The following is a 72,089-nucleotide window of genomic DNA, read 5'->3' as shown; positions in this document are numbered from 1 at the left end:
TGGGCTCTGAAAGTGTTAAGGGGAGACCGGCCCCCTAGATAGGGAAAAAAAATAATAAAGGATGAAACAATTTGCTAACATCTTAATTGTTTAGAATAGTCAAAAAAAGAAAAGTCGCATAATTGTATCACCCAAAAAGGGGCGTGGTCTATTCAAAATGGCCCATTTTTGCATGTTACCCCAAACAAAATTTTGAAAAAATGTATGATATTGTAGGAGATGGGAAATCACGACCAGAGAGAGTGAAGTTTCTTTGACCACACATCAGTGTGCATCATTTATTAGCATAGCGTGGATACCACAACAAACCAAGCCAAGAGTTCATATGGCCGCTCTAGCTACCCACAATGCCCTGTGTCCTTAAAGTGACAGTGTAGGTGGATTATGTCCAGTCCATGTAAGTGTCCATGTAAGTGCCCACTACAATATATAGATATTTTCTCATGGTTTTTCATGTTACTACATTAAATACCGAACTTTTTGCTAGAGGATCTTTTTATATGCCACCCGAACAGGAATGTATGACCCTTTATGACCCCCTAGTCATACTTTTTTTTTTTTGCATAAATGTTTTGTATAAAATTTTCAACAAATCTGGATGAGTGATATATCAAATAATCCTCTAGCAAAAAGTTGTGGTATATGGATAGGAGGAAACGTGGCCAGTTTGGTGTGTGGAGGTACTAGAGAAATTGAGATTTTTAGTTTTATGTGTAATACAAACTGTAACTGAGGGGTACAATTCCCTGACTGTATTAATCAAGTATTGATATCATTAAATCACTACCGTCTTGTACATTACTGGCCAATACCGTACAAAGGTATATTAGATGACAACACTTCCACAAGAACAGGTTTCCACTCAAATACTCATTTAGAATATTTATTACATCAAGAATATTGTTACATTACTTAGATTGCGCTTATAAGGCAAAGAATGTGCAGGCAAATCAATAATGAATGTTTAGGAATTAGATCTAGGGATATTCTGGGAAGGGGGGGTGTACTACCGGTTGTAAGCCAGCAGGGGGGGGCAATGCTCTATGAAAGTCAATGGTCCACGGAGGCGATATCACCCTTGTGTCAGCGGGGAATGCAGCCTGGTCCCAGGGTGCGTGCCGCGTAGGTGAAAGCCGTGGAGTCTCTGGTACGACAGAGACGGGCTTGAGTGATGGTCTCACGGGCAGGTGTAGATCCCACAGTAGCGGGGTAGACGGTTCTCTGTTCCAGCAGCTTGGTCAAAGCAATGAAGAATAATAATCCTTGCCGGAAAGTGGCACTGCTGGCGGGGTGTAAATCCTCCGTGGTGCGCGGTAGTGCACGGTTGAACTTGACGTTACTACTATCCTATTAGCACGCGGAATAAGTGCTCTATGTAGACGCACAATTACTCACTTCACGTGGTCTTTGACTCGTAATGAAGGCTTTACTAATAAATAGAGAACGATACGTTAAACCAACGTACTAGGATAACACGAGGCTCTATCTTGGGGCAATGCAAGCCCTACTCTGCACCACACGTTGCGTAGTGGGTGAGGCTTTACTCGGTAACTGAACCAGACTGAACTGAAGGCGAACGGAAAAAGGAAGTTCTGTATTTGCTGGTCATATTTATACGTACGGTGGACAAATAGTGCCGTTCGTATTTTGGTAGCCGTATTCATGGGCAGAAGCGGGCATGTTAAGACAAGTCATGTCGGTAGCTTTCAAGTCAGCTCGAGGGGGTAAGGCACTGGCGCCAGGGGATCGCTTCCAATAGGAGAACGAATATTATGGTCTGTCCTGTAGACTAAAGGGATATTCCGTATATATGTACAAAGAATATACAAGGGATATCAAACGATATGCAAATATTATACATGGGATCTCAGGCAATAAATATATATATTCGGTTTAATCTGACCCTTTGTAACAGCCGCCCCCTAATTAGTCCCACCTAATTAGCTAAGCAGAGACAGATTAACCGCACTGTCCACTACTCAATGTCTGTGAGGGGTCGGGCAGTTCACAAAGTCAGGGGTCATGGTCGTCATTAAGCAAGTCGGGGAGCCTTGGCGTTGTAGATCCGCCCTTGGCCGAGCACTTCTGCCACTCTGACCTTTCCGTCGGCACCAGTGGTCACTTTGCTTACGCGGCCGGCCGGCCACGCAGCTCGGGGTGGTGACTGGTCTATGGTCATGACGACTGGACGGGATGAAGGGGGGCTTAGGAGGAAGCGGGCCTGAGACTGCTTTGATCTGTGCTTGGCTGTGCTTTCTCCTCCTCCGTCTGTTTCTCTTGTTCGCTCTGTACCCCGTGTGAGGAGGGGCCGGTCCCGGCCGCCCCGTCAAGGAGTCGCTTGGGGTGCTGGGTTCGAGGTCAGCTACGTCTGAAGCGCAGCTGAGGGGGGTGGAGTTCCGAACTCCCTCTGGTACCCACGGTTCTCTCACGGGCCTCTCACTTAATGTCAATAGCCTCTGCTGTACGGGGGAGAGGCCGGTGTCGCTCGCCTCTGTGTGTAGGCAGCTAGTGGTTGCTGTTCGGTTGAGAGATTTAGCGAGGGGGCCTTGTAGTGTCCACCCTAGGCGGGTCTCGACTGCTGCAGGACAGCCTCGGGTTCCGGTATGGACCCGGTCTATCGGGACGATGAGGTCTGCATGGTCGGAGCCTATCAGCAGGGTCGGGGTGGCGCCATCTATGAGCGGGATAGGTAGTTGACGCAGGTGCACATATTTATCCATCAGCTGTGGGATGGGGTAGGTGTACTGTGATAGTCCTATTTCTTGGCTGGTGAAAGCATTTGTAATCCTATACCGTCGCTCTGGCTGCCCGCTTGCTGCGATAGTGAAGGAGACGTTCTCGCCCTTTATCGTCTTTAAATCTCTTCTTATTGTCCGAATCGTCATTTGGTTCTCGCTCCCCCGCAGTCCCAGCTGGGCCGCAGCGGACGCGAGCAGAAGGGTCTTCTCTGACCCGTCATCAAGGACGGCGTAAGTGTCCATGACTTTGTCCTCGTGGCTCAGGAGCACCCTGACCACTTTGAGGAGCACACGGGGGGTCCCGCTATGCTGGGGGTCTATGTGGAGCACTCCTGTCTCGGGTGGTGACGTAGACTCTATATGGTGCGAGTCGCACCTTGACTCCCAGTGTCTGCCGTAGCAGTCGGGACACCAGGGAGCGGTCTGGTGGAACTTTGGTTCTGGTGCCACCGCCTCGGCCTGGTACATTACCGCGACGGGCCCACTCGGTTGTCCTGGCTGACGCTTGTTGATGTCATGCAGGACCTCCAGGTGGGTGCCACCGCACCTGCTGCACTTCTTTTTCAAGCGGCACTCAGCTGCTAGGTGGCTGCGCGCGCAGCGGAAGCAGCGGCGGTGGTCCTTGACCCACTGGCTCACATCATCCGTGGTCAGCTTCTTGAAATCTTCGCACTGATAGAGCCGATGTTCTCCCTCACAGTACTGGCACTCAATCTTCCACTGGTCCTCTTTCGTCGAGGGGGTGTTGTGGTTCTGGTGCTGCGGTACTGATTCGGCTTGGTGCATAACAGTCACCGATCTTCGGCCATCGTTTACTCTCCTAGGTCCCTCTCTGGAGCTTGGTGTGCTCCGCACGAACGTATCCAATCGTAGGCTGCTGACTTCTCTCGCCAGGAAGTCGGCCAAGTCTAGGAGGGATGGTTCTGGACCGTTAGGATCACGGTGGTCTCTTTGCCGCCTGAAGCGCTCCTGTCTGGCGGGCGGCAGCTTCTCTAAAATCCTCTCGACGTTAGAGTTGGCGTATAGCTCGTGCATACCCTTTTCTCGTTGCGCTCCCAGCATCCCTACCAGGGACTGTACTTTTATAGACAGGTCGTCTAGTGAGCGATTGTCTGTTGCTGGGGGTAAGCAGTCAATATGCCTTATCTCTTCTATTACGTAATCCCATATACGTCCATATCTCTGGTCCAGCGCTGCTAGGGCCGCTGTGTATGGTGTCGAAGAGGTGGCATAGGCTAGCGCTATATTGTGCGCTCGCGGTACTTTCAGGTGCTTCAGTAATATTGCATACTTGTGGCGTTCATCAGCGACATCCACCATCATTGTCTCTAAGCACATCCGGAGCTCCGTGTACTGTGCTCGACTCTCATAGGCGAAGTCTGGAAATGAAGGCGTGGCAATGTATGCCGCTGTGGATGGCTGATACATCGGCGAGCGTTGGGGGAGAGACCTCCTAGGCGAGTCTCCTCTTGCGTGTCGTCTTGGGCTGGTACTTGGTGGGTACCGAAGGTCGGGTACCCAGGTGCTGTTCCTCGGGGCTGGCGGTGCGTCAAACTCACCCGTGAGTTGAGTCGGGGGTTTGTAGCGCAGGGCCTCGGGGCTGACTTCTGGGCTGTACTGGACCTCCTGGTCCTGAGTACGTTGCTGCTGGTCGGGGCTGTACTGGGCCTCCTGGGCCAGAGCACGTTGCTGCTGGTCGGCTTGACACTCCTCCTCCTCCTCCTCCTCTCCCTCTGCTAGGACCTGGAATCTTCTGTTCAGTCTCTCGGCGTGGTCCGGTTCTTCCCGGTTGCTGGGTCTCGTATGGACCGGCCGGGGAGGGGGTTCGGAGACGTGGACAGGATCCTCCTGTTGGCGGGGTCCCGGGTCGCTTCGTCGGGTAGGGGAATGTGTCCTAGACCCATGTCTTGACGATCTCTGGGAGCTCCGTGCGGAGTGAGGGGGTGTCGCCATGGCAACCAGTTTGTCCATCAGCTCCGCCTGCAGCCGGTCGCGCTCTGCCTCGCGCCGGGCATGGGCTGCGTCGCGCGCTGCTTCGCGCTGGGCATTGGCGATGTCGCGCTGCGCATTGGCGCTGGCCTGGGCAGCGTCGCGCTGTGCGTTGGCGACGTCGCGCTGGGCATTGGCGCTGGCATGGGCGGCGTGGAGCTGTGCATTTGCGACGTCGGCGCGGCTTCTCTCGATGTTCTCTTCTGTCTGGAGGCGTCTGGTCTCCAGTCTTATTCGGTCGTCTTCGCTCCTTTGTTGCGCCTGGAAGCGCTCTCGCTCACCTGCGAAATGTTCGCGCTCGCACGTCTGTTGCGCTTGAAGTCGATCGCGTTCGGTGGAGGCTGCCAGGGTGGCGATGAGTGCCTGCGCCAGCATCTTGTCCGCCTCGCTGGGGGAAGACGCCGTTCGGGGCGATCGGCTCCCGGCAGTGCTTGTTGGAGATCCGTTCTCCTGTTGCGTACCGAGGAGATCCGTCTCCTGGGTGCGCGTCTCTTTAGGGTTGTCTTCCTCCCGGAGCTGATCGGGGGCTATTTCTTCGGTATTGTCTGGGGGTAAAGTCGTGTCAGTTCCCTCCTGGTCCCCACCGTGAGCTTGGTCAGTTACATTAGCACCCACTAGGGCCTCTGTGGTCGGGGTAACCTGGTTGTTAAGGTCAGACATAATTTTACTTTCTACTTTTTTCGCGTTTAACTTCCCTTTAAAGCTAGGTATCGGACTGACAGAGTATGCCTCTAGATAGGGAGGTGGCTGCCGTCTGCGCTGCGGGCGATCTAGCTTAGGAGAACCGTTTGTGGAGTGTTCGTCATCGGCCATGTCAATATTAATATTATATTAATATTACGCTAATTATTCTCCGGCTATCGAAGGACCAATTGTAACTGAGGGGTACAATTCCCTGACTGTATTAATCAAGTATTGATATCATTAAATCACTACCGTCTTGTACATTACTGGCCAATACCGTACAAAGGTATATTAGATGACAACACTTCCACAAGAACAGGTTTCCACTCAAATACTCATTTAGAATATTTATTACATCAAGAATATTGTTACATTACTTAGATTGCGCTTATAAGGCAAAGAATGTGCAGGCAAATCAATAATGAATGTTTAGGAATTAGATCTAGGGATATTCTGGGAAGGGGGGGTGTACTACCGGTTGTAAGCCAGCAGGGGGGGGCAATGCTCTATGAAAGTCAATGGTCCACGGAGGCGATATCACCCTTGTGTCAGCGGGGAATGCAGCCTGGTCCCAGGGTGCGTGCAGCGTAGGTGAAAGCCGTGGAGTCTCTGGTACGACAGAGACGGGCTTGAGTGATGGTCTCACGGGCAGGTGTAGATCCCACAGTAGCGGGGTAGACGGTTCTCTGTTCCAGCAGCTTGGTCAAAGCAATGAAGAATAATAATCCTTGCCGGAAAGTGGCACTGCTGGCGGGGTGTAAATCCTCCGTGGTGCGCGGTAGTGCACGGTTGAACTTGACGTTACTACTATCCTATTAGCACGCGGAATAAGTGCTCTATGTAGACGCACAATTACTCACTTCACGTGGTCTTTGACTCGTAATGAAGGCTTTACTAATAAATAGAGAACGATACGTTAAACCAACGTACTAGGATAACACGAGGCTCTATCTTGGGGCAATGCGAGCCCTACTCTGCACCACACGTTGCGTAGTGGGTGAGGCTTTACTCGGTAACTGAACCAGACTGAACTGAAGGCGAACGGAAAAAGGAAGTTCTGTATTTGCTGGTCATATTTATACGTACGGTGGACAAATAGTGCCGTTCGTATTTTGGTAGCCGTATTCATGGGCAGAAGCGGGCATGTTAAGACAAGTCATGTCGGTAGCTTTCAAGTCAGCTCGAGGGGGTAAGGCACTGGCGCCAGGGGATCGCTTCCAATAGGAGAACGAATATTATGGTCTGTCCTGTAGACTAAAGGGATATTCCGTATATATGTACAAAGAATATACAAGGGATATCAAACGATATGCAAATATTATACATGGGATCTCAGGCAATAAATATATATATTCGGTTTAATCTGACCCTTTTTAACACAAACTCATAAAATCTTGTTTTGAGAAAAACGCCTTTAAAGTTTTGTATTGTCTGTAAATCAGGCTATGTATGACATATCAACAAACCCTTTTGCACAAAGAAGCAGGATATAGATATGAATAAAGGTGGAAAGTTTGGTGTGTGTAGATGCTAGGGAAATGGTACATATCTACCCTTTGGGAAAACACCTTCAAAGTTCTGTATTGTAAAATGCCATAATTTATTTTAAACCGCTATTTACAAACACAACACCCAATCAAACCATTAGTAATAGACAACCTAAACACATGCCTGATAACTGAATAACATAATAACATAATAATAATGATGTAGTAGTAGTAACAGTTTAGTAACAAACAACACAAACGATTACTGTACCCCCTAATAGGCAAGAAAAATATTTCAATAGATATCACTATGAAACTTTCCCAATTTGTTATGTACATATGAACTAAGAAAAAATATATTGCAAGTTTTCTGAATTTTATGTTTATATATGCAAATGAGGCACTTCCCCATTCGATATGTGCACATTAATGGATGCAATCATGCAAAATGAAGCAAAATAAGCAACTAAATGTGTTTTTTTTTAAGTTTTCTTGTCACTAGTTTGAAAGAAGACAAGGGGCAACATTATACAAAAATCTCAAAATTGCCCCAAAATCAGGAACATTTTATTTTAGGTGGGTGGTCTCCCCTTAACACTTCGAGTGCCAAGGACGCGATTTGTCGTTAGTTCATGCCGCCAGTTGAGTGCCGCCAACGACATATAGCGTTTATTTGTCGTATTTTAAGGTCCAGCCTCCTCATGTTACTTCTCCGGCAAGCCAACTGAAGAGACCCAAGTTGATCGCCGGCCCGCGTGGAATATATATTTACAGTACCCAACGCTGAATCAATAAACGCGATATATATTTGGAATGGCGATCAGGAATTGGAATAATCTTTTTGGATAACATCTGATCTGAGGTAAGGAATCTATTTTACCAGTCTTAGGGTAATCAGAGCTTTTTTCACAGATATATCAACGTGTGCCCTATGTGTGTGTGTGTGTGTGTGTGTGTGTGTGTGTGTGTGTGTGTGTGTGTGTGTGTGTGTGTGTGTGTGTGTGTGTGTGTGTGTGCTCGCTGATCAGGAAATAAGATAATCGATTTTTCAGCCCGCTTCCCTAGCGTGCATAAGTTCAAGTTCAAGTTCAAGTTCTTTAATAGTTGTCATACAGAAGTACAGAATACTTTCATACAAAATGCTTCTTACTGTTACGCTCCAGAGACTGTGCTAGACAAGATAGTATCAAATAACATAATAACATAATATAGCATGAATTTAGAAGAAGAAAATGAGGTCACAGTTGTTCGGTATAGACATATGTACAATGTTCTGAGTTACCATATAATATACAATACACAACTATGCAGTGTACTAATGTACAGTACTATCTAGTGCAAAGCAGAAATGGGATGAGGTACAATTTTAGGTACACATATACTATCGATAATCTAGCGTTTATTTGAAAACGATTCATAAATAGGCCGAAAAATTACACCGTTTTTGTGTATGCCAGAATATTCCAGTAAAGGGCGATTATCACGGAATCTATATATTTTCCTGAAAAACAAGGGCTTTTCAAAATGCTATAAAACGGAAATGAACCGATTAAAAAACAATCCGTCTCGACAATGTTGACTGCAAAGTCATTGATAAACGACGGGCAGATTAGACACATAACCATCATTTAAGACAGAGATTATGCGTTCACAATGCTATCATTGAAGTGGGTGGCGGCATTCAACCATGTTTTGACCATGTTATGGCCGGTAATCAAAGTGTTAAGAAAACAAAAAGCACACTTAATTTGAAATTAGAGATGTTCCGATACCATTTTTCCCTTTCCGATCCGATTCCGATACCTAAGCTTTGGGTATCGGCCGATACCGATATTTATCCGATACCAGTGCATAAAAAAAAAAAAATAAATAAATTATATTTTTTTTTTTTTTTCAGATACTGTTATACTGTTTTTTAGTAATAACTAGAATGTATGGTATTTATTCAACAACAGGTGATTGTATAGATTTGTATTAGTATCATTAATCAATGAGTATGGGCTGCAGCACTGCAGATATACCCTACTCCAATGATCCACACGGACATTAAACGGTGTTGCACTCGCTACTCAGTGGCTCTGCAGATATACCCTATTCAGTCTGTAAGCTAGTGGCAGATAGAACGTTCATGTTGTGATTTTTGATGCAAAATAAATATTCAACATTCTCTTTTGAAACTCCGCCTCAGACTCTTATCCTTTGGCACTTGCTGTACTTTGCTTGCAGGTCTGCAGCCATTATTGCTGGATTATGTGAATAGCACCAACTTTAGACACGGTAACGTTATCAAGCTAAGCTAACTGACCTAGCTCGCCTTCCCGCAGTGACATTAAGATAACGTTAGTAATAGTCAGCTAACGCTAGTCCGTAGCTACTTAACTTAAATACAATTCACCGTGGGTGCATTATTGTTGATAGACGGTCACGGACAGTGTTAGGTCCTGGAGAAAGGACAGGCGATCATCTGATTTGATGTAACGTTAAAAGCGGATGTTGTTCCAACTAGCTATCTTTCCAGCTAATGCTATCATAACACCAGCCAAACACATCCCGATTCCCGTCCGAGCTCCCCGTCACACCGCACTGTCGGGGACAATGGAATTTAAGAAAGTGTATCTGCTGTTAAAATGACACAGCATCACACTTTAAAACATGTTCATTTTATAATCCTCACTCTCCGCAGGACTCGGCAGGAGATAAATTACATCATGGGATCGGAGGCTAGAATTTACGTGTACTCGCCGATACCGATACTAGCATTTTAGGCAGTATCGGCGGCATTTCCGATACTAGTATCGGTATCGGAACAACTCTATTTGAAATACTAGGAGTTCAATACTGCATAGAGACCTGGTCATTGCTCAGGGAATCAGGGACGGATACTTATGAGTGTCCTAAAGACTCCCTCCAGATGTATTATAAACCATTAAAACAATCTGTATAAATATGTTTTCTTCCACCAAATTGTTCAATAAACAACTGAAAATGTCTCAGTAGCATCTATACACCTTTACCCTCATTAACATTTATGAACATGCAAATTGGCAACAAGCATCCATTGATATTTACCAGGAATTCCAAGTCAGCAGCTTATTATTCTTTCAAGACACGTCAGTAACCACTCAGCTTTCAGTGTAGCTGAAGATAAAGGCTTCAAATTAGAGGTTCAACCTATTAGTGACATCACACATGCCACTCAGATTCCAGGGAAGTGCAGAGAAGCTCTCTCTCTCTCACTGGAAGACACTCCGGTGCAAAGTTCTGCACAAATAACAATCTGTATGGTCAAAGTGACAAATAACAATCTGTATGGTCAAAGTGACAAATAACAATCTGTATGGTCAAAGTGACAAATAACAATCTGTATGGTCAAAGTGACAAATAACAATCTGTATGGTCAAAGTGACAAATAACAATCTGTATGGTCAAAGTGACAAATAACAATCTGTATGGTCAAAGTGACAAATAACAATCTGTATGGTCAAAGTGACAAATAACAATCTGTATGGTCAAAGTGACAAATAACAATCTGTATGGTCAAAGTGACAAATAACAATCTGTATGGTCAAAGTGACAAATAACAATCTGTATGGTTAAAGTGACAAATAATAATCTGTATGGTCAAAGTGACAAATAACAATCTGTATGGTCAAAGTGACAAATAACAATCTGTATGGTCAAAGTGACAAATAACAATCTGTATGGTCAAAGTGACAAATAACAATCTGTATGGTCAAAGTGACAAATAACAATCTGTATGGTCAAAGTGACAAATAACAATCTGTATGGTCAAAGTGACAAATAACAATCTGTATGGTTAAAGTGACAAATAATAATCTGTATGGTCAAAGTGACAAATAACAATCTGTATGGTCAAAGTGACAAATAACAATCTGTATGGTCAAAGTGACAAATAACAATCTGTATGGTCAAAGTGACAAATAACAATCTGTATGGTCAAAGTGACAAATAATAATCTGTATGGTCAAAGTGACAAATAACAATCTGTATGGTCAAAGTGACAAATAACAATCTGTATGGTCAAAGTGACAAATAACAATCTGTATGGTCAAAGTGACAAATAACAATCTGTATGGTCAAAGTGACAAATAACAATCTGTATGGTCAAAGTGACAAATAACAATCTGTATGGTCAAAGTGACAAATAACAATCTGTATGGTCAAAGTGACAAATAACAATCTGTATGGTCAAAGTGACAAATAACAATCTGTATGGTCAAAGTGACAAATAATAATCTGTATGGTCAAAGTGACAAATAACAATCTGTATGGTTAAAGTGACAAATAACAATCTGTATGGTCAAAGTGACAAATAACAATCTGTATGGTCAAAGTGACAAATAACAATCTGTATGGTCAAAGTGACAAATAATAATCTGTATGGTCAAAGTGACAAATAATAATCTGTATGGTCAAAGTGACAAATAACAATCTGTATGGTCAAAGTGACAAATAACAATCTGTATGGTTAAAGTGACAAATAACAATCTGTATGGTCAAAGTGACAAATAACCATCTGTATGGTCAAAGTGACAAATAACAATCTGTATGGTCAAAGTGACAAATAATCTGTATGGTCAAAGTGACAAATAATCTGTATGGTCAAAGTCACAAATAACAATCTGTATGGTCAAAGTGACAAATAACAATCTGTATGGTCAAAGTGACAAATAACAATCTGTATGGTTAAAGTGACAAATAGCAATCTGTATGGTCAAAGTGACAAATAACAATCTGTATGGTCAAAGTGACAAATAACAATCTGTATGGTCAAAGTGACAAATAATCTGTATGGTCAAAGTGACAAATAATCTGTATGGTCAAAGTCACAAATAACAATCTGTATGGTCAAAGTGACAAATAACAATCTGTATGGTCAAAGTGACAAATAACAATCTGTATGGTTAAAGTGACAAATAGCAATCTGTATGGTCAAAGTGACAAATAACAATCTGTATGGTCAAAGTGACAAATAACAATCTGTATGGTCAAAGTCACAAATAACAATCTGTATGGTCAAAGTGACAAATAATCTGTATGGTCAAAGTGACAAATAATCTGTATGGTCAAAGTCACAAATAACAATCTGTATGGTCAAAGTCACAAATAACAATCTGTATGGTCAAAGTGACAAATAACAATCTGTATGGTCAAAGTCACAAATAACAATCTGTATGGTCAAAGTGACAAATAATCTGTATGGTCAAAGTGACAAATAATCTGTATGGTCAAAGTGACAAATAATCTGTATGGTCAAAGTGACAAATAATCTGTATGGTCAAAGTGACAAATAACCATCTGTATGGTTAAAGTGACAAATAACAATCTGTATGGTCAAAGTGACAAATAACAATCTGTATGGTCAAAGTGACAAATAACAATCTGTATGGTCAAAGTCACAAATAACTATCTGTATGGTCAAAGTGACAAATAATCTGTATGGTCAAAGTGACAAATAATCTGTATGGTCAAAGTGACAAATAATCTGTATGGTCAAAGTGACAAATAACAATCTGTATGGTCAAAGTCACAAATAACAATCTGTATGGTCAAAGTGACAAATAACAATCTGTATGGTCAAAGTCACAAATAACAATCTGTATGGTCAAAGTGACAAATAACAATCTGTATGGTCAAAGTGACAAATAACAATCTGTATGGTCAAAGTGACAAATAACAATCTGTATGGTTAAAGTGACAAATAACAATCTGTATGGTCAAAGTCACAAATAACAATCTGTATGGTCAAAGTGACAAATAACAATCTGTATGGTCAAAGTGACAAATAATCTGTATGGTCAAAGTGACAAATAACAATCTGTATGGTCAAAGTGACAAATAACAATCTGTATGGTCAAAGTTGTGCCTCCAAGAGGAGTTAACCATGAAGAAAATGTGGACAAGATCTTAATACAAATAATTCTAGCATGATTCCTTTGGACAAATGAAATATTGAAGAAGCATTTTTAGGGCAGTCCTTTGGCCCAGAAATAGACGCTAACCGTGGCTAGACCACACACACGCCACTGTGCTTAAGGGTGCCCCGAGAGGTTCTGGGTTCTGAGTGCCACTGTGCTTAAGGGTGCCCCGAGAGGTTCTGGGTTCTGAGTGCTGAGCCCCAGTGAGTCAGAGCCAGGGCAGGTCCATAAATACTGCGAGGGGGCGGCAGACTAGACCTAGACTGTCAGACCAGCACATTAGTTAGGAATAGGGTTGGGTACGTTCACATTTGAACCGATACTGGTACCGGTACCTGCCGGTACCTTTTTACGGTACTTTCATTATAACAAACATTTTATTTCTGTTGTAAAACTAAACTAAAGTCTAAACTTCTCAATTTCAACATTGTTATCACACCACACAAACTAAAAACCCTCCCTACCTCCCGCTCCCAAACCGTTCCTACAACAATTGTTTTTATGTTGCATGATCATGTATACATTTATTATGTATTATTATCTTTTAAGTTTAAATATCAACATTATCTGGCCATCCTCAGTAAATACTATCAAACGCATCTCTCTAACCTCATCTGGTCTTTCCAAAGACCATGCAGAGATGGGACACACACACACACACACACACACACACACACACACACACACACACACACACACACACACACACACACACACACACACACACACACACACACACACACACACACACACACACACACACACACACACACACACACACACACACACACACACACACACACACACACACACACACACACACACACACACACACAGAAAGGGAGAATGGCTTATAGCAGACTTAATGATTTTAGAATATTTCAGCTAATGAAATGAAATGTTTATTATCATCAACTATCCAGTTCGTTTTTATAGTGTAACGTTTGGCTACTTTAAATCATTGAACACAGAGAGAGAGAGAGAGAGAGAGAGAGAGAGAGAGAGAGAGAGAGAGAGAGAGAGAGAGAGAGAGAGAGAGAGAGAGAGAGAGAGAGAGAGAGAGAGAGTACCGATGTAATTTGGTCGGTATCCTTAAGTACAGAGTTCGGTACCCAACCCGTTAGGAATACATGACGTCAAACATCATCAAACCTTTATTTAACCAGAAAGTAAAAAAAAAAACCATTGAGACCTCAGCCTCTTTTTCAAGGGTGATCTGGCCAAGAAGGCAAGCAAAAATGATGACAACACATACATAACAAGACACAATACACATACAGTAGACTACCATACAACAGATATTTTAATTGAAAAGTCAAATTCAGTTAAAAAAATACAAGCACAATAAAACAATCAAACCAAAATGTTTAATTCAACATCAAAGCAGGAGCAGCAGGTGGAAAGGATTTCAGATATCTTTTTGTTTAAAACAATACAAGGAGATCGGAGAGGCCAATTTGAGACGTGTCTGGAGGTCCAGGCCCAAGGACCAAAATATAATAGGTTTCTTTCACATGCCTCTAGGGCTGACCCCTATTAGTCCATTAGTCGACTAATCGGTCGAAAGGAGCCGTAGTCAACTGGCCAACCTCTTAGTCGAATATAAAAATAAAAATAAAAATTTATAAATTCTTTTTTATTTTTATTTTTTATGATTCTTTCTAAAAGAAAAGAGGCCTAGAAGCATGGCTAACGCTAATGGCACGCATACCAGAGGCTAACTGCCTACGAAAACAGGCACAGAGGCACTGAAAGAGGATTTCACCCATCTAATGAACACACTAGACTAGACAAATATCAAGATGTATCCATCATTGGACCAATTGCATGCTTTTGCAGAAGACAAGAAGCCTTCAGTCGACTCCTTCAGACATTAAGCACCCCCCACAGCCCAAATGGAATGATAAAAAATGTAAAAAGAAAAGAAATATATATATATTTTTTCTACTTTTTTTTTGTCGACCAATAGTCGACTAACGGCAAATTTTGGCCAATCATAGTCGACCATCCAAATCCTTAGTCGGGGACAGCCCTACATGCCTCAGTCCGCACAGGCGGTATTTTAAAGCGCATCCAGGTGCTGGATCTGGGGTTGAGCAAGTTTTTTATTCATTCAAGCTTGGAACTGATGTACCATGGACAGCACATTAGTTAGGAATACATGACATCAAACAGCACATTAGTTAGGAATACATGACATCAAACAGCACATTAGTTAGGAATACATGAGCTGCTATGGTTGAATGGAACATCTACCAGTCCACACACTAACTTTAAAATAGAACCAACTCTAGTGTTTTATGCATTGGCACGCTCCGTTTAGTTTAATGCACAGTATGCGTTGCAACATGGCTCTCATGTGCGATACGGTTATGTGTTTTCTAAGCTAGTAAAGTACCAGGATGTTGGCTCTCATGTTTTATGGGAGCAATAACTGTTTTTATGTTCTTGTGTTGTATATGTTTATCTAGCAGCGTCCATATGGGATATTGTTTTGTCACAGAGAACAGTGTTGGTAACCTGTGTTTCTAATACCGGCTATGTGCTACTTCATCCTCAGGGGAACACAAGAGATATGCCCACATATTAATTAACATAACAATGTTTGCTCGATAAATCAAAAGGCAGTGTGTGGCTAATTACAGAGCAAAGGGTTTGGCCTTAGAAGCGCTGTATGTAATTATTACCAGAACCATCATCATCGTACCGTAACAACATGGCATTCACCACTTTGTCCTCTACCAAGGAGGCTGTATTGGCTGTAGTCTGGCTATTGGAATCTGAAGACCCAAACACCCACAACCACAGATAACCAACAGGTTATAGAATAGAATAGAATAGAATACAGTAGAATAGAATACAGTAGAATAGAATAGAATAGAATAGAATAGAAATACTTAATTTATCCTGAGGGAAATTCAGCACTACAGATCGCTCACAGTAAACATTTAGGTAGTCAAAAACTAAAATCAAGAATTATTTCTTTCTGTAGTCGATTGACTGAGCTCTTGAAACAACAGGTAAATATAAGTCTGCTGCTCCCATCCTGATGTTTTTACATAGGTCTGCTGCCCCTACACCGTTTATGGTTTAATGTACTATGCTTGTTTTTTTTACTTACTGTTCATGGTTTAATGTACTTGTTTTTATTGTTTTTGTTTTAAATTGCAGTTTTAATGCACTTCACTACAGCCCCGGGGGGAACTGTACTTCCTTCTGCTTTTGGCACAACCTGTAAGGAGAGGATGACAATATACTTTACCTTGATTATATTTGATATATTGTAATATATAAAGTTAAACGGGTGTATATTCTGATTTATGGATGTTATCTTGGGTTGTTTTCCTTCCACATCAAATATGTATGTGATTATTTCCCATTGTGATTGTATTATTTTTTTTATAAAAAGCATTAAATAAATAATAATCCAGATTGGGAACAAGAAGTAGGATCTCAGGCAACTCAAAGACATACAGCAGGACGGAGAATTAGGTTACAAAGCCTTTACGTTTGCGTTTACAGATTGTCATTTAGCTTGTATCCAAAGAGACTTACAAGTTCTGTACAACAAGTCAGCAGGACGGGTACAACTCTGGCAGCTAAGGGTCAGTAAGATTGTTCGTGTCAAGCTTGAGTGCTACAGTCTTGAGTGCATAGTAGTATAAACAGCTTAGCATAGTAGGTACTAGGTAGTAATATAGACATATTAGCATAGTAGATAGTAGTATAGACATAATTAGCATAGTAGGTAGTAATATAGACATATTAGCATAGTAGGTAGTAATATAGACATATTAGCATAGTAGGTATAGACATTAGCATAGTAGATAGTAGTATAGACATAATTAGCATAGTAGGTAGTAGTATAGACATATTAGCATAGTAGGTAGTAATATAGACATAATAGTAGGTAGTAATATAGACATAATAGTAGGTAGTAATATAGACATATTAGCATAGTAGGTAGTAGTATAGACATATTAGCATAGTAGGTATATACATTAGCATAGTAGGTAGTAGTATAGACATATTAGCATAGTAGGTAGTAGTATAGACATATTAGCATTGTAGGTAGTAGTATATACATATTAGCATAGTAGGTATAAACATATTAGCATAGTAGGTAGTAGTATAGACATATTAGCATAGTAGGTAGCAGTGATGGGCAGTAGCTTGCTACAAGTAGCGAAGCTACATAGCTTAACTACAATTCTCAGTAGCGTGCTGGTAGCTCGCTACTTTTTAACCAGGGTAGCGGTCTCGGTAGCGGAGTTATTTATAGAACGAAGTAGTAACGTAGCGACGAGAAACGTTACACGCTACTTTCGCAGTCTAGAAGACTAGAAGATTTGCGAGGAGGAAAAAAAACTCCCCGTAAAAAACCCACTATGATTGGTTGGTTTGTTTAGATATGAGTGACGACTCACGATTGGGTATGGTAGGCCAAAATATTACGGGTAGGCCAATCAGAGGCAGGATAGGGCGGGACTCCAGGCCGCAAACCAGGAAGTGAAAATCTAAACGCAGACCACTGAATGAGAATGAAGGATGAATTTACAATAACAGAACCACTCAGCGCGAAATAATGGCAGAGGGATTTGATGTTTCCACTGATGGCGTTGATGAAGATGATGTCAACAACAATAACAACACTGCATCTCCATGGCCCTACCTGGACACGTTTATGAGTTTGACTGAAAAAACGCCTAAAACATATGTGTTTAGGTGTTTATTGTGTCAACCAAAAATGAAGCTGCTCTCGACGTCCCACACGTCCAATACTAACTTGAGAACACATATTCAGGTGAGCTGATGAAAACCCTTACTGTCTTTACATAAACATTGTCAACTGTTCCCAAACAGCACACAAGTCAGTGCACTTTTTATCAACAGCTTTAACTAACAGTCTGAGATAGGCTAGCTGCTATGAACAATATTATCATTGATTGATTGAAAAGTGTATTAACAGATTGCAGAATGGGTACAGTACAGTACAGCTCAATACATACAATTGTTAAGGGGATGCAGACCAGAGAAAGACTTTCGTCTTGTTTACATCAGGGTCCCCCATTTTCAATTCATCATAACATATATGACATACATGACATACAGATAGACAGTACTGCTACATCTATAAATTTATGACATATCAGATTTGCAAATACAGTACTGTTTGTGATACAAAAAGTGTCCAGAAAAAGAGTGTATATACATTTGACGTAGAAACTGTACATTGGAGGAGGTTGGGTGGGTGGGGTTGGTGGGTGGGGGCTGTACATTGGAGGGGGGGGGGGGTTGGGGTAGGGGGACACTGTACACTGTACATTGGGGGGTGGAGAAAAAAAATAGGGAAAAGATCGTCCTAGACCAGTGGTTCTCAACCTGTGGCCATGGAATGTTTTGTGAGTTACATATCTAGCAGCCAAGGATAGTATTGTTTGTCTAGCAGTGTCAAGCTTGAGTGTTATACTCTGAGTACATACTGTAGTAGTATAGACATATTAGCATAGTTGGTAGTAGTATATACATGGTAGCATAATAGTAAAATAAATAGTATAATAAACAATCAAACTGAGCTATTTTTTGCCTGCCTATTTGTTTGGTGTAAACTTGATCACAAAGTAAAAAAAAAAAAAAAAAAAAAAAAAAGTAGTGCCGATATAGCTAGCTATTTATGCCATGTTCTTGTAGTGTAGCTTGCTACATTTCTCTGGGGATAGCTTCCATTGTAGTTTAGCTATATTTAATCGAGAGTAACTTGTAGTGTAGCTTGCTACATTTTCCAAGTAGCTTGCCCATCACTGGTAGGTAGTAATGTAGACATATTAGCATAATAGGTAGTAATATAGACATATTAGCATAGTAGGTAGTAGTATAGGCAAGGTAGATTACTTAGTAGCAGAGTTCATAATAGTAAAAGACAGTATGGAGGTTAGTAGTTTTTAGTTTTTTAGTCTTTACTGTGACTACAGTACATGGTTTAAGTGACAACTTCTTAACGGATTTATCCTGCTATGTTTCTGATGCTTGGGGTCCTGTTTTAAAGGGGACATGCATTGCTATTCCTTGCACTATTTGGGCAACTTTACACAATTCCTGAGTCTATGGAACACCTCTGTAATTTTTTTTTCCAAAAAAATTCATTTTTTATATATCTAATTAAGTACTCAAAAGCATAATTTTTCAGCCTCAGGATTTCAGGCTATTTTTGAGTACTTAATTAGATATATAAAACAATGAATTTTTTTTGAAAAAAAAACTTACAGAGGTGTTCCATAGACTCAGGAATTGTGTAAAGTTGCCCAAATAGTGCAAGGAATAGCAATGCATGTCCCCTTTAAAACAGGACCCCAGGCAATCAGGCATCAGAAACATTCTCTCGCTCGTTCTATGCCTCGCTCTTTTTGAGGAAGTGTCGGGTTACACTATGCGCTACAACCATAGAGGGGGCGTTACTGCAAATCAGTACCTTATTCACGTCAGCAATACCGTCAAATCAGAACAGCTTAGTTGAGTGAGGGAAGATCTCGTGAACTCGAGACTAGACTGATGAATCAATATGATAAATAACGACACAGACCACATTGATATAATCCCCAATTGCTAGGATACAAAGCTAAACATTGGAAAATGCATGGGACCTTTAAAACTGATTTCTCCTGCTATGTTTCTGATGCCTGGGGTCCTGTTTTAAAACTGATTTCTCCTGCTATATTTCTGATGCCCGAGGTCTTTTATACTGACCGAATCGATTTATTTATTTATTTATTGGACTGACAGATCAACAGTGTAGGGATCGCCTTCTGGCAGTGTCATGTCTCTTGTGCTTTGAAGTGTCATGTATGTCTCTTGTCCCTATTTTGTCCTGTTTTGTCTTGAATGTATAGAAATGCAGCTGTTTGCCGTATCATGCCTTAAATTGCGGGACTAATAAAGTTGTTTTAAATGAATTGAATTGAATTGAATTGAATTGTTTTAAAACTGATTTCTCCTGCTATGTTTCTGATGCCCGGGGTCCTGTTTTAAAACTGATTTCTCCTGCTATGTTTCTGATGCCTGGGGTCCTGTTTTAAAACTGATTTCTCCTGCTATGTTTCTGATGCCTGGGGTCCTGTTTTAAAACTGATTTATCCTGCTATGTTTCTGATGCCTGGGGTCCTGTTTTAAAACTGATTTATCCTGCTATGTTTCTGATGCCTGGGGTCCTGTTTTAAAACTGATTTATCCTGCTATGTTTCTGATGCCTGGGGTCCTGTTTTAAAACTGATTTATCCTGCTATGTTTCTGATGCCTGGGGTCCTGTTTTAAAACTGATTTATCCTGCTATGTTTCTGATGCCTGGGGTCTTTTTTTAAACTCTGCACTCACTCCAGCATCTAGTTGAACCCTCTGCTGTTTATTGAATCCAGATCGAGCTTTCAACGACTGATTTCTAAATCACAGGTCTCTTTGTACCACAACTGACCACAGCTGACCACACCCCTGCTCTGTGACTACAGAGGAAGGAAGGCCCCCTAGAGGCCATAGAGGACACCAGCAGCACCGTGTGGTCATGTCAACAGCAACATTCCTGCTGTCTCCCCCTCCCTGATGGATGAGTCGCGGTCACATGACCCTCTTTGTTAAGCTAAAAGGGAGCATGAAGAAGACATGTCGGTATCTGTCGAAAAGAAAACACACAGACATCAAGGTCCAGGAAGAGACAGAGACCTCTGGTGACCTCTGCGTTCCGCCACAGCGACGACTCGACCACCACAGCCAGGGCAGAGCGGGAGAACCAACAAAACATTATAATTGAGCTCCATGTTCCAAAAAAAACACCCCCAAAAAACACAGACACAAACGAGCACAGGCCCGTGCTGCTAGTAGGGGTGGGAATCACCAGTTTCATCATGATACGATACGATATAGATTCTTTGGACAACGATACGATATTTGCCGATATCACAAAGTCTCTCACGATACAATACGATACGATTAGATTCAGGTGCCTGCGATCGATATGAGATGATATCATATGCCCATTTAACACGATCAGTAACATTTAGATCAACAAAAAAAAGGTAATGAAAATATTATTTGACATTTGTATTTTTGAGCTCTTCCAGACATTTAAAGGAAAATCAATCTATTGTTTTTAATACAAATAGACCTCCTGTTCACTGTAAAGTGCCACGTTTTTATATATTGAGCTTTAAACTTTAAGCTACATTTTTTGGAACTCAAAACTCACAACCTCCCTCTCCCAAACCGTTCCTACAACAATTTGTTGATGTTGCATGATCATGTATAGGCCTACATTTATTATGTATTATATTGTTTATGTTTAAATAACATTTAAACATCAAACTCCTCTGACCTCATCTGGTCTTTCCAAAGACGCGCACACACACACACACAGAAAGGGAGAATGCTATGCTGTAACATCTACACACACGGAGCTACTGCTGTTGTTCTTGGGCGGATATGAGACTCGCCACAGGATTTTCAAAATAAGAGTATCGATATGAATCGATCTTATTACATCGCATCGATCCGATTCGATTGTTGATAATTACATCGATGTATCGATCTGGATCGATGTATCGTCCCACCCCTAGCTGCTAGAATGGTAAATGTACTATTTATATAACAGATTTATCCAAAACGCTTTACAACTTATGCCTGACATTCACCCGTTCACTCACACATTCACACACCGACGGCGGAGGCGACCATGCAAGGTGCCAACCTGCACATCGGGAGCAATTGGGGGTTAAGTGTCTTGCTCAAGGACACATCGACACGCTGCCCGGGAGGAGCGGGAATCGAACCGGGAACCTCCGGATTGCCAGACGACTGCTCTACCTCCTGAGCAACTAGAAAAGTGACTGAAGGTATTACCGTCCGTCGGTTTATTTTTACATTAGAACCTAACGTGTAGTCTCCGTCTGTCCAACAAAAGGATACCAGTAGGGGTGTAACGGTACACAAAAACCACGGTTCGGTACGCACCTCGGTTTTGAAGTCACGGTTCGGTACAGGCTTTCGGTACAGTGGGGGAAAGTTTGGCTTTCCATGTTCCACTCAGGGGTGATGTAGTGTGCAGTAACTAATTGTACTTGTAGGGCTGTCAACGAATATTCAATATTGAAATTAATAATCGACTTGTAAAGAAATTAAATGAATAATATGATTAAATTGTGGGGAAAAACAGCCTCCGGTGGGCGTGGGCCTGAATGCGCTGCATGACGGATAGGAGTTTAATGCGAGTTTAATGAACAACAACAACAACAACCGTGACCATCGGCCGCAAAGACAGTGATTTGCACTCTGAGCATCTCAAGCCCCGGTTGGAAATACTTCGGATTTTGATTAACTTGTGGAACCTCGAGACAGCTGGCATACCTTTTTTGGGAGTTCTAGCGTCAAGAATGTAAGTCGCCAACTTTGTTTTAGCACTTTATTGTAAATCATCCCTCAGGGTAAAAAGTTATTGAATAGAGAAAAAAGCATCATGCAGGTCCCGTTTCATATCAATCATTTGATCTCCGAGAGACAGCCCCTTCTCAACGCACAGAGAGAGAGAGAGGGTGTGTGTGTGCCTGTGTGTTCGCCACACTATGAGGCTATGCTAAATTACACGTGATCTCTCAGTGTTGTGTGTGGGCTGAACGAACACCCGGCCCTTTGCGCAAATTATATTTTGGGAAGGGGTGAACTTGGGAGTTTTGAATACAATTCCGCGTGCAAAAAAAAGTTCTGCACGTGCGTTCGTTAGTGGTTAACGTACCGTTGCAAACGTTCGGTACACAGCCGTACTGAACCGAAGGGTACCTGTACCGTTACACCGAAGGGTACCTGTACCGTTACACCCCTAGATACTAGTAATTAAAAATTAATTAAATACAGACAGTAGACGGACATACAGTGGATCAATGTAGCCGCATAACCTTAAAGATCAAAGTAAGCGCTCTACAGATATTGATTTTGTAAAATGTCCGGTGTCACCGGTAATACCCGGTGTTGTCGTGAGTTTATTAGTCATTAGGAAACTTCGCATCACCGCGGCAACCCTAATCGGGGTTAACTAAGAACATCACTCTGCCCACGCACACAAAATCAATACATCGCAGGCCTAATTATGAGGAACCAATATTTATAGTAAATGGCCTTCCGCTCACAATCTAATGGGGCCCAGCTGCTGTCGCTCTAATCATAAGGAAAGGATTAGAGTAATTAACGATTTCCAGACCCACACAGAGTTTTTCAATCAAGAATGAAGTTTGAATAAATCAGTATTGAATGGGGGACTATGCTGTGCTGTGGGGAATTATGGGCCGGGACGCTTTGCAGGGAACAGTAGGAACCAGAGTGTCATCTCTGTCCTTTCTGTCATCTCTGTCCTCTCTGTCCCCTCTGTCCTCTCTATCCTCTCTCTCCTCTATGTCCCCTCTTCTCTGTCCTCTGTCCTATATGTCACATCTGTCCTTTCTGTCCTCTCTGTCCCATCTCTCATCTGTCCCATATGTCCCCTCCATCCTATGTCCCCTATGTCCCCTCTTCTCTGTCCCCTATGTCCCCTCTTCTCTGTCCCCTATGTCCCCTCTTCTCTGTCATCTATGTCCCCTCTTCTCTGTCCTCTATGTCCCCTCCATCATCTCTGTCCTCTCTGTCCTCTCCATCATCTCTGTCCGATCTGTCCTCTATGTCCCATCTGTCCTCTTCCCCCTCTCTGTCCCCTCTGTCTTATCTGTCCGCTATGTCCTCTCTGTCCCATCTGTCCTCTCCATCATCTCTGTCCGCTCTGTCCTCTATGTCACATCTGTCCTCTCCGTCCCCTATGTCCTCTCTGCCCCCTATGTCCCATCTGTCCTCTTCCCCCTCTCTATTATCTGTCCCATATGTCCTCTCCGTCCCCTCTGTCATTTCTATCTTCTGTCCTCTCTGCCCCCTCTGTCCTCTCTGTTTTCTGTCCTCTCTGCCCCCTATGTCCTCTCTGTCCTCTCTGTCATCTGTCCTCTCTGTCCCCTCTTGTCCTCTCCGTCCTTTACATCCTGTCCTCTCTGTCCCCTCTGTCCTCTCCGTCCCATATGTCCTCTCTGTCTTCTATGTCCTCTCCATCCCATATGTCATCTGTCTTCTATGTCCTCTCTGGCTGTAGACAGGGTGGTTCTGAGCTCTCCTCTCTGGCTGTAGACAGGGTGGTTCTGAGCTCTCCTCTCTGGCTGTAGACAGGGTGGTTCTGAGCTCTCCTCTCTGGCTGTAGACAGGGTGGTTCTGAGCTCTCCTCTCTGGCTGTAGACAGGGTGGTTCTGAGCTCTCCTCTCTGGCTGTAGACAGGGTGGTTCTGAGCTCTCCTCTCTGGCTGTAGATAGGGTGGTTCTGAGCTCTCCTCTCTGGCTGTAGACAGGGTGGTTCTGAGCTCTCCTCTCTGGCTGTAGACAGGGTGGTTCTGAGCTCTCCTCTCTGGCTGTAGACAGGGTGGTTCTGAGCTCTCCTCTCTGGCTGTAGACAGGGTGGTTCTGAGCTCTCCTCTCTGGCTGTAGACAGGGTGGTTCTGAGCTCTCCTCTCTGGCTGTAGACAGGGTGGTTCTGAGCTCCCCTCCATCCAGGATATAAACAGGATCGTGCGTCATCAAAGACCCCAACCACCCCAACCACAAACTTGTTCAGCTGTTGCCGTGCGGCCAATGATACCGCAGCATAAAGACCAGCAGACCCCATACCAGCAGACTCGATTTTGTCCAACCTTGTTACTCCCAGAGAGAACCTTAACATCTTCATCTCTGCCACCTCCAGCTCCGCCACCTGCTTGTTGGTCAGCGTAACTGTTTCTAGACCATACAGCATAGCTGGTCTCACTACCGTGCTGTAGACCTTTCCCTTTACTCTTGCTGGTACCCTTCTATCGCAGATCACCCCTGTCATCCTTCTCCACCCGCACCACCCGGCCTGCACTCTCTTCTTCCCTCCGTCTTCCTTCCCGGTCACACACATATACTCGGTCTTGCTTCTGCTCACCCTCATCCCCCTTCTCTCCAGGGCATGCCTCCACTTCTCCAGGTTCTCTTCCACCTGCTCCCTGCTCTCACTACAGATCGCGATGTCATCTGCGAACATCATGGTCCACGGGGACTCCTGCCTGACCTCGTCTGTCAGCCTGTCCATCACTACTGCAAATAAGAAAGGACTGAGGGCCGACCCTTGGTGCAATCCTACCCCGACCTTGAACCCTTCCGTCACTCCCACTGCACACCTCACCACAGCTCTATCTTTAATCTTAATCTTTCAAAATGTTCAGTTGCTATCGCTATCAGCTCTATTTTTAATCTTAATCTTTCAAAATGTTCAGTTGCTATCGCTATCAGCTCTATCTTTAATCTTAATCTTTCAAAATGTTCAGTTGCTATCGCTATCAGCTCTATCTTTAATCTTTCAAAATTTTCAGTTGCTATCGCTATCAGCTCTATCTTTAATCTTTCAAAATGTTCAGTTGCTATCGCTATCATGCTCTATCTTTAATCTTTCAAAATGTTCAGTTGCTGTCGCATGCACTTATCTGTGTTTCATTACACATATGAGTGCATGCTTACCAACTGTTAGTCTGTTTTATTGCAACACTACTATCACCGACATCTAAGAAGGGAGATCCCCCCTTGAATGGCCCTTCTAAGGTTTCTCTCCTCCACATTGCCTGTGGTGCATTTTTTCCTAATGCTAGGTTTTAGTGAGTTTTTCCTTGCCTTCGCGTGGGGTATGTCTGGGATTGTTGCATTAATTTATTTTATTTATTTAAAATGTTTTGACTTTATGGTGTTCTTGTTTTGTTCTTGACTTATTGTGATGTTTCTTCTTGACTTGTTTAAAGAAGACGTGTCCGGCCCATGGGGACATTAAGTGTGTCGTCGGCCTTACAAATACATTTTATTTGATTTGATTTGATGTGTACAGATTCACACACATTACACATGCACTGTAAATAGATGCTATTCTTTTTGGTAAATGTTTTTATCACTTCCCCTATACTACTTTGTGTTTGAGCCAAGAGACTAAAAGAGTTCCACTCCTCTACACTGAAAAAAGGAATATGGCTAAATAAACCTGAAACCCGAAACCTCAAGTTTCCACCCACTCCCTTTCTAATTATATATCTGTGCCACGGATCAACAGTCAGCGCCTCGATTGGTTCTGACATCCCCCCCAATCTCTGCGCTGCGCTTCAGAGAAAGCTGTGACTTTTAAAAGTGGCTTATTTTGGACGTGGATGGGAAATGCTGTTCAGTTCCCAGTCCCCGGGACGCGTCTAGTTTTTTACCAACCCCATTTCCAGTTCCGCGTTCGCGTTCCGAGATCTGATTGGCCACTGACGTTTCTGGTCGTGTGACATGTGCGGCCAATCGTGTGACGCCTGTTTCTTTCATCGGTTAAGCTTAGGCCCTCTTTCGAAGTTGGTTAAGGTTAGAGTTTGTCTTTAGAGCAGGGCGATAGAACACCAGCCCTGATTCCAAACTCTAACCTTAACCAACTTCGAAAGAGTCGCCTAAGCTTAACCAGTGATAAACTAGGCGTTAGGTAGTTTGCATGCTGTTCGAGGCGGAAATGGGCAAAGACACAGCGATTGGGCGCACATGTCACATGACCAGAAATGTTAGTGGCCAATCAGATCGCACCAGAAACGTCAGTGGCCAATCAGATCGCAGAACGCGGAACTGGAAATGTTTGTAAAAAACTAGACGCCCCCGGCACAATGGTGCGTCGTGATTTTAAGAGTAGGAAACTCCAATAAAGTATTCTCTTTTTATTCCTCTCACATTTCATTCCTCCTTAAAAGCCTCTCTCTCTCTGTCTCTGTCTCGGTCCCTAGTGTAGGAGGGAAGAGGAAACTGCTTTTTCTCCAGCTAGCAGTGACGGCCGTGTTACAGGTCTCTCCAAGTCAAGTTTCCATTCACTCTCCCTGCTCCTCTCTCCCAATTAAAATGTGCAATTGTTTAATCCAACAGGGGAATGAAATTAATCTTTTCACCCACGGCTACATCGCAGACGCGGACGGCTGTATTTGTGGAGCGGGTGTCTTGTCTCCACCTGGCAGCGTCTCGGAGATGCTCTCGGGGACTCTCGCTTATGGCAGAAATCATCATCGCGATCGCGACTATTTAACACACGATTATTGATTAGTCATCAAACAGCACAAGTACAATACAGTGCAAAGAAGTTCGGCATCCAACCAGAGTGCAAATGTAACAGTAAAGTGCTTGGCCTAGTCACTCAGGATAAGGGAAGATATACACTGTCCTCATATCCCTCCTAGTTACACACAGTCCTCATATCCCTCCTAGTTACACACAGTCCTCATATCCCTCCTAGTTACACACAGTCTTCATATCCCTCCTAGTTACACACTGTCCTCATATCCCTCCTAGTTACACACAGTCCTCATATCCCTCCTAGTTACACACAGTCTTCATATCCCTCCTAGTTACAAACAGTCCTCATATCCCTCCTAGTTACACACAGTCCTCATATACCTCCTAGTTACACACAGTCCTCATATCCCTCCTAGTTACACACAGTCCTCATATCCCTCCTAGTTACACACAGTCCTCATATCCCTCCTAGTTACACACAGTCCTCATATCCCTCCTAGTTACACATACTGTCCTCATATCTCTCCTAGTTACACACAGTCCTCATATCCCTCCTAGTTACACACAGTCCTCATATCCCTCCTAGTTACACACAGTCCTCATATCCCTCCTAGTTACACACTGTCCTCATATCCCTCCTAGTTACACACAGTCCTCATATCCCTCCTAGTTACACACAGTCCTCATATCCCTCCTAGTTACACACTGTCTTCATATCCCTCCTAGTTACAAACAGTCCTCATATCCCTCCTAGTTACACACAGTCCTCATATCCCTCCTAGTTACACACAGTCCTCATATCCCTCCTAGTTACACACAGTCCTCATATCCCTCCTAGTTACACACAGTCCTCATATCCCTCCTAGTTACACACAGTCCTCATATCCCTCCTAGTTACACATACTGTCCTCATAACCCTCCTAGTTACACACAGTCCTCATATCCCTCCTAGTTACACATACTGTCCTCATATCCCTCCTAGTTATTATTATTATTATTATTATTATTATTATTATTATTATTATTATTATTATTATTATTATTATTATTATTATTCATATTTATATATTTATAGTGCTTGAGAATAAAATGTGTGCATGTCTTATTTGTGCATATTCGTCATCTTGCCCCCTCCCCCCTTTGAGGACCACAATGGAAATAAACCATAAGGTGTTTTATTGTGTTTAAATCCTATGTGATTTTAGATGATCTAATAAATTCAATCAATCAATAGTAATATACAATGTACAGGTGATTAAACTGGGTATAACATATATGAATTAGTACTACTGAGTAATAGTGCTAATCAGATGTATGTACATAGTTGTAGTATTACTATGTATGATAAGACAAGATATTCCTTTATTGTACAGTGATACAGGTATAAAGACACTATGGTAGTACCTACGTATACACCTGCATATAACTCTGTATGATAGCATACAAAAGATAAAAAATAAAAAATTAAATTTTTTTTTTTTATCTTTGAATTGCAGGACATTGTTTAGTTGTTGCGGGACGCGGGACAAACGGCCCAATATCAGGACTGTCCCGCGAGTCGTGGGACAGGTGGTCACCCTAGGGGGGGGGGGGGGGGGGGGGGGGGAGTTTAAAGTTACCCCAGATGGGTGACCTAACCACTGGAATGGCTGAGCGATGAGAGAGGGCGAGGAAAACACAAGAACACTGAAATAAATTAAAATAAAAGCTATAGAAAACACAAAACACCAGGATAAAGGAAATGGGGGGGGAAACGATAGGTTATGTATATAACCTAGTTATATTAGTATTGGCTGAGCATCCCGCTCTTAGCCTTATGAGATACCTCTGTACCCCATACGAAAACAACTCAATGCACCCACACCTGATGGGGCCCCGCCCCTATGGAGGCGTAGCCTATATAACCATAGCTATGGTCACCAAACGCTCTTGTCGGGCCTCGCGTCCGGGCCTCGCGTCCGCTCTAACCCATATCTCATAAGGCTAAGAGCGGGACGCTCAGCCAATACTAATATAACTAGGTTATATACATAACCTATCGTTATATATCGTATATGGCTATCGCATCCCGCTCTTAGCCTTATGAGATATGGGTTAGAGCGGACGCGAGGCCCGACAGATGTACCCCCTGAGGACCCGTAAGCCCACATCAAGGGGTGCGGGGAGCCCTGTCACCCCATCCTTCCTAATGAAGGGGGGGCGCAGTCAACTCCACCTGAGTGCGAACAAGAAGGAACCAGAACCCCTTGAACACACCGCACAGGCGGAACCACGTGTGACTCAACACACTGTGGCCCATACCCACAAACTCCTGCTACCCTACCAAGGACGGGAAGCAGGAAAGGCCACAGACCCCAGAACCGCCTGGGAGACAGAACCCCCGGTCATGTCCATGAGGTAAAACCTTACAAAGGGGCCCGGGGAGGACCACGAAGCCGCAGCACAGATGTCCTCCACCGAGGCCCCACCCAGGAGAGCGGCAGAGGCAGCCACCCAACGAGTGGAGTGCGCCCTGATGCCCCCAGGGGGATCCTGCCCAGCCAACGTGTAGCAGAGGGTAATGCCCTCGCACAACCAATGGGACAGGCGCTGCTTCGACAGTGCCTTACCAGCACGAGACCCACCGTAACAGACAAAAAGCTGGTCGGTAACCCTGAGGTCCTGAGTACGGCTGAGGTAAATCCCCAAAGCACGGACTGGACATGACAGGTGAAGGGCCGCATCCAACTCACTGTCGTGAGGAGGAGGACGAAACGCCTGAACCACAATATCCCGGGAGCGGAAGGAACTCCGGATATTTTTAGGCACGAAAGCAGGATTAGGTCGCAGAGTGGCACCGCAATCGGCCCGAAAAGACAGGCACTCTGGCGTACCGAGAGAGCACAGAGCTCACCTACGCGTTTAGCAGAAGTGACAGCCAGTAGGAACGCGGTCTTGAAAGACAGCTGTCCCAACGGCGCCTGCTCGAGCGGCTCAAACGGGGCCAAGGACAACCGACCGAGGACCAATTGAAGATCCCAAGTCGGAGCCAAGGAGCGTTGCACCGGCTTAACACGTCGAGCGCCAAGCAGGAAACGCTTCACAAGAGGGTGGCTGAACAAAACAGTCCCCTCAATACCCTCATGATAGGAGGATATAGCTGCCGCATATACCCTCACCGTCGAAGCCGACAGCCTATCAAGAAGAGACTGGAGATAACTCAGGACAGCATCCAGGGGGCAGGAGACTGGGTCCCAGCCCTCCCCCTTACACCACTCTTGGAACACACGCCATCTGCCCGCGTAAACCGCGACAGTGGAGGGAGCATGCGCACACCGGATGGTATCAACCACCGAGGGGTCCATCCTCTCCAGACTCACCCCCCCACCACACCACCAGACGTTGGCCCAACACCGGAGACCGGAACAGCAATCCGTTGCACTGTGAGAGGGCCGTCGCCGACCACGGAATGACCCAAGGAGGAGCGACCAGAAGCTGGATCAAGACCGGGAACCACACTGACGTGCCCCCGTCCGGCGCGACCAGGATCACCGTCCTGCGCTCCCTCCGTATCCGCTCCAACAGCTGACTCAACAGCTGTACAGGAGGAAAGGCGTACAGAAGACCGGGCGGCCATGGAAAGGTTGAGAAGGCATCCACCCCCAAGGGGGGATGATCTGCCCGACTGAGCGAGAACCACAAGGGGCACTTGTGAGAGCGTCGGCACGCAAACAGATCTACCGAGGCCTCCCCGAACCGATCCCAGATCTGTCTGACTATGTCGGGGGGGAATTCCCACTCGTCGTGACGAGGACCGCCCCGAGACATTATATCCGCCGCCACATTCTCTGTACCAGGAATGTGGAGCGCCCTCAGACTGCGCAGCCTGCGGGATGCCCATAGCAACAGTTCGACCGCCGCCCGGAGCAGGCGGATGGAACGAGTCCCACCCTGCCTGTTGATATACGCCGCCGCCGTCACATTGTCCGTCCTGACCAAAACATGTTCGCCTACCACCAGGTGGTCGAACCGTTTGAGGACCAGGAGGACCGCCTTCAACTCCAACACATTGATATGCAGGGTAGCCGGACCAGCATGACCTGTCCAGCTGCCCCCCACTGCATGGGTCCGACACGTCCCTCCCCAACCCGTGAGAGAGGCGTCGGTGAAGACCGTGACGTGTGAGCCCCTGCTGCCTATGGGGACCCCAATGGTGAGGATACCCAGCCTCCTCCAGTGGGCGAGATCTCCCCATATCGACAAAGGAACCGTCAACCGTTTCCCTTTGTCCCTCACCGGATCTATTCTCAAAGAGAGAAACCACCTCTGTATCCTCCTCATAAAGAGGAGGCCAAGAGGAACCACCGTGTGAGCAGATGACATAATGCCCAGCTGACGCATCACTTGCCGCGCCGTAACCGTCCCTCCCAGACGGAAACCCCCGAGTGCGTGACGGAGAGCCCCCCGACGCTGCTCCGAGAGGGTTGCAATCATGGGCCTCGACCTCAACGTCAAGCCCAAGTATTCCACCTGTTGACTGGGAAGAGGGGTACTCTTCTTCCAATTCACAGCAAAACCCAGGCTGGTGAGGAATTCCACCACCAGCCGAGTATGAGACCTGGCAACCTCCTCTGAACGACTGAGGAGTAGAATGTTGTCGAGATAGAATAGAACTCGTATCCCCTGACGACGTAAGGGCCCCAGAGCAGCCGCCACGCACTTGGTGAATGTGCGGGGAGCCAGAGAATAACCGAACGGCATCCTCTGGTACTCGTACGCTACGCCCTGAAACAGGAACCGTAGGAATTTCCTGTGAGGAGGGTAAATGGGGATGTGAAAATATGCATCCTTCAGGTCTATGGAGGTGAACCAGTCTCCCCTCCTGACAGCAAGCAGAAGGAGTTTGACGGTCAACATTCTGAATGGTCTCGCTACAATCAACTGATTGAACGCGGACAGATCCAGTATAGGTCTGACCCCCCCTGTTTTCTTGGGTACCAGAAAATAACGGGAGTAGACGCCTGACATTGCGTCCTCTCTCGGGACCACAACGACGGCCTGCTTCGCCAACAGAGATTGGATCTCGTCGGCCAGGGCTGTCACTGCGTCTGACCCTAACAATAGGGTCGGCACCAAACCTGAGAACGGAGGATGGGATCGTGCGAACTGCAACACAAGCCCCTCCTCTAACGTTCTCTTCATCCACCAATTCAGACGGCATTCCTGTCGCCATATGTGAACATAATCCCACAGTGCCCCCGCCGTCAACTGACGCTGGGCCGCAAGGAACAGTAGATAGTTGGCCCGGTCCCTCCCGCTGTGCGACGCACCCAAGAGGGGGCCCCGACAGAAAGGGCCGGTTTGATACGGGAGGAGCTGTCATCAAACTTGTTGACACTCACCCCCTGAACACCCCTCTAGTGCATGCTGAGGAGTTGTTCCGCAGCTAGACACGCAAGGCATGAGGACCCCATGGGCTCCTACACGCCGAAGCCCTGCAGTGATATTGCTATCACTCAAATCACGCTCGCCTCTCCTTTGCAGACCACTGCCGGTTTGACGGGAGTGGGAGGCAACAGCGCGATACCCCGCCTGGCGAAGGCGAAGCCGGGGTAACCCCTGCTGAGCATTCAACAGAAGAGGCAACGAGTCCCCCTGCTGACCACTGTAGCTAGTGGCAGCTGTAACACCAGGTTCCTCCCACCCACAACCTGTGGCGTAGGAACCACGCGACGGAACATTCTCACGGACAGACCCAGGCTCAGCCATCAACTGGGTGTCAGCCCCTGTCTCCATGAGAAGTGAAGAATGGGGCCGCATACGCTTCAATGAAGGTTCGCGGCCCGCAGCCAAAGGAGAACGATCAGAGCCGCGCTTCCGTGGGTAACAGAGAGAGGATTGAACGGGGAGCGGGCTGCTCGCGGCAAAATGACGACGGCTTGTTTTACCAAACTCGAATTCACCCAAAATGGCCGATCCCTCGGCCGCCAAGACTGTCGGCCTGGCAGTACCCTGTTGAACTCCCAACCAGGGCACCACTGACGGGGGAAACATGGCCGCCTGTCGAGGATCTCGCCACAGTCGTTGACGAGACCGTGCTCCCACCTCTGGCTGCACAGCGTGAGGCGGCGTAGGACCCCGATCAACAACCGCCTGCGCCTCCACAGAACGCCCAAAAAGACTATCTGTGGAAAAAGGAGTCGTGAGGAGAGAAAACCTATCCTCTTCCCCAAGAGGAGATTGCTCCAACCAAACATGCCTAACAATCAAAGTTGATAGCATCCTAATCATCCCCGCAGTTATAGCTTGCGACTGAGTCAAGATCTCCATAACACCGCAAACATGAACCATGTTTACAATGCCGGCTGGACCCAAAGTCCTACTACCCGACGCCATAGCGGATAGGAAAGTAGCCAGCTGAGCCATAACACTGGCCGCCGCTAAATGCCATCCTGTAGCAGTATACCACTCATCAGCCCATACTGCCACCCTCCGAGCCGATTTGCTATCCAGCATCGGCCGGGCGGAACGTCGTTCATCCCCGCCTGGGCACAGGAAAAAAACTACCTGGCTGCTTAGCCACGGTACCCCCGGCCTGCACCCTGTTGTTAGCCCCATTTACCTGTAAAAAAGGTAAATAGGACTCAGCGAACCCCCCCCCATCCACCACCGACTGACCTTCATCAATGAAGCTGGTAAGAGGAGGGAAAAGCGGTATCCCGCGGCGGGGATTATTAGACATTCCAGCGTCAACATCAGCATTAGCGTTAACAGCATGCTCCAGGATAGCCAGGAAACTGTCCACAGCCGTGGAATGATCGCCAAGCCGTCCCGGCCCTGGCGCCGAAACATACTCCACAGCATTACCAACACCGACATTGATGCCTACTGACACAGACCTCACCTTTGTACAAGCCGACTTGCTAGTCAAACCTTGCACGCTGCCCCACGGTCTGCCGCCGTCAGCCGAGGAACCATCAGCACAGGTCTCATGTGTCGCTGAAACAAGCTCCGAAGAAGCCAGGGAAAAGCAATCCTCCGGTAAGCTCTCAACATTATGAATCTTCTCTGACCTTTTCATCCTACTAGTTACATACGGTGCACGCAGCCGATACGATGGAACGAAAATAGAGGAACAGTGTTTGGTGACCATAGCTATGGTTATATAGGCTACGCCTCCATAGGGGCGGGGCCCCATCAGGTGTGGGTGCATTGAGTTGTTTTCGTATGGGGTACACTAGGTACCAGAGGTATCTCATAAGGCTAAGAGCGGGACGCGATAGCCATATACGATATATAACTAAATAACCATCACTGCCAGTGCCTATAGCAGTTGAAAACAACCAAGAAACTAAAAGCACTACAGCAGACAACAAGCCTCCTTAAAAGGCACTGCACACCTGACACCAATCAGGTGGCAATCAAGCCCACACACCTGCCATGCCGCATGGCAATCAACTGGTGTCTGCTGATTGACAGGTCAGCAGAGAAAACCCAAAATACATCCAAAGCACACAGGAATAAACTAAGGCCCTGTCCACCCGAGTATGGATACTTTGCAAAACGCACATTCTCCTCTATGTTTGGGCCTTTCATCCACACGTAAATGGCATTTTCAAAACAAAAAAATAGATTTTCTAAAATGCATTTTAAAGTGAAGTTTTCTTTTTTATATCTGTTTCAGTGGATCCGTGTAACCATGTTAAACATATCATCTAGAGCAGGGGTCGGCAACCCGCGGTCTGGAGCCGCATGAGGCTATTATTATTATTATTATTATTATTATTATTATTATTATTATTATTATTATTATTATTATTATTATTATTATTATTATTATTATTATGCAACAAGATACATAGAACATAATAGCCTGTCAGTCGATTTGTATCCAGGGATGGGGAATTCCAGAAGTGCCTCTCTCTCCGTTACACGCAAGCAGCGTCTGATGGTTTAATCTGTCTGACAGCGCGCTGGAGTAGATAGAGAAACGGTATGAAATATAGAAATACTGTAGATGCATTTGTTAGTAGTTAATATGCCTTATTCTATGTGCGCTGCCAGCCAGCCCTAATGCGACGGAGATATACACTCTCAATGTTGACAGAGAGAAGATAATCTCCCAATTCAGATACAATTTAACACAAACGGTTCCAAAGATATTTAATGTTTGTCTGCATATTTTCACACAGCCAACAAAGTTGTCTCTTATTCTGATTTTCTGTCACTACATTATTTTACTTTTCAGTTGCTGCCACCAATGAAAATCAGCTCACTATGCATGCTCAGACTGTCATTCTATGGTATTTGAGATATCGCTTATCGCCACCTACTGGCCCGGCATCCTCGTTGGAGCAATTAATATGCATTTCTGCGTTTACGTCTGGACGGAAGTATTTTTTTAAACCCTGCCATGTGGACAAGGATCTTTTTTAAACGGAGCATGAAGATATCCGTTTTGAAGTCAGGGCCTAAAACCAAACCCACATACACCGTGATCCATCACAAGTTATTCTGCTAGCCAGTATGACTTACTACCATAGTGTCTTTATACCTGTATCACTGTACATAATAATACTACAACTCTGTACATACATCTGATTAGCACTATTACTCAGTAGTACACATTTATAAATTGTATACCCAGTTTAATCACCTGTACATTGTATGTTACTATTAGGGGTGGGACGATACATCGATCCAGATCGATACATCGATGTAATTATCAACGATCGAATCGGATCGATGCGATGTAATAAGATCGATTCATATCGATACTCTTATTTTGAAAATCCTGTGGCGAGTCTCATAACTGATTGTGTTAAATGGGCATATGATATCATCTCATATCGATCGCAGGCACCTGAATCTAATCGTATCGTATTGTATCGTGAGAGACTTTGTGATATCGGCAAATATCGTATCGTTGTCCAAAGAATCGATATCGTATCGTATCATGATGAAACTGGTGATTCCCACCCCTAGTTACTATTACACTTTACTGTTACATTTGCACTCTGGTTGGATGCCAGACTTATTTTCGTTGTACTGTATTTGTGCTGCATGATGACAATACATTAGAATCTAATCTAGTCAAATCCAGTCAAACAATACGGCAAAGCAACAGTCCCTTGCCCACTTTTAGTGCATAAACAATAATTATCCTAAAATTCTCCCAAGCTTTATATTTCCTGAGCTTCATTGAAGTTGAAGTTGGGTCCCGTGGGCGGCTACGTGGTGCAGTGGGGCAAGGCGCTCACCACGAATACTGGAGACTGGGCTCGAACAGGTTCGCCTCCCTGTTCGAGCCCAGCGCTCCACATTGATTTCCGTTTAGCTGGTCGTCCGCACTAATACACATTGGCAGTATTAGGGGGAGGGAAACTGATGGGTGGGGATCGGGCGTTGTGGACAGCGACTCCTACAGGTCGGTTGGTGCGCCTGCGCAGTAGAATCAGGAAGCGATGGGGGCGGCGCCCCTCCAAAGCACAGACCCCTGACGCTGAAAGATCGAGCCGCGCAGGTGGAAAGATGCAACTGCTGTTACTTCGAGTATCGGAGGGGACTCGTGCTATGTAATGTATGACTACATCTGATTAGCACTATTACCCAGTAGTACTAATTCATATATTTGATGTACTGTACTTGTATAATGACAATACATTTTAATCTAGGTAATCTAATCTAATCTATTCCTAATGTGTTCCACAATTCAGGAACACAGACGCCAAAGGTAGATCTACAAAGTTCAGTCCAAACTTTAAATTAAGAGTAGGCCAGTCATTTGTTTGTGTACCATAGGGCCCGGTCCGTTCCAACAGTATGAGGTAATGTAGTTTGGACAATCTCCAATTATGGCTTCATAGAAAAACAAACGCCAGTGTCATATCTGGTCTTTGGGCCAAAGAGAGCCAGTGAGTGCCTGCTGTAGACCAGGGTTTCCGTTAGAAAAAATTGTTGCCGGTCTCCGTGACCTGCAAGATTTCAATCTACCGGACAAATGAGATTAATTCCGGTCATAGTTTATTGAGCTTTAAAACAATTGATAGGCAGGCTATATAAAGAATGTCATGTAGATTTATAATATTATTACTTAAAACTAGACTACTTTTGCGTATACAGTCATTAATATATTCCAAATAAAATAAGTCCCTCGATACTCCGTGCTGCTGCTGACTTGAAATAAAATAGACCGTGTATGTGGGCAGTCGGTCCGACACTAAACAGCAGTCTGTTATAATCACATTTTTATGAGCTAACAAATTCCGTTATATTGGACATTTGTATTAATTATATCAAGCGAAGAACTGAGAAATTTGGCAGAGAGACGGCAACATTATCGTGGGTTTGCGTGATGTATATCTCCACCTCCCAACGACTTGGTGCTGGTCATAATGTCCGGTGAAAACAACTCCCTCCAAGCACAACTTGACCACCCGAACCGTACCAAAACAGGCCAAAATTAAATAGCCCATGCGACGAACGATTCATTACATTCGTTTCATCGTTGCTCCACCAAGCAGCCGGTCCAACAATATCAGCGCGAGCCGGCCGCAGTTAGTTTGCAAGAAGCATCCAGCTGCAGACCCGCAGAGCAGCTTTCCAGGTCTGGGGACCGCACTGTGCCAGCAAAGCTGGTGGGTTCTGTGGGTCTGCAGCTGCATGCCTTCCGCAAATCCAGCAGCAAGCTCTCACTGACACAGCGTCGTCATTACCAGACCGGCTGCTTGGCGATGCAACGACAACAAACGCAATGATTGTTTCGTTCATCGCATAGGCCACCCAACTCCAGCCCATCCAAATACAATTCAAATAATCAAACTGTGCCCAGAGGGAACTATTTTCACCGGACACTATGACCGGAGAGATTAAATTTGTCGGACTTCAACAGATTTTGCCAGTCAAATACCGGTAATTACCGGCTAACGGAAACGCTGCTGTAGACGCCATGCAGCCTCATTCACAGTCACCAGGCATCCTGCACTGAACTCTCCTGACACCAGGCCACATGGGATCCTTCCTTCCCACCCACCCGCACGCACGCGCACACACACACACACACACACACACACACACACACACACACACACACACACACACACACACACACACACACACACACACACACACACACACACACACACACACACACACACACACACACACACACACACACACACACACACACACACACACACACACACACACACACACACACACACACACACACACACACACACACACACACACTCCAATATTTATATAATACAAGGGTATTGGAGGAGGCAGGAGGGAGGTAAAGAAGCCAGCCAGTAACCGAAAAGCCACCTGGTTCGATCCCCGCCACTGACAGGAGGGTGTATTCCAGCTGTGAGCTGGTGACTGAAGGGTGGCTGGTATTATACATCCATGGTTCCCACCGTCCTGCCTAAGTGCCCTTGAGCAGCACTGAACCCCAAAGCTACTCCAGCAGGGGGCTAGGAGAGATATGAGGACTGTGTGTAACTAGGAGGGATATGAGGACTGTGTGTAACTAGGAGGGATATGAGGACTGTGTGTAACTAGGAGGGATATGAGGACTGTGTGTAACTAGGAGGGATATGAGGACTGTGTAACTAGGAGGGATATGAGGACTGTGTGTAACTAGGAGGGATATGAGGACTGTGTGTAACTAGGAGAGATATGAGGACTGTGTGTAACTAGGAGGGATATGAGGACTGTGTGTAACTAGGAGGGATATGAGGACTGTGTGTAACTAGGAGGGATATGAGGACTGTGTGTAACTAGGAGGGATATGAGGACTGTGTGTAACTAGGAGGGATATGAGGACTGTGTGTAACTAGGAGGGATATGAGGACTGTGTGTAACTAGGAGGGATATGAGGACTGTGTGTGTAACTAGGAGGGATATGAGGACTGTGTGTAACTAGGAGGGATATGAGGACTGTGTGTAACTAGGAGGGATATGAGGACTGTGTGTAACCATGAGGGATATGAGGACTGTGTGTAACTAGGAGGGATATGAGGACTGTGTGTAACTAGGAGGGATATGAGGACTGTGTGTAACTAGGAGGTATATGATGACTGTGTGTAACTAGGAGGGATATGAGGACTGTGTGTAACTAGGAGGGATATGAGGACTGTGTGTAACTAGGAGGGATATGAGGACTGTGTGTAACTAGGAGGGATATGAGGACTGTGTGTCTGTTTGTCCAGGCTATAGGTGAAGCAGACACCAGCGCTGATGGAACTGATAGAAAGATGATGAAGGCTGTTTTTTTTTTTTTTTTTTTTTTTTTTTTTAATGCCTGGGTTTGTACCATCCTGCTCCTCTGCATTAAGGACGTTATCTCCTTCCGCTACTGTACTTATCAGGACTGTACAGTCGGCGAGGGTCTGTCTGAACAGGGCTGGGGTTGGGCTCATACAGGTTATACAGTATAGCCAAAGACATCAATCCTGGTCAAAATATCAAAATGATTTTATTTTGTAAACAATAGTGGGCCCAGTATTTTGTCCTTATTGAGACAGTATAAGGTAGAGCATGATAGAGTAGGAGAGGAGCCAGGTTCTTCATTGAGACAGTAGGAAGGCTGAGAGGGAGACAGAGTAGGGGAGACACAGGAGAGAAGGTTCTTTATTGAGACAGTAGGAAGGCTGAGAGGGAGACAAAGTAGGGGAGACACAGGAGAGAAGGTTCTTTATTGAGACAGTAGGAAGGCTGAGAGGGAGACAGAGTAGGGGAGACACAGGAGAGACGGTTCTTTATTGAGACAGTAGGAAGGCTGAGAGGGAGACAGAGTAGGGGAGACACAGGAGAGAAGGTTCTTTATTGAGACCGTAGGAAGGCTGAGAGGGAGACAGAGTAGGGGAGACACAGGAGAGGAGGTTCTTTATTGAGACAGTAGGAAGGCTGAGAGGGAGACAGAGTAGGGGAGACACATGAGAGAAGGTTCTTTATTGAGACAGTAGGAAGGCTGAGAGGGAGACAGAGTAGGGGAGACACAGGAGAGAAGGTTCTTTATTGAGACAGTAGGAAGGCTGAGAGGGAGACAGAGTAGGGGAGACACAGGAGAGAAGGTTCTTTATTGAGACAGTAGGAAGGCTGAGAGGGAGACAGAGTAGAGGAGACACAGGAGAGAAGGTTCTTTATTGAGACAGTAGGAAGGCTGAGAGGGAGACAGAGTAGAGGAGACACAGGAGAGAAGGTTCTTTATTGAGACAGTAGGAAGGCTGAGAGGGAGACAGAGTAGGGGAGACACAGGAGAGAAGGCATGATCTGATCCCAGGCCAGCAGGAGTACATGTGTTGTACTACAACATATTGTCATTGATGTTGTTTATTGTTTATAGCGTATTGTGTGGCAGGAAACATGTTGTTCCTCTTTTGTCTCAAATCTCCTTTTAGAACTTTAAAATATCTCCCAAGTCTCCCTCACGTCCCTGCTGCTATGTCTAATAAACTTTCAAGATTAACTCCACTATCTGCCTCGGATAATTAGCACGAGAAATGAAATAATACTACCCTCCACGCACTCGGGATGGCATGGGATAGTAATACAAGGTTTCCTTAGTTTGTATGGTAAATCTACAGTACATCAGATTAGGTTTTCTGTTTCTACTTTGTTAGGTAGAAGATGTTTTCCAGTGTGATGATGAGAGCTTGGTGACAGATGGAACTGGTAGATCGTTGTGTCAAACATCATGGTTACTGGACTGAATTCATATACGGTAGCACCTTTTATCCAAAGCGCTTTACAACTTATATGCCTCACATTCACTCATTCACTCACACATTCACACACAGACGGCGGAGGCAACCATGCAAGTAGAGTATATATTTATTATATTATATCATATTTTAGTATACGATATTATATTTATTTTAGTATATTATATTATATTTATTTGTGTATATTCTTGTTAAAAACAGCACCACGCAGCTGACAGAAGCTGAACTTCACTTTTGCTTGTTCCATAAAAATATGTCTATCCTTCCTCTTCTGTGAAGCTTTAACACCTGAAACTATACTGAACTCTCCACTCACAAGTACACATGAGCACACACACACACGCACACACACACGCGCGCGCGCAACCACTAAAACAATCACTTTAAGCAAAATGTCACTTTAAATAATGGAAGTCACTTTAAAGGAAGGAGGTATTGTATAGTTTAGATACATTAAGAGTTAAAATTGTAAATTGTATATTGTATAGTAGTGTACATAGGAACCAGTTTCTCAGGAACTTAGCATGTCTTTTTTTATCATGCATATCTTGTGTCTTACCTATTTATTTTTATTTATTTCTATGCCTATTTTTATTATTGTATTTTGCACAATCGATGCGGGCATGACCACCCGCATTTCACTGTATGCCCTGGTATGTATGTGACAAATAAACCTCTTGATTCTTGAAACTATTTCACTCTCAGTAGAGAAGCACATTCTTCAACTCTAAACCAGGACTCATAACTCATTTCGTTGAAAGGGTTGTTTTCCAACACGGCTAATGCAATTAACCTACAGTAAATTACATTACCTGTTAATGTCGATGGCTGCATAATGCAGGAAGATTGATGCAATGTCCAGGAAAGATAGCGTGTGATTTAACATACAGTAATGCCCGCCATTAGGACCCCATCGCCATCTATTTGCTATCTGTCTGCAGGGCACAATGTGAATAAAAATGAACCCTCAATCTTATTGGAAGATACTATCAACTTCCCTGCGAATGGAGTACTAAACAGAGGCGCTGGCAGTCTGCCAGCAGGTAGTAGTGTGTGTGTGTGTGTGTGTGTGTGTGTGTGTGCGTGTGTGCGTGAGAGAGAGAGAGAGAGAGAGGGAGAGAAGAGAAAAACAGCGAGTGAGAGACAGAGAAAGAGAGACAGTCAGAGAACAAGAAAGAGACAGAGTTGGAGAGAGACAGACAGAGAGAGAGAGGAGAGAGAGAGACCAGCTGAACTCTGATGGTATGTAGATGTAAATGGCTGCTTTTTTATAAAGCGCTTTACAATTTGTTACTCACATTTGACCCATTCACTCACACACCGACGGCGGAGGCGACCATGCAAGGTGCCAACCTGCTCATCGGGAGCAATTAGGGGGTCGAGTGTCTTGCTCAAGGACACATCGACACGCTGCCCGGGAGGAGCGGGAATCTAACCGGGAATCTCCGGATTGCCAGACGACTGCTCTACCTCCTGTCGCCCGTGCATGTAGAGCAGCTGGACTCTGATGGTAGATGTGGAGCAGCTGGACTCTGATGGTAGAGGTAGAGCAGCGGTCCGTCAGAGTGCAGGGAAGCAGCTCTGGTTGTAGGACTATACTGTATTCTGTCTGTACAGTACCACACTTTAAACGAGGGTTGGCTACGTCAAGACCAAGAGACATACAGTAGTAGTATGTGTTTAAGCAGGAATGCCACCCTCTTTAAGAGTAATCCAAGAGTTCCAGGTGGGCCTGCCACAGTAGTCAGTGTTCCGCCGTGTTCAGGCTCGACTAAGGGTGTAACAATGCATCGCAATGCATGATGCATCGATCCTAAGGTGTCGATTCAACTGCATCGATTTTTGAAAATGTTAGAATCTTTTTTTCTTTTTTTTTTTTTTTATTAAATTTTTTTTATTATTGCAAAACAAAACTTATTAAAAGTCAGTACTCAACACACAATGTATAATGAAACTTTCAGTAAAGGTGGTTAAAATATATGCAAGTACAGAAACAGGATAAAACAAAAATAGTCAATAATAACATTTTAACCGTATACCGTGTATATCCAGCGAAGTTACAATTATATAAATGTTAGTATATAATATACCCCGAATACCTATTTTCTAAAACCCTACACACATATGCTCCAGCTCAAATCCCCCCCTCCCGGACCCCCTCTTGGATAGTACCTCTATTATCCCTCACTCCTAACCAGACATCACCATTATAGGCTAGCTTTTATTCTCTCCACCACTTCTAACCACATTAACATTTTGGATTCATTGAGCCCTAGAATTCTTGCTGTTGATATTTCTTGATATATCACATCAAGATATGTAAGAAACCACACTTTCCGGCACATTTTTTCCGGTTGAAACCAACGTGATGCAATCAGTTTTTTAGCTACTGTGATACCCGATAAAACCAATCTTTTTAGTTGTGGGTTCACTGCAAACTCAAAAACATCATTCAATAGCAATACCGCGGGGTGTACAGGTATATTCCAAAATACGAGTATTGATAATTGTTGGGACACATCTTCCCAGAATGCCTTAACTGGTGGGCAGTCCCAATACATGTGCATAAATGTTCCTTCGTCCCCATTTGTACATTGGGAGCATTTGGAGTTTTGTATAAGCCCCATTTTGCACAGCCTTATAGGAGTCAAGTATGTCCTGTGAATATAGTTCAGATTGATTTGTTGATGATCCGGGTTCCTTGATGTAAGTCGGACATTTGCCCAGGCTCCTTGCCAATCAAAGTCATTTTCCAGGTCTGGTATATCCCTCCTCCAGACATTGTCTAGTTGAAGGGTTTCGTACGAGGACGTTAGTAATTGTGAATAAAAACCTGATACAAAACCTCCCAATGTATTTCTGTCATAGAAAAATTTGTGGTATCTGTGGTGTTCAATTGGTATGTGTAATGGAACACCGTGAGATCTCATACAAAGTTTTAACTGTATGTAAAAAAGCCATGTGGACTCGGTGAGGTTAAACTTTATGCATATTTCGACATAACTACAGAGGCCCTTGTTATTAAAAATATCCCCTAATGAGTGTATGCCTCTTTCTTCCCATACAGGGAATCTTATAGGTCGTTTTCCCATTAAGAGAGCATTGTTATTGAATATGGGAGTGTGATTATGCCATACTTGATTGTTAGGAAATTTCCTTTGAGTTTCCCGCCATGTCCTGATTGCATGGGTTATTATTGGGCCAAATTCTCGCTCACAATGCTTGATTGAAAGTTTAGTGTATGCTATGTCTTTCAATCTCTGTGGGGCTACTATGTTTTCTTCTAATTCTCTCCAAGATACCAAAGCCTCGGGGTCAAACCATATCTTCTTCAATGGTCTTAATGTGAAGGCATTAAAATATTGTAAAAAATCTGGGACTGCCATGCCACCGTCTGCTTTACTTCTCTGTGCGGTGGATCTTTTTATGCGAGGTGGTTTGTTATTCCAAATAAATTTGTATGTGGAGGTTTGTAATCTTTTCCAGTAGCCCTCTGGAGGAGGTAACGGAAGCATTGAGCTGAAGAAATTGATTCTTGGTAATACATCCATCTTAACTATTGATACCCTTGCCTGTACTGAGTTTTTAAGTTTTGCCCACCTGTCCAGGTCGTCCTTGATTTTGTTCTGTATTTTTGTGTAATTGTGCTTCACCGTTTGTCTTATGGTGGGGAATATTTCCACTCCCAAGCATCTGAAATGTTTTACCATCGGTATCGCACCTGGGAGGGTTATACCTTTTTTTGCAGGGGTGTTAAGTGGAAGGAAAGCCGACTTCGGCCAATTTATCTTAAATCCCGATAGATCACCAAAGTTCTCAATCAACTTGAGCAGATGAGGCAATGTGGTGTTGGGGTTTTGCATGAACAATATTACGTCGTCCGCATATAAACAAATTTTTTGTTGTGTGCCCTTGATTACGATTGGTTCTATGGATTGGGATTGTCTTATATATTGTGCTAAAGGCTCTAATGATAAATTGAATAGTCCGGGACTAAGAGGGCAACCCTGTCTGGCAGAGCGTGATACCGGAAAGATTTTGGAGATGATTGTGCCTGTTGTAATCATGGCCGATGGGTCCTTGTATAGTACTTTAATCATATCAATGAAACCTTTTCCTAACCCCATCCTTTCCAATACTGCCCATAGAAACGACCATTCCAACCTGTCAAATGCTTTCATAGCATCCAGGGATAGTATCGCCTTAGGTGTGATGTCCTCTTTGTCTGTATCTAGTACGTGCAGTATTCGCCTTATGTTATCATTGATCAGGCGACCTTTTATGAAGCCTGTTTGGTCCGTATGAACTAAAGACGTCATATGCTTTTGCAATCTGATGGCTAATATCTTAGAGTACAGTTTGACATCGGTTCCGAGGAGGCTTAAAGGACGGTAACTACCGCATTCAGTGGGGTCTTTGTCTTTTTTGTGAAGAACTGAAATGAGTGCGGTATTTTGGTGTTCGATGAAGCTTCCCTCTTTGACTGAGTATAAGATCATATTTAGTAATAAGGGTCCAAATATGTCCCAGCAAGAAATGTACATTTCTGATGGGATACCGTCAATTCCCGGAGCTTTGCCGTTTTTCATTCCGGATATGGCCTTCTTGAGTTCTTCTAATGTGATCGGTACTTCTAACTGTTTAGCGTCTTCATCTGTAAGTTTAGGGAGAGTAATTTGATTAAGATATGTGTCTAATTTGTCCTGATCAAAGGTCGTTTCTGAGTTATATAAATCGGAGTAGAATTCTTTGAATGTATCGTTTATTATTTTGGGTTCTGTTACTAGAGCTTGTTGTTTCCTAATGGCAGTTATATCTGCACATTTTGCATTAATTCTTAGTCGCATGGCTAATAGGTGACTAGGTTTAGAACCTTGGAAGTACTGCTGTTGTCTAGTGCTGCGTATTTGCAATTCCGATTTTTGTCTGTACATTGCTTTGATCTCGGTCTTTAGAATGTTAACTTGGTTATCTAGTCTAGTAGAGTTGTTGTATTTTAAAGAATTAAAAAGCGTTGAGTAAAGCGTTTCCTTTTCAGACAGTTTTGTGTTTTGATTTTTGCGCAATATGGAGGTAAATCTATCCGAGAAATCCTTGATCATACTCTTTACCGACATCCATAATATTCTGGGATCTTGCACCGAGTTAGTATTAACTTGTAGGAATACTGTGAGAGCTTCTTTAATTTGTGTAATGAATTCCTTGTTGTTAAGCAGCATCGAATTAAAACGCCATCTTGGGGCCCGGGTAGATAATGTACCAAATGTTGCTTTCAGGATTAAGTAGCAGTGATCTGATAGCGCATTGGGTGTCATTTCCACTTCGTATTTATCAAATATTCTCGGGGATGCAAAGACGTAATCAATTCTGGATAGTGTGTTGTGTCTCGCCGAACGACAGGAGTACTTGCGGGTCATGGGGTTAAGTGAACGCCATAAATCAGTTACTCCTGTTGATTTCGACCAATCTTTTAATGCTTTAGATGAATTCTTTTGTTCGCTGGAGAAGGAAAGGTAAGTTTTGTCCATCCTTGGGTTCCAAATGGCATTAAAATCCGCACCTATTATGTATGAGTACTCGGGATGGTTTAACATTTCTCCTGTTAGTGAAGTGAAGAAACCCACTTCGTACAAATTCGGGGCATATACCGCTGCCAATGCAATTTTCCTGTTATTGTGTATAATCCTAGCTATAGTTATGCGCCCCTCAGCATCCGACCATACCCCTTTCAATTCGATATTTAATTTGCGTCTGACGACTATGGCTACCCCTCTAGTTCTCGTAGCAAAAGAAGAGTGACCAATATTATGGTATATGTTATCCGCTAACGTATTTATGTCTCCCTCTAAAATGTGCGTTTCGCTTAATAGTGCCACGTCCACATGTTCTTTTTTCATCAGTGTAAGCACGCTTTTGCGCTTGTGTTGTTTGTTTATCCCACCGGTGTTCCATACCATTATATTCAAACTAGCCATAGTCTATGCATGTTTTCGTGTAGTTTTTGGTAATGTTTCTGGAGTATGAAGCTACAATAGATGCACATCCAATTAATGAGGTCCCGTTGAGAGCTGAGCTTAAAAACATATATATATACAAATAAAAATCCCCTATTTTCCCCTCTCCCAGAAAGTCGAACATGCCTGTGTTCCAAGAACACATCCTCCGCGATTGACTTTCTCCCATGGTCCACCGGATTGCCCAACCTGAGCATTGTAATCCTAATTTTCCTATGCTCATTGCCATAGGATCTAACATTTCCATTCTATTGCAATAGAATGTCGCTTTTGGTCTTGCACCTTCCCTTACTGTAATGAAGTATTGTGATAATTAACCTAAAGATAAAAATAAAAAATAAAATAAAAAGAGAATAAACCTTTATCGACATATTCCTTTGAACCCTCCACCAACGTGTGAGGGAAAAAAAAAGGAAAAGATTGTAGATCAGTATTGACACTTAATGTGAAGAACATTGGAAAAGAATAATGTAAGTTACAATATATTTAAAAAATATATAGTAATATTGACACCTTAATGTGAAGAACATTGGAAAAGAACAATGTAAGTTAAATTATGTTTAAAAAATATAGGGTGATGAGAAGAAAAAATTTAATAAAATAAAAATCAATGGAAAGATATAGATAAGGAATAAGAGATAAATAATTATCAACGTGGAGAAGCCACTAGAACCGATTTAACTGATTAGATAAGATAGAAAAGCAGCGCCTTTTAGCGCTTCAATGTGCCTTTAATGGAGTGATTACTTAAATTGTTAGAATAACCTTGCTGTGCCCATACGTTTATGTGTGGATAATTTTAAAGTATTATTAAGGGCTGATTGCACTTCATTTAATTTATATATGCTATGTGTATGCACACCGAATGTTATTGTTAGAGTTGTATGCTTCGTTGTCATGGTGCCTTATATTCTAGAAGGTTGTAGAATATACTAGTGCCTAGACTATTTTACTTCGTTGTCATGGTGCCTTATATTCTAGAAGGTTGTAGAATATACTAGTGCCTAGACTATTTTACATTCCAGAATGATCTAAGAGACCCAGGGCATTTGAGCGATAAACCCAGAATATTCCAGATAGATCTTTTTGTATTGATATTTATTTGACCCCTCAGAGACCAGAGACTGAAATTATAATGTATTATGAATCGTATTATACACAGTAAACATTGTTATAGACGACTTGCATATCGTTTGCTACTTTGATGAACACAGCAATGCTATTCCAACACTGGTGGAATGACCTCATTGATGAACACAATAAAGTCATTCCTACACTGGTATATATTTAGGGAGAGGCTTAACTGGTTCCGGCATTTCCGTCATGCTTTGGGTTATTTGCTGCATTTTGAATCAGGAAATCCTCAGCATAAAAGGGTGTAAATGGACCTGACCTGCGGCCGTTATTGTCCAAGAATGATAACAGCGCCGGATATGCTAGCCTTGGCTTGTGGCCGGCTGTGTACAGCTTTTGCATCACAACTTTGTATGGTTGACGACGGATGATGGCCTCTCTGCTCAAATCTTCGTAGATAAATATTGGTTTATCACCATACTTCAGCATCCCACGTTGGTTGCGAGCATATTTGATGATTTCATCCCTTGTTGTAGTTTTCCGTAGAGTGACAATGATGACTCTCGGCCCGTTGATATTTTGCCCCTGGGAACCAATTCTGTAAACTTGTTCCACTTCTGGCACTTTGTTTGGATCGGAGTTATTCAAAATCGTTGATAACACGTTTGGAAAGTTGATGTCATCGCAGTTCACTGATTCATCAAGCCCCACAATGCGGATGTTATTCCGCCTGTGGTAACGATGGGTTTCTAGTTGCCTCTCCATCACTTCGTTTTTAAGCAATTTTATTTCCCTCCGGTATTCATCTTTAACTTTTTCCATCTCTTCTCCCATCGCTGTCATGATACCTTCGTTCGCCTTGACTGCTTTTGTGTTTTCTGTCACCGAAATCTCCACTGTCGTGATTCGCACGGACAGCAAAGTGACTGCTCTCATAACCTCTTCGAATTTAGTATCGATGTGTTCAGCGTGTGCGACCAACTGTTCTTCTACGTGTGCTTTGAAAGCGATCATCTGTTCTTTTATCAGGGTAGTCAGAGAGTTGAAGTCGGGCTGTGCAACTGAACTGCTTGTGTCAGTTGATGTTGTTGGAGCAGTGAGGGATCCGATGGATGATTGTGCTATTATCTTCTCAAAATCGCCTGCTTTTTCCTTCACGGTACTTTTTTCTGATGTTCCTGCTATGTTGTCATCTGTTGTCTCCATCTCGGGGCCAGTTGTCCTTGGTCCCTGTGTATTCTCCTCTATATTCCCCGCGCCGGGGCTCACCAACGGATCTGCCACAGCGTCGCCTGTCATTGTCTTTGACCGAGTTTCAATCTGCGCCGTTAGCTTTGCCGTTTCTTGTTTCTTTCCCGTCTTTTCCCCACCCCTAACCATGTTGTCTTTTGATATAGTTAGTAGAAGGTCTTATCAATACATACGATGTGGTCTAGTCTCTTTTGGTATTGTCCAAATAAGGTTTTTAAACGAAATTAACGATAACGGGAGCGGAGCTATAACCAATTGCGTGCGCTACATATTGCAGCTTAACCGGAAGTCCTTTTTTTTTTTTTTTTTTTTTTTTTTTTTTTTTTGTCGATTTTTTATTGACCTATATAGTCCATTTCATGCAGAGTGAATCAGTTCCCCCAGCCACATTTGTGTATTCAAAATGTTTTGGGGGAATTAACTGATCGAAAATGTATCGAATCGCATCGAATCAAATCGAATCGTGGTCAAATTAAGAGATTTCATGATGCATCGAATCGTTGCCTGAAGAATTGTAATCAAATCGTTATTATTTACCATAAATATTTACACCCCTAGGCTCCACTGAGTACATTACTTGCCCACTGGTGTATGCTTTGTTTTGTTTGTTGGTTGGTTTGTTTGTTTTTAGAAAATAAAACCCATTTAGTTCATTTTCGCATATCAGTGCCCACATTCATCAAACAATTAACTCCAATTTGTAAAGTACTAAGCGTGTTATCAATACATAGTCAGCCAACATTATGAACGGAACGTGTCTCTGCTCAGACGGCAGATGTACTCTATAGGTCTCTGTGCAGAAGTACAGAGTAGCTTAAGTTTCACTTTCACTGAGAGTAGATTTAACTTTGCGTGACGGAGAGAAAGGAGGCTCTGCAGCAGCTCGACAGGAGAGGAGCTCAGAGGACCAGTCCAGACCAGCAGCAGTATGTTTGACTGGAGAGGAGCTCAGAGGACCAGTCCAGAGACTCCAGACCAGCAGCAGTATGTTTGACTGGAGAGGAGCTCAGAGGACCAGTCCAGACCAGCAGCAGTATGTTTGACTGGAGAGGAGCTCAGAGGACCAGTCCAGAGACTCCAGACCAGCAGCAGTATGTTTGACTGGAGAGGAGCTCAGAGGACCAGTCCAGACCAGCAGCAGTATGTTTGACTGGAGAGGAGCTCAGAGGACCAGTCCAGACCAGCAGCAGTATGTTTGACTGGAGAGGAGCTCAGAGGACCAGTCCAGACCAGCAGCAGTATGTTTGACTGGAGAGGAGCTCAGAGGACCAGTCCAGACCAGCAGCAGTATGTTTGCACAATGCGCTAAATAAGGCTGCAGCAGCTACATTGATCCGTCAATGAAAGGATAGAAAATTGACGGAAGGTATTACTGTCCTTGGTTTAAAATTGAAACATAACATCAGACTCTGTCTGTCCAGCAAATGGATACTAGTCCGTGAAAATCTATTAAAAACAGGCGTAGACGGACGGACACAGTGGATCAATGTAGCCGCATAACGTTAAAGATCAAAGCTCTACAGATATTGATTTTGTCACCGGTAACAGCGGTGTTGTCATGAGTTCATTAGTCATGGGAATATTCCCATCACCGCAGCAACCCGAGCTCCAGTACTCCCGGACAGTTCAGCACACGCGTGACGTTAACAGGGTGTGAACTAGTGTAGCCGGTCTCGTATTGCCATCTCTGCGTTGTGTTAAAGTTCGACCCCTGTTAACACATTGGGTGCCACGCCCCTTCCGGGAAGTGAATCTGGCCTTGCCGCCCATTAACCCCATGTAAGCGCTCACCTTGTTTGTAGAGCTAAACCTATATTTTATATTATAGCTATGGATCTAATAACACCGTTGTTGCTTCTGGTCAACATGAAAAAAACTGATTATTTTTTCATTTCTGTTCTATACCGTTTTGAATATGAATATAGTTTGGGTGCTTCTGAGTAATCCCAGGAAAAAGACGTGAAAATTGCGTTTGAGTGGAATCCACTGATCACGTTGTAATTTTTCGCCTTCCTGAAATCAACGCTAGATTATCGTTATTATCCTTCCTCATGCACCCATGAAATGTGGTTTAGAGCGGCGGATGGATTATATGCAGGTATATTCAGACAGATATGGATATAATGCGGTAAATATAAATATATAGATGTGTATACATGATTTACAGCACATGCATCACACAGGGTGGCTCGATGAGAAATGTACATTTAAATTCCATGTGGACAACCTTGCCTCCAAGTTGCGACAGAAAATTGGCTTCTCATACAGAAACAGAACCAGCTTTCCTTTGATTAGTAGGACGAGAGTTGTCAAATCAGTTTTCTCATCAGTCCTAGACTATGGTGATGTAATTTATAGGCATGCTGTGGCCTCACCTCTTAAATCCTTGGACTCTATAATCACTCTGCCCTCAGATTCATCACTAATGATAGATACCACACTTGTCACTGTGTCCTTCATAAGGTTGGTCGTCTCTGATGGAGAGGCGCAACAAACACTGGTACTGTATTTGTTCATTTGTAAGGCTCCTTATACTACATCATTATTGGTAAGCTACCTCCTTATACTACATCATTATTGGTAAGCTATCTCCTTATACTACATCATTATTGGTAAGCTACCTTCTTATACTACATCATTATTGGTAAGCTATCTCCTTATACTACATCATTATTGGTAAGCTATCTCCTTATACTACATCATTATTGGTAAGCTACCTCCTTATACTACATCATTATTGGTAAGCTACCTCCTTATACTACATCATTATTGGTAAGCTACCTCCTTATACTACATCATTATTGGTAAGCTACCTCCTTATACTACATCATTATTGGTAAGCTACCTCCTTATACTACATTATTATTGGTAAGCTACCTCCTTATACTACATCATTATTGGTAAGCTACCTCCTTATACTACATCATTATTGGTAAGCTATCTCCTTATACTACATCATTATTGGTAAGCTATCTCCTTATACTACATCATTATTGGTAAGCTATCTCCTTATACTACATCATTATTGGTAAGCTACCTCCTTATACTACATCATTATTGGTAAGCTACCTCCTTATACTACATCATTATTGGTAAGCTACCTCCTTATACTACATTATTATTGGTAAGCTACCTCCTTATACTACATCATTATTGGTAAGCTACCTCCTTATACTACATCATTATTGGTAAGCTACCTCCTTATACTACATCATTATTGGTAAGCTACCTCATTATACTACATCATTATTGGTAAGCTACCTCCTTATACTACATCATTACTGGTAAGCTACCTCCTTATACTACATCATTATTGGTAAGCTACCTCCTTATACTACATCATTATTGGAATGGAATGTTGGAACCTGTGGAACCCGTCCTAGTGACTGGCTGGTCCTTAAGGTCCAGTTTGCTCTGAACAGGCTAAATCTGCATTTTGCTATGATGCCCCTCTAGCTCATGGAATGAACTCCCAAGAGTCCTTGACGCTTGAGATTCTCCCCTCTGTTGCAGAGTTTAATCAATCAACTTGTACGTGTTTTAATTGAATTGTTGTCCTTACTTGTCTTATTGTTATGATTTTATATGCTTTTCTTTAAATGGAAGCAGTGGACAACCCTCAACCGCCTACCGGCGTCGGACGCTACGGCGCCTCAATGAAGAGGTGGGGCCTCAAGGACAGTGCCTCATGCGAGTGTGGAGCCCCTGCACACACCGTGGAACATATCATCACCAGAGTGTGGAGCCCCTGCACAGACCGTGGAACATATCATCACCAGAGTGTGGAGCCCCTGCACAGACCGTGGAACATATCATCACCAGAGTGTGGAGCCCCTGCACAGACCGTGGAACATATCATCACCAGAGTGTGGAGCCCCTGCACAGACCGTGGAACATATCATCACCAGAGTGTGGAGCCCCTGCACAGACCGTGGAACATATCATCACCAGAGTGTGGAGCCCCTGCACAGACCGTGGAACATATCATCACCAGAGTGTGGAGCCCCTGCACAGACCGTGGAACATATCATCACCAGAGTGTGGAGCCCCTGCACAGACCGTGGAACATATCATCACCAGAGTGTGGAGCCCCTGCACAGACCGTGGAACATATCATCACCATAGTGTGGAGCCCCTGCACAGACCGTGGAACATAATCACCAGTTGCCCCAAACACCGGCCACCGTATGGAGAACGCGGTCTGATGGAACTGGACGATGAAACGTTGGCCTGGCTTGCCTCAACGGAGCTGCAGGTCTAAAGACACACGCCAGAAGAAGAAGATGCTTTTCTTTGGCTTATTTCTGTATGGACACTCAACGTGACTGTAAATGAGGGAAACCTCAGTTGCCTTTCAAGTTTAAATTAAGGTTTGAAATTCAATTAAATTAAATATGGGTAGACTATAGTATGCTAGACAATATCTGGAAGGAAAAAATCCTGTCAGTCTCCAGACCAAGCTACAGATCTTCAACTCAAACGTAAAGACCACTCTAATATATGGCTCAGAATCCTGGAAAACCACCACGACCACTATACTCAATAAGCTGCAGACCTTCACCAAGCGGTGCCTCAGACGCCTCCTGGGAATATACTGGCCCAACACCATCTCTAACGCCAACCTGTGGGAACTCACCAAACAGGACACAATAGAAATTCAAATCCGTAGGAGGAAGTGGAAGTGGATAGGTCACACACTCAGAAGGAAGAAATCAATCACAAAGCGGGCGCTGACATGGAACCCACAGGGCAGGAGGAAGAGAGGCAGACCGAGAACCACCTGGAGAAGAACCACAGAACAGGAGATGAAGAAAGAAGGGCTGTCCTGGCAAGATCTGGAGCGGAGGGCACAAGACCGGAGAGGATGGAGGAGCTTCGGCGATGGCCTATGTTCTTTTGGGAATTTAACACTAGCACAGCCGACAAGGGGTCACATGACCCCTAGGCATTTTCAATAAATGTATCCTCGTCACTCGGTCGAGCTCCAGCTCTGTCACTCAATGACGTTTCCTAAAAGTACCCGTTTTATCTGCAGCACGGTTTCTGACATTTCAAAATGACTTCAGGAAAATGGAATTAGAACGTCATTCCACATTATGGGCCGTTGGAACAGACGAAAGTCACAGCACTTTGCGAGCATCTAGCGCAGGGGTGGCCAACCTGTGGCTCGCGAGCCGCATGTGGCTCCTTGCCCGTCAATGTGTGGCTCTTCCATCCAAATTTTTTTTTTTTTTTATGTTACTCCAATCTACATTTCATTGTGGTAAACCTCATATTTTTATATTCAGAGGTAATTATATAGTTTACACTGTTTATTTTTCTCATATTTCTCATATAAACTGTCGGGTCATTTGACCCGTTCCTGGCGGGAATTAGTGGCATTTTCTCCATGGCTGTGCTAGTGTTAAAGGCCTAAGTGAGTAAGTAAGTAAGTAAGTAAGTAAGTAAGTAAGTAAGTAAGTAAGTAAGTAAGTAAGTAAGTAAGTAAGTAAGTAAGTAAGTAAGTAAGTAAGTAAGTAAGTAAGTAAGTAAGTAAGTAAGTAAGTAAGTAAGTAAGTAAGTAAGACTATAGTAGGAGGTAGGTAGTTTTATTATTTTAATATTAAATAAATATTATTTAATTTATATTATTATGATTGCTATGATTACAGTGAAAGCAGTAGGTTTTACATCCAGGTGACGTCACACATGCAAGGGTTCTCTCTCCGGTGTCTAGTGTCAGCAGAGCAGTGATGCACCTGAACGTGTTCAATGAACGGATCGTTCATGAACTCGTTCATATTTTGGGGACGAACGTGAACTGAACGTACTGTATTTCCGCTAGATGAACGTAATTGTGAACGCGTTCATTCTCGACGCTCTATCACAGTATAACTTCGTTCAAAAGTGTCCCAGATTTGGGACGGGTGCACAGCCGCACACACACACACACACACACACACCTTGGTGAGAGACTCGTCACTGCCGCGAGCTGCCCCTTCAAGGCAATGGTAGGTGAAACACTGATACATAAATCACAGTGTGATGGAAACGCCAGTATTCTGATTGCCGTCTGTGGTTCTATATGGGTTGTGGCAATAATTTTGACAAATAATAGCTCGCAGCAACGTATTGAAAAAAATAACTATAAACTAGTTCATTTTTGAAACCATGAACTTTAGTTCAACATTTTGATTTATGAACGATGAACTGAACTAGGTCATTTAAAAATTTGTGAACTGAACTAGTTCATGTAGAAAAAGAACTTTTCCAACACTGCAGGAGAGTAAAGACAGGGCAGTAAAGACAGGGTTCTCTCTCTCTGGTCTCTAGTGTCAGTAAAGACAGGGTTCTCTCTCTCTGGTCTCTAGTGTCAGTAAAGACAGGGCAGTAAAGACAGGGTTCTCTCTCTCTGGTCTCTAGTGTCAGTAAAGACAGGGCAGTAAAGACAGGGTTCTGTCTCTCTGGTCTCTAGTGTCAGTAAAGACAGGGTTCTGTCTCTCTGGTCTCTAGTGTCAGTAAAGACAGGGTTCTCTCTCTCTGGTCTCTAGTGTCAGTAAAGACAGGGCAGTAAAGACATGGTTCCGTCTCTCTGGTCTCTAGTGTCAGTAAAGACAGGGTTCTGTCTCTCTGGTCTCTAGTGTCAGTAAAGACAGGGTTCTCTCTCTCTGGTCTCTAGTGTCAGTAAAGACAGGGCAGTAAAGACAGGGTTCTGTCTCTCTGGTCTCTAGTGTCAGTAAAGACAGGGTTCTGTCTCTCTGGTCTCTAGTGTCAGTAAAGACAGGGCAGTAAAGACAGGGTTCTCTCTCTCTGGTCTCTAGTGTCAGTAAAGACAGGGTTCTCTCTCTCTGGTCTCTAGTGTCAGTAAAGACAGGGCAGTAAAGACAGGGTTCTCTCTCTCTGGTCTCTAGTGTCAGTAAAGACAGGGTTCTCTCTCTCTGGTCTCTAGTGTCAGTAAAGACAGGGCAGTAAAGACAGGGTTCTCTCTCTCTGGTCTCTAGTGTCAGTAAAGACAGGGCAGTAAAGACAGGGTTCTCTCTCTCTGGTCTCTAGTGTCAGTAAAGACAGGGTTCTCTCTCTCTGGTCTCTAGTGTCAGTAAAGACAGGGTTCTCTCTCTCTGGTCTCTAGTGTCAGTAAAGACCGGTGCACCGACACAGCAGGGAGAGTAGGAGCGGCGGTGAGCCGGAATTGTCGATATCGCCGCAGAGTAACTTGGCGGAGATCCAACGTGACGAGAGAGAGAGAGAGACCACAGATTCCTCTCAGGAGGACGTCTCTCTCTCTCTCTCTCTCTCTCTCTCTCTCTCTGAGCTGCGACGGGCCTGTGACCACGCAGCGGAGCCAGGAGTTAGCCGTTAGCTGTCGCCACGACGACATGCAGGCTTTCATCTCGCTGTCAAATGGATTCCTATCGATTCCACGCTGTGTCCCCGACCGTGTTGCACGGAGAGCAGGGGAGGAGAACTCAGTGGACCGGCGATCCACATTTAGACACCACGCACACACACACACATACACACACACACACACACACACACACACACACACACACACACACACACACACACACACACACACACACACACACACACACACACACACACACACACACACACACACACACACACACACACACACACACACACACACACACACAAGTCTAAGTCACATATGAGAAAAGAAATCAGATTTTGGCCACTTTCGTCTGCATTGTGGACGTGGCCTCGGTCTCACTGTCACAACAAGAGTGACCGAGAGTATGAAGGACACGACTCTTGTTATGTACAGTGTAGAGAGAGAGGGAGGGAGAGAGAGAGAGACAGAGAGGGGGGGGGGATAGAAAGAGAGGGGGGGATAGAGAGAGAGAGACAGAGAGAGAGGGGGGGGGGGTAGAAAGAGAGGGGGGGATAGAGAGAGAGACAGAGAGAGGGGGGGGGTAGAAAGAGAGGGGGGGATAGAAATAGAGGGGGGGGGTAGAGAGAGAGGGGGGATAGAAAGAGAGGGGGGGATAGAAAGAGAGGGGGGGATAGAGAGAGAGGGGGGATAGAGAGAGAGAGAGACAGAGAGAAAGAGGGGGGGGATAGAAAGAGAGGGGGGATAGAAAGAGAGGGGGGGGTAGAAAGAGAGGGGGGGATAGAAAGAGAGGGGGGGGTAGAGAGAGAGGGGGGATAGAGAGAGAGAGAGACAGAGAGAGAGAGGGGGGTAGAGAGAGAGGGGGGAGAGAGAGAGAGAGAGAGAGAGAGAGAGAGAGAGAGAGAGAGAGAGAGAGAGAGAGAGAGAGAGAGAGAGAGAGAAAATCTTCAACTCGTGCAAAATGCGGCTGCACGGATACTAACTAGAACTAGAAAATTTGATCACATCACACCAGTTTTGTCCGCCCTACACTGGCTTCCTATCCAAGCCCGTTCTGACTTTAAAGTGCTACTCCTCACCTACAAAATTTTAAATGGGCTTGCACCGCTCTATCTATCCGATCTCATCTCCCGATACTCGCCCGCTCGTGCCCTGCGCTCACAAAATGCGGGGCTTCTATCGATCCCTAGGGTTAAAAAGAAATCCGCCGGCCACAGAGCCTTTGTCTACCGCGCTCCCTACCTGTGGAACAAATTACCTGCCGTCATCAGGTGCGCCTGCTCTGTCGAAGCTTTTAAATCCCTGCTTAAGACTCATCTTTTCTCTCTCTCCTTCAACCTACCCTGATCTCACCTGGTCGGGGACTGACCTTTAGATTAATCTGTCTAGTTTAGTTAGGGTACAGGGTACTACATGGTACTACTGGGTAGTTTACTACAGGGTAGTTTAGTTAGGGTACAGGGTGCTGCATGGTACTACGGGGTACTGCATGGTACTACATGGCACTACGGGGTACTACATAGCTCTACATGGTACTGCGTGGCACTACCATGGCACTACATGGCACTACAGGGTACTACATGGTACTACATGGTACTACAGGGCACTACGGGGTACTACATGGCACTACAGGGTACTACAGGGTATTACATGGCACTACGGGGTACTACATGTCTGCTCTTTTGCAGCACCACAAACATGGGAACTCTCTAACTCTTAACAGTCAACGCGGTTTCATTGCTGGGTTAAGTACTTCTATTCTATTCACATAATATGCTTACTTCATATATCTATATCTACTCCATTCACATATATGCTTACCACTTGTATCTATTGCTATGTCCGCCCACTACAATCACATGAGCTGTCTAACGCCTGTCCCGTCTCCCTGTCCCCCTATGACTTGCTGTCCTGGAGTGCTGACCGGAGTGTCGGACATCCCGTGATGAAGGCCGGGAGGTTGCGACCCCCTCTGCGTGCCCCCCTGTCTCCGGAGGTCTCGTAGTGGTGACCGGAGTGCCGGACGTCCCGCGATGATGTCGGGGAGTTCGCGACCCTCTCTGCGCCGCCCCCTATCTCCCTGTCTCCGGCTGTCCCTGAGCAATGACCGGAGTGTTGAATGTCCTGTGACTAAGACGGGGAGGACGTGACCCTCTTTGCGCCGCCCCTGTGCCTCAAATAGATCCGCTATCAGCTCTATCTTTCAAAATTTTCAGTTGCTATCGCTATTTGCTTTATCTTTAATCTTTCAAAATGTTCAGTTGCTATTGCATGCACTCATCTGTGTTTCACCACACACATGAGTGCATGCTTACCAACTGTCCGTCTGCAACACTACTATCACCAACATCTAAGAAGGGAGATCCCCCCTTGAATGGCCCTTCTAAGGTTTCTCTCCTCCACACTGCCTGTGGAGCTTTTTTCCCTATTGTTAGGTTTTAGTGAGTTTTTCCTTACCTTCGCGTGGGGTATGTCTGGCAGTGCTTGCATTCTTTAATTTTTAATTTTAATTTTTTGCATTCATCTAAAAATGTTTGGACCTTATGGTGTTCTTGTTCTGTTCTTGACTTATTGTTATGTTTTCTTCTTGACTTGTTTAAAGAAGACCTGTACGGCCCATGGGGACATTAACGTGTGTTGTCGGGCCTTATAAATAAATTTGATTTGATTTGATTTGATAGAGAGAGGGGGGGAGAGAGAGCGAGAGAGAGAGCGAGCGAGCGAGAGAGAGAGAGAGAGAGAGAGCGAGAGAGCGAGAGAGCGAGAGAGCGAGAGAGCGAGAGAGCGAGAGAGAGAGAGAGAGAGAGAGAGTGAGAGAGCGAGAGAGAGAGACAGAGAGAGGGGGGGATAGAAAGAGAGGGGGGGGTAGAGAGAGAGACAGAGAGAGGGGGGGTAGAAAGATAGGGGGGGATAGAAAGAGAGGGGGGGGTAGAGAGAGAGGGGGGATAGAAAGAGAGGGGGGGATAGAAAGAGAGGGGGGGATAGAGAGAGAGGGGGGATAGAGAGAGAGAGAGACAGAGAGAGAGGGGGGGGTAAAGAGAGACGGGGGGGGAGAGAGAGAGACAGAGAGAGAGAGAGAGAGAGGATAGAGAGAGGGGGGAGAGAGAGCGAGAGAGAGAGCGAGCGAGCGAGAGAGAGAGAGAGAGCGAGAGAGCGAGAGAGCGAGAGAGCGAGAGAGAGAGTGAGAGAGCGAGAGAGAGAGAGAGAGGGGGGGATAGAAAGAGAGGGGGGGGTAGAAAGAGAGGGGGGGATAGAGAGAGAGGGGGGATAGAGAGAGAGAGACAGAGAGAGAGGGGGGGGATAGAGAGAGGGGGGGGAGAGAGAGCGAGAGTGAGAAAGCGAGAGAGAGAGAGAGAGAGAGGACCCCGTCACAAAACACCACTCACTCCATTGCATGGTATTAACGTCCTGTGGCATTTTAATTTGCCGTGGTGTAATAAGAGCCGGCAGTTTGATTCCGACAGCATATTGTGTGGAGTTGAGGTGTGAACACCGACGCCCCCGAGAGGGAGAGTTTAATATTATATACATACTGCAGACATTACTCCTCATCACACCCTGACCACGGGAAGGTCGAACCATGAGATGGAGGGCTAACGGCTGCTACAGTAGCAGGGGTATCTGCAGGCTTCAACTAGTTACATTTAAGACATTTTAAGACCTTTTTAATACCATTTAGAGCAACATTTTACACCAATTTCATGACCATAGTAGCAAAAAAAAAAAAAACACAGTGACACTGAACTGGCGGTTGCACAATTTAAATTTGTGCACGTTCCGTACAAGCTCTTGCCAGACGCACCAAGCTCCCGGTAGCCCCACAAAAACATTGCATATTTAATATTATTTCATCTCCCGACAGCCAGGCTGGCAATACCTGTGCAATACCTGTGCAAATTAAATGTAAGACTTGTATCACCGACTACCGCGGAAAGCCTAGGTGGAACTAAGTATAACTTGTACTACCGTCTGTTCACAATAAATGAAAAGAAACCTGGCCTCATATACATTTAGGATTTCTGTAGCTTTTTTCCTGTCGTACCGAACTCGTACCAAACCATGACCCCAAAACCGAGGTACGTACCGAACCGTGGCTCCTGTGTACCGAGGTTACGTACCGAACCGTGGCTCCTGTGTGCCGTTACACCCCTATTAAACAGCACGGTTAAAAAATGTAAAGGGACGGGCGAACTAGATCCATTACGGGCCGAGAGACGACAGCGTCAAACGTCCACGTCTAAACACGTTAGCGGGACAGCGCTGGAGCGAGAGAGGGTCATACCAATCGTCTTGTGGATTTATCTCGACTTCCTCTGTGGAAGATAAATAAATAACAAAATGAAAAAAAGGAACAACATGTTCGGGTCTGATGACGCATCTCCTCGTATCGAGTTTGACGTCTTTCAGACGGACACGTCGTTTTTGAATGGGGGCTGCTTCCCGCAACGGTGTGTCTGCCTTGTCCACGCATATTAGTGAATGGTAAATAAAGACCGGAGAGAGGAGCGGCTGAATACTGTATGAGGCTAAACGGTAAACACACCGCTACTATAGCGCCACCCAGACACTTCATTAGAGATTCATGAGGAGGAGTGAAGAAGAGGGACTATTGTGCCTCCTCGTCACCATAGGAACATCTCAGGCCTCCGCTTGACCCGAGCAGAACGGTACCCGGGGGGGGGGGGTGATGCTGCGCTCACAGCCTCGTTAGGAGTGGACAGAGTGGCTGGTAATGTGTGCTTGGTAATGGGGCTAAACAATTTGGGGGGGGGGGGGGGGGTATCTAATTTGTGATTATTTTGGCTGATAGCAGGTAACAGGTTGCAGGTAGCATTTTTTTGGATATACTATTTCTGGATATTGCAACTACTACAAAAAAACGTGAGTAACAAGTTTTTCTACAACTCTCAAGTTCAGACCTTTCTTTCAGAAACTTCAGAATGTTATCTTTCGAGAGAGACCAGGCGTATGCATGTGCTATACGTATAAAGTATTAAGATATACGCTTTTCAAAAAAAAGTATGCAGTCCTCAAGTTCAAGTTTAAAAACGGACACTTTTCAGTGGGCGCCAGTTAAGTGGTTAACGGAAGTCATAAAGTCAGTGCATTGTCTCTCTGAATATCTTCCCATGACGTCATGGCTTTGTTTAAAGCAGGAAGCTGCGGCTCCGAGCAGAGATATGGTGTTACGTGGCTCAGAGATATGGTGTTACGTGGCTCAGAGATATGGTGTTACGTGGCTCAGAGATATGGTGTTACGTGGCTCAGAGATATGGTGATACGTGGCTCAGAGATATGGTGTTACGTGGCTCAGAGATATGGTGTTACGTGGCTCAGAGATATGGTGTTACGTGGCTCAGAGATATGGTGTTACGTGGCTCAGAGATATGGTGTTACGTGGCTCAGAGATATGGTGATACGTGGGGCGACAGTGGCTCGGGAGGTAGAGCAGTCGTCTGGCAATCCGGAGGTTCCCAGGTTCGATTCCCGCTCCTCCCGGGCAGCGTGTGGATGTGTCCTTGAGCAAGACACTTAACCCCTTAATTGCTCCCGATGAGCAGGTTGGCACTGTGTATGGTTGCCTCCGCCGTCTGTGTGTGAGTGAATGTGTGAGTGAACGGGTAAAATGTGAGTAACAAATTGTAAAGCGCCACTTTGGAAAAAAGCGCTATATAAAAAAGCAGCCATTTACATGGCTCAGGCTCAGTGTACAAAGCGCACACTGTCTGCCATCACCGCTGTGACATGAAGGAACATGTGGTTTCAAGGCCACAGCTCATCCCATCAGTATGTAACACACGTGATTAACACTATGGCGTCCGAGAACGAGTATATACGTGTTTCGAAAAAGAGCGTTGTGGACCAGAGCCACGAGTATTTACGTTACGAGTATTATTGTTTTATTCCTTATTTATAACGCTTCTTAGGTACCCGATCCACTAGCAGGATCTTTTCACATATTTGATTTTCAAAACATGCAGTACCGGCCAGACCCGCTTAGGGGCGCCATCGCTCCACTGCAGTATCATTATGTGAATAAAAAAAAAATGCAAGTACAGTTCTGTGGGCGGATCATAGTTCCTTGATTCCAAACGAAGCCCCTCAATCTTGGATCAGCTTGCCGAGGTTTTTTTTCAGCGTGGAATAATGGGATTTATGATTAGCCAATGTGCATATCGATCTACCAGAATCCGATGACTGGTGAGGAAATGCTGCCGGCGATCACATGGCCTGACGGTAGGATAATATTACCCCAAATTACAGCTGGATTGGACATTGTTTTATAACGTAACGTTATCGGTCAGTGAAAATGCTATATTGAACGCACTCTATTGCTAATCAATAATAGTAATCGGCGTTCCCCGCCGCCCCCATTTCATCCGTAGATGCTCTGTAATAGTCCGGATGCTACGCAGTTTGTTTTATTTAATTCGTATATATACAGCAGGAATGGCGTTTGATATAACGGCGCCAACGTTTAGCCTTTTTGGCAGCCTCCTGCAGAAAAGCCTAGACGAAAAGTGCGATATACCTTATATTCACAACGCTATAAAATGACAACCAACCGATGGATTTTTATTTTCTTTAAGCCATTATGAAGGCACGGTTTATGCACTCAAGTGACAATGAGAATGGACAGATAGCAATACTATAAATGATATATAAAGCTCTTAGAAAGTACATCGGTTTGTTTACAATCTGCTGTCCTCTGAGGCCTAAATCGCCGCGCCCCGCCGGTCGCCATAGTGTTAAACATTCCCCCGGCACCCGTCATCATACATGCTCTGTTGTTAATAAAGCAATAACAAAAACGGAAAAAAAACATCATGACCTACTGTAAGTGGCACGCCCATCGCCCAACCCCCCCTCCCTCTCTCTCTCTCCAGTATAGTAGGGATGATGATGATGATGATGATGATGATGATGATGATGATGATGATGATGATGATGATTTAATTTCAAACCTTTATTTCAACTCATGAGACACTGAGGTTACCACCATTTACAGCGACAACACGCTTACAAAACAAGACACAGTTAACAGTAGATTCATACATATACATAAAGCCTTGGGTGATTTTCAGCTGCCACTGGGACAGGGTAGACAACAGGTCCCCCAGGGTCCATGGAGGAGGAGGAGGGGGGCGGCGGCGAGGGGATGCAGACCAGAGAAAGACTTTCGTCTTGTTTACATCAGGGTCCCCCATTTTCAATTAATCATGACACTGCGGTGGCCAGGAGCGCGCAACAAGATGGTATACATTATGGTATATGATTTATGAATAGTATATTCCACTATAGCAGTATATGGTGTGTTGTACATTTGAATCTAATCTAATTTTGAGAGTGCAAATGTAACAGTAAAGTGCAATAGTGATATACAATGAACAGGTGATTAAACTCTGTGTAAAATATATAAATTAGTACTACTGAGTAATAGTGCTAATCACTACTCAGATGTATGTATAGAGTTGTAGTATAATACAGTGATACTCACTTTGGTTGAATGGAATCATTGACACAGATACCATCCAAATAGTAGTTATCTTGACTTTAATGTGGGTCTAACTTAAAAACACATGAACACACAGTGCACTCGCTCACACCATAGGTCACTTTAAACACAAAGGACACTTTAAGAAAATAACTTGTTGTGATTAATGCATAATATAGTTAGTAATAGCAATTATAGCATAGGGGCATAGCAGTAAAACTATATTGTACATAGGACCCAGTGCCTTTAAGTAGTAGCTCAACATTGTATTGCAAAATCCTTGCCACAGTCCCAAAACCCCACTCGGTAGCTGATGGCGATGGAGTGGAAATAGTCTCCAGTTTGACAGGTACCTGCAACATAAAAAGAAAATAGCCATTAGAGAAGAAAACTGGGTATGGAAAATGACATGAAAATAGACACAGACTATAAATAGCTAATGCATATCACTCCTAGTTACGCAGTGCTCATATCCCTCCTAGTTACACACAGTCCTCATATCCCACATACACACAGTTGCGAGAGTGAGAGCAGCACATCACCAGAGTTATCAAGTGTATACAGTATGAAACATTAGTATTAGCTATCACGTTAGCTACCGGTGTGCGGCTAGCTAACGTTAGCTCTTGGTGAGTTATAGTTATTTTGCACTTACCTATAAACGCCCCTCCACGAAATCCACTTGAGTACAGCTCTGTAACAAAGTCCAATATGCCCTCGTTCATTAGATCCAAAGCATCAATTGCTTTTCCTCGACTCTAACGCTAGTTTAGCAGCTAATGGCTAATGGCTAAACAGCTGATTTTGTAAACATGAGGCAGAGTAGGGGCGGGTCTTCGGTGCGCTGGATGGATATAATTCCAACTTGACTTTGCGCCTCCTGGCGGCACAAAACAGAAGCCGCACCCACCCTAATAAAACCATTTGACGAGGGACGTTAACGGGCGGCAGAGGCCGTTGGAATGGCGGTAGGAGGGACCTCAATTTGCAATGCTGTAACTGTAGACACAATAAATAAAAAATAAACGATCGAAAATCAGTTACAAGTCGACACACGGTGGTCAGAGATCATACTTTTAAATGCAGCGAGAGAAGGAAGAGCCTTCAGCTTCAGAGTCAGTCGAAGGACATTCCAGGTGTTGGAAGCATCGAAGGAAAAAGCAGCTTTTCCTGGTTCAGAGCTAAACTGGAGGAACCCTGAGAACCAAGCAGTCATATGAACGTGTAGAATAGCTTCCAAGATTCAATACCAATGATAGTTATGCCTTTCAACCAGACCACGTGAGCGGATCGGCGCGGCCGAGAAATCCGCTCTTCGCTCTTTAAAGCTTGGTCCGCTCCGCTAATCGCTCATGTTGACCCCGCCCCCAAGTCGCTCTCCGCTCGCTCCCCACTCACCTTGAATCGAGCGCTCCCCGCTCCCCGCGCCAGATCGCTCGGCAGTTTTTCTTTTTCTTTTTTGGAGCATGGTGTAAATGAGCTCAAACTACAACAGTCTACACCCCCTGGGCCCCTTAACAATTGTTTGTATTGAGCCGCATTGTAATTGTAGCCATTCTGCAATGTTAAATAACGTTGTTTATCCATTCACTAGTTCTATTAAGCGATGATAGGCTAGCCGAGCCACAATGCTATGGTCGCTGCCATTAACGTTAGCATGTAAGCTAACGTCAACAACAATGGCGTCGATACCTTTTCTAACAGGAGAGTGAGTGTGGGCGTCATAGATATCTATGGTGGGCGTCTCTACAGTGACGAAGCCTGAACCCTTCTCATTGGTTGAAAATGGCCTTCATGTTTGTACATCGCCATCTGTTGCTTTGACATTGTACTGCATGTATATATTACATCAACAGTGTTAAACCACTGTGAGCGACCTGGAGTGGATTGGAGCGGAGGAGAACTCTCGCTCCGGACGTCGCGCCGACTCATTTTAAAACCCACTCCTCGCTCACGTCAAAACCGCCCGCTCCGCGCCCCGCGCCGCTCACGCTCCGATCCGCTCACATGCACTGCTTTCAACCAGAGAGGGCCATCCAACCTTTTCATAAAGGACACAGTGGTGGGTATCATATATGATATCATAAAGGACACAGTGGTGGGTATCATATCTATCATAAAGGACACAGTGGTGGGTATCATATATTATATCATAAAGGACACAGTGGTGGGTATCATATATTATATCATAAAGGACACAGTGGTGGGTATCATATCTATCATAAAGGACACAGTGGTGGGTATCATATCTATCATAAAGGACACAGTGGTGTGTATCATATCTGTCACCACCAGTAATAAATCTGAGGGCAGAATGATGGACAGAGTCCAGTGGTTTAAGAGTTGAAGCTGCAGCCTGCCTATAAATAGCATCAAAATATTCCACAATTGATAGAAAACAGCTTCAACAATCCTCGCTCTACTAATCATGGGAAAGCTGGATCTATTTCTGTACAGAAGCCAATTTTCTCAGCTTGGAAGCATTCATGAATATCCACATGGAACTTAAATGAAAATGTCTCATTGAGCCACACGCCAAGATATTATACTCAGCGACTCTCTCTATTCTGACTCATCATCATCATCATCATCATCATCATCATCATCATCATCATCATCATCATCATCATCATCATCATCATCAATATCATCATCCTTATCATCACCACCATCATGTTCAGTTTTTAATATTTTGGTAGGTAGGAAACAGATATTATCATGAGCAGATATGCATCAGTCCAGTACAAGGGAGTGATTTGCATGTGATGGCCACCTGTCTCTTTCATCAGTGGCCTGTTCTCTCTCTCTCTCCTCTCTCCTCTCTTCTCTCTCTCTCTCTCTCTGGCTGAGGCCCACTCTCAGTAAATAAAGCCTCCTTATTAGAACACTGTTTAATAATGGATGAGGTCTCTGATGACTTATTTTCTAAGACACTCTCCTCTCTTCTCTCTCTCCTCTCTTTCCTCTCTCTCCTCTCCATCCTCTCTCGCTTCTCTCTCCCGTCTCATCTCTCCTCCCTCTCCTCTCTCTCATCTCTCTTCTCTCTCTCTCTCCTTCTCCTCCCTCTTTCCTCTCCTCTCTCTGTAAACATATGTTTATATTGCCAAAGCCAATGTTAAAACCAACAAAACAAAGCTCATCTCTCTCATCTCCTCTCTACCCTCTTTCTCCCTGTATATCTCCTCTACCCTCTCTCCATCTTCTCCTCTCTCCCCTCTATCTCACTCTCCTTCTCTCTCTCTCTCCATCTCTCTCCTCGCCTCTCTCTCACTCCTCTCTCTCTGTATCTCTCTCTATCTCTCTCCTCGCCTCTCTCTCACTCCTCTCTCATCGCTCTCTTTCTGTCTCTCTGTCCTCTCTCTATCTCACTCCTCTCTCTCCTCTCCTCTCTCTCTCTCACTCACTCACTCCTCTCTCTCTCTCACTCCTCTATATCTGTCTCTCTCTCTCCTCTCTATCTCTCTCTCTATATCTCTCCGATCATCTCTTTTCTCTCTCTGTCTCTCTCCTCTCTCTCTCCCTCACTTCTCTCTCACTCCTCTCTCCTCTCCCTCATATCTCTCTCACTCCTCTCTCAGTCTCTCTCTGCTCTCTTTCTCTGTCTCTCTCTCATCTCTCCTATCCTCTCTCTCTCTCTCTATCTCACTCCTCTCTCTCTCCTCTCTCTCTCTCTATATATATATCTCTACTCTCCTCTCTCTCACTCCTCTATATTGGTCTCTCTCTCTGTCTCTCTATCCTCTCTATCCCTCCCTCACTCATCTCCTCTAATCTCATCTCTCTCCTCTCTCTCACTCATCTTTTCTCTCTCTCTCACTCCTCTCTCTCCGTCTCTCTCCTCTCTCCGTATCTCTCACTCCTCTATCTGTCTCTCTCTCTCACTCCTCTCTCTGCCTCTCTCTCCTCTCTCTCCGTCTCTCTCAGTCTCTCTCTCCTCTCTCTCACTCCTCTATCTGTCTCTCTCTCACTCCTCTCTCTCTCTATCTCACTCCTCTCTCCCCGTCTATCTATATCTATGTCTCTCTCACTCACTCCTCTCTCTCTGTCTCTCTCTCCTCTCTCCGTCTCTCTCTCCTCTCTCTCTCTCCTCTATGTCTCTCTCTCACTCCTCTCTCTGCCTCTCTCTCACTCCTCTCTCCCCGTCTCTCTCTCCTCTCTCCGTCTCTCTCTCCTCTCTCTCACTCCTCTATCTGTCTCTCTCTCACTCCTCTCTCTGCCTCTCTCTCTCACTCCTCTCTCCCTGTCTATCTCTATCTATGTCTCGCTCACTCACTCCTCTCTCTCTGTCTCTCTCTCCTCTCTCCGTCTCTCTCTCCTCTCTCACTCTTCAGGATTTCAAAGCAGGCGCTTCCTGTTCCCTTATCTCAGTCCCCTCTCGGTTCCGGCCATTCAGAGCCCTTCCAGGGGGCGCGCTGCAGCCGTGACCTCACTTCCTGCCTGGCTTCCTGTTCTCCTGCTCAGACCTCGCTCTGCCGTGGACACAGACGCCGGGTCAGGTGTTCTGCACTTTCAAAATGCAACTCCGTGCAGGTTTTGGTACATAGTGGTCAGACGGTGCTAATAGTTCTGGAGTTCTGCAGCCGTCAGTTCTCCAGCTGCTGTGTGGTGTGGAGCCTGACGGGACGTGGTTGGTGGAGTTTAGGGCTGCAACTAATGACTATTTTGGTAGTCAACTAATCTGTCGATTATTTTTTCGATTAGTCGACTAATCGAAAAACAATTATATACAAAAATAAATACATTTTTATTTTTTTTAAATATAATTTAAATTTTTTTTATTTTTTTTGCACTACCTATCTTTGTGAAAGTGGCTTCTCAGCTCTGGTCCAGCTGAAGACAGAACAGAGGAACAGATTGGACATTGAGCACGACCTCAGAGTTGCTTTGAGACTCTTGTCAGGACCAAACAACATCCCCAGTTATCCCATTAGTTCCCCCAAACTTACTGTCGGTCTGTTATGTTAAGCTAAGAAGTCTTCAGCTGGCTGGACCAGAGCTGAGAAGCCACTTTCACAAAGATAGGTAGTGCAAAAAAAAAAAAGATAATAATAATAATAATAATAATAATAATAATAATAATAATAATAATAATAATAATAATAATAATAATAATATATATATATTATTTTTAATGACTAATCGACGCAACAATTCCTCGTTGACGATTTTTTATAATCGACGTCGTCGATTATGTCGACTAATCGTTGCAGCCCTAGTGGAGTTGTATAGTGACCTGTATGTATTGAAGCAGTCTTTATGTTTAGATCGCTAGCATGGCTGATACATGCAAATATATTGTAGTCTTGTTGTTGTTGTTCTGACCAGGATTACGTTCCTTTTGCCCCCTCGATGCGCAGCACACCGAGTCTGACGTGGACGAGAAACACACACTATACAAACTATACACATGTATTTATTCCCTTTTATATTGTATTCTGAGCGGCATTGCAAATGATGGTAAAACCTCAAGGTCCATTTTGAGAATAAATAAAGGCTTCAATCAATCATATGTGTGTGCGTGTATGCGTGTGCGTGTGCGTGTGTGTGTGTGTGTGTGTGTGTGTGTGTGTGTGTGTGTGTGTGTGTGTGTGTGTGTGTGTGTGTGTGCACTCCTGCTCTCTTCCAAGCCAAGGTTGCAGCTTGCTGGTGCTTTGGCTGTTGTGTGGCTGCCCAGCGTGGGGAGGGGAGAATGTATTCACACACACACAGACACACACACATACACATACGCACACACACACACACACACACACACAGACACACACACACAGTCATTAGCAGGTATTCCAAGCAGACAGACAGCCACAGCTTGAAGCTTCACCCTGGAAGCCTCAGATGAAATGGCTCAAATAATGAGCCACATTATCAATCACAGGTAGGGGGGCAGCTGCTCACTGTACAGTATGTACCACACACATTACTGACACAGGAGGAGGAGAGGAGAGAGGCGAGGAGAGGCGAGGCGAGGCGAGGCGAGGCGAGGAGAGGAGAGGAGAGGAGAGGAGAGGAGAGGAGAGGAGAGGAGAAGAGAAGAGAAGAGAGAAGAGGGCATGAGAGGAGAGGAAATGAGAGGAGAGGAGATGAGAGGAAATGAGGAGGAGGGGAGATGACATGAGTGGAGAGAAGAGGAGATGAGAGAAGAGTAGAGTAGAGGAGGAGAGGAGAGGAGAGGAGAGAGGAGAAGAGGAGATGAGAGAAGGAGAGGAGGGGAGAGGAAATGAGGAGAGGAGGGGAGAGGAGAGGAGAAGAGAGAAGAGGGCATGAGAGGAGAGGAGGAAATGAGGAGAGGAGAGGAGGAAATGAGGAGAGGAGAGGAGGAAATGAGGAGAGGAGGAGGAGAGGAGAGGAGAGGAAATGAGAGGAGAGGAGAAGAGAGGAAATGAGAGGAGTTGATGGGAGAGGAGAGGAGAAGAGAGAAGAGGGCATGAGAGGAGAGGAGAAGAGCGGGAGAGGAAATGAGAAGAGGAGGAGAGAGGAGTGGAGAGGAGAGGAGAAGAGAGGAGAGGGAATGAGAGGAGAGGAGAACAGGAGAGGAGGAGGAAAGGAAATTAGAGGAGAAGAGGAGAGGAGAGGGAATGTGAGGAGAGGAGGGGATAGGAGAGGAGAGGAGGGCAAAGGAGAAGAGAGGAGAGGAAATGAGAGGAAATGAGAGGAGAGGAGAAGAGAGGAAATGAGAGGAGTTGATGGGAGAGGAGAGGAGAAGAGAGAAGAGGGCATGAGAGGAGAGGAGAAGAGCGGGAGAGGAAATGAGAAGAGGAGGAGCGAGGAGTGGAGAGGAGAGGAGAAGAGAGGGGAGGGAATGAGAGGAGAGGAGAACAGGAGAGGAGGAGGAAAGGAAATGAGAGGAGAAGAGGAGAGGAGAGGGAATGCGAGGAGAGGAGGGGAGAGGAGGGCAAAGGAGAAGAGAGGAGAGGAAATTAGAGGAAATGAGAGGAGAGGAGAGGAGAGGAGAGGAGAGGAGAGGAGAGGAGAGGAGAGGAGAGGAGAGGAGAGGAGAGGAGAGGAGAGGAGAGGAGAGGAGAGGAGAGGAGAGGAGAGGAGAGGAGAGGAGAGGAACACTAGCCATAGAGGGAGGAGCTCAAAGATCATTACCGGGGCAAGAGCTTTATTCGGGCCATGTCTGTTCTGGCTGAGTGGACGTCCGTGTAGAGCTCACAGGATTAGACTGGGGGGGGGGGGGGGGGGGGGACTCTGAGATCATATTGACACAAGGTGGATAAATCATAGAAAGAAAGATATTTAAATAATTTCATTAAATATGAATTAATTTAGTTAAGATAAAGAGGAAGAAAAAATTGCCTTCTTACTGTCTTTACTATTATATACTGTACCTACTATACTTATCATGCTACCTATCATGCTAATATGACTATTACACACTCAAGATCGACACTATTTGACAAGCAATACCAGTGACCCTTAGCTGCCAATTTGTACGTATCTTTGGATAAAAGCGTCAACTCGATGACAAAATGGAAATCTAAACATAAATAAATGGAATGTAAGAGCTTATGACTACAATGGAAGAGGTCATTTCAGAATCAGAATCAGAACCAGAAAGGTCTTTATTTGCCAAGTCGTTTTCACATATCAAGGAATTTGCTTTGGTTGTTTTCGGTGCGACATTAGCGGACAGACATTAACAGACAGATAATACAATAAAGAGGTGGAGTACTATAAAAATGAAATATGAACTAAGTTGAGCACAATAGAATATAATTAGGGATGTCCGATATTATCGGCCGATATTGGCATTAAAATGTAATATCGGAAATTATCTGTATCGGTTTTCAAAAACAAATATATATTGTGTAGTGATTGTACATAATTCACACAGAACTGTTGTGGGGAACATTGGTTCCCCCCGAACGTTATACCCGGACATTTATTTAACCTTTATTTACCCAGGCAAGCAAGTAAGAACAAATTCTTATTTTATTTATTGTCAAAAGTATGCATAATGTTGTGTTAATTCCACGACACAAGATATGTAATGTTAATTACCTGAAATGATTCCGTTTTTGGGGGGGGGGGGGAACCCTGCATATATCGGTATCGGAAATTAAGAGTTGGACAATATCGGTATATTAAAAAAAAAAAAAAAAAGCCAATATCGAACATCCCTAAATATAATCATGAAAAAAAAAAAAAAAAAATGTCAATGACACCACAGAGTGTATTATATAACTCCAGCCAAGGCCATAATCCCCTCCCTTGGGGAACTAGTGCCTAAACCCAGAGTGGAGCGCT

The sequence above is a fragment of the Notolepis coatsorum genome (genome assembly GCF_963971535.1).
Source record: "Notolepis coatsorum genome assembly, chromosome: 6".
NCBI classification, from domain to species: Eukaryota; Metazoa; Chordata; class Actinopteri; order Aulopiformes; family Paralepididae; genus Notolepis; species Notolepis coatsorum.
The sequence above is the reverse complement of the archived record's forward strand: the minus strand, read 5'-3'. Positions refer to the sequence as shown.